This window comes from Daucus carota, chromosome 4 (assembly GCF_001625215.2).
Source record: "Daucus carota subsp. sativus chromosome 4, DH1 v3.0, whole genome shotgun sequence".
NCBI lineage: Eukaryota > Viridiplantae > Streptophyta > Magnoliopsida > Apiales > Apiaceae > Daucus > Daucus carota.
In genome coordinates this window covers 17,729,019-17,801,107 of record NC_030384.2, presented here as the reverse complement: position 1 = coordinate 17,801,107, position 72,089 = coordinate 17,729,019, and the positions used below count along the sequence as shown (strand labels likewise).

General features: G+C 32.9%; 7 protein-coding genes across 10 annotated transcripts; 5 read left to right on the top strand and 2 right to left on the bottom strand.

Moving 5' to 3' along the window:
• Window positions 1-2,588: 2,588 nt before the first annotated feature.
• LOC108217870 (oleosin H2) lies at window positions 2,589-3,062 on the top strand. The gene has a single exon (XM_017390762.2). It carries the CDS (start codon window positions 2,589-2,591, stop codon window positions 3,060-3,062), a length of 474 nt encoding a protein of 157 aa, XP_017246251.1.
• Window positions 3,063-4,053: 991 nt separating this feature from the next.
• On the top strand, window positions 4,054-9,700 carry LOC108218117 (AP-1 complex subunit mu-2). Its single transcript, XM_017391041.2, has 12 exons — window positions 4,054-4,172; window positions 4,760-4,908; window positions 5,061-5,207; window positions 5,290-5,352; window positions 5,435-5,611; window positions 5,693-5,796; window positions 7,642-7,749; window positions 7,851-7,947; window positions 8,139-8,236; window positions 8,638-8,779; window positions 8,866-8,988; window positions 9,125-9,700. Exons 2-12 carry the CDS (start codon window positions 4,780-4,782, stop codon window positions 9,221-9,223), a joined length of 1,287 nt encoding a protein of 428 aa, XP_017246530.1. The 5' UTR covers window positions 4,054-4,172; window positions 4,760-4,779; the 3' UTR covers window positions 9,224-9,700.
• A 9,686-nt stretch (window positions 9,701-19,386) lies between these two features.
• On the top strand, window positions 19,387-25,999 carry LOC108215606 (arginine-specific demethylase JMJ20). 2 transcript variants are annotated; one of them, XM_017388116.2, is made up of 9 exons: window positions 19,387-19,688; window positions 19,827-19,979; window positions 22,746-22,824; window positions 22,943-23,060; window positions 23,596-23,665; window positions 23,736-23,816; window positions 24,553-24,609; window positions 24,705-24,816; window positions 25,010-25,999. In XM_017388116.2, exons 1-9 carry the CDS (start codon window positions 19,455-19,457, stop codon window positions 25,456-25,458), a joined length of 1,353 nt encoding a protein of 450 aa, XP_017243605.1. In that variant the 5' UTR covers window positions 19,387-19,454; the 3' UTR covers window positions 25,459-25,999. The 2 variants fall into 2 exon arrangements, with proteins under 2 accessions (XP_017243605.1, XP_017243604.1); XM_017388115.2 differs by having other exon boundaries at window positions 19,388-19,688; window positions 22,659-22,824.
• Window positions 26,000-27,264: 1,265 nt separating this feature from the next.
• On the bottom strand, window positions 27,265-30,245 carry LOC108215995 (protein neprosin). The gene is made up of 7 exons (XM_017388643.2): window positions 29,848-30,245; window positions 29,666-29,752; window positions 29,176-29,379; window positions 28,620-28,784; window positions 28,479-28,532; window positions 28,259-28,405; window positions 27,265-27,699 (listed from the first exon to the last, which is right to left on the bottom strand). Exons 1-7 carry the CDS (start codon window positions 30,046-30,048, stop codon window positions 27,325-27,327), a joined length of 1,233 nt encoding a protein of 410 aa, XP_017244132.1. The 5' UTR covers window positions 30,049-30,245; the 3' UTR covers window positions 27,265-27,324.
• Window positions 30,246-42,991: 12,746 nt separating this feature from the next.
• On the top strand, window positions 42,992-47,493 carry LOC108216144 (CRAL-TRIO domain-containing protein C3H8.02). Of its 2 annotated transcripts, XM_017388824.2 has the most exons (7): window positions 42,992-43,164; window positions 43,953-44,105; window positions 44,701-44,847; window positions 45,189-45,335; window positions 45,946-46,068; window positions 46,736-46,828; window positions 47,198-47,493. In XM_017388824.2, exons 1-6 carry the CDS (start codon window positions 43,045-43,047, stop codon window positions 46,811-46,813), a joined length of 768 nt encoding a protein of 255 aa, XP_017244313.1. In that variant the 5' UTR covers window positions 42,992-43,044; the 3' UTR covers window positions 46,814-46,828; window positions 47,198-47,493. The 2 variants fall into 2 exon arrangements, with proteins under 2 accessions (XP_017244313.1, XP_063948688.1); XM_064092618.1 differs by lacking the exon at window positions 45,189-45,335.
• An 11,047-nt stretch (window positions 47,494-58,540) lies between these two features.
• On the bottom strand, window positions 58,541-60,783 carry LOC108216936 (uncharacterized). The gene is made up of 5 exons (XM_017389796.1): window positions 60,737-60,783; window positions 59,867-60,692; window positions 58,958-59,716; window positions 58,792-58,883; window positions 58,541-58,715 (listed from the first exon to the last, which is right to left on the bottom strand). Exons 1-5 carry the CDS (start codon window positions 60,781-60,783, stop codon window positions 58,541-58,543), a joined length of 1,899 nt encoding a protein of 632 aa, XP_017245285.1.
• Window positions 60,784-63,309: 2,526 nt separating this feature from the next.
• LOC108217690 (probable nucleoredoxin 1) lies at window positions 63,310-68,632 on the top strand. 2 transcript variants are annotated; one of them, XM_017390571.2, is made up of 5 exons: window positions 63,310-63,527; window positions 63,608-63,711; window positions 64,275-64,820; window positions 67,001-67,504; window positions 67,666-68,632. In XM_017390571.2, the coding sequence occupies exons 1-5, from the start codon at window positions 63,419-63,421 to the stop codon at window positions 68,173-68,175; spliced, it is 1,773 nt and encodes a 590-aa protein (XP_017246060.1). In that variant the 5' UTR covers window positions 63,310-63,418; the 3' UTR covers window positions 68,176-68,632. The 2 variants fall into 2 exon arrangements, with proteins under 2 accessions (XP_017246060.1, XP_017246059.1); XM_017390570.2 differs by having other exon boundaries at window positions 63,602-63,711.
• The last annotated feature ends 3,457 nt before the right edge of the window (window positions 68,633-72,089 follow it).

Below are 72,089 nucleotides of genomic sequence, written 5' to 3'. Positions count from 1 at the left end.
AGTGCAAAGGGTTCAGGAACGAAGGAATTCAAGGAGAGGAAGCTCACGAATTCGAAGGTTCAAGGAACGAGTTGCTTGGAGAAGTCAGTGGGAAGCTAGTTGCAAGTTGCTCAAGGTTAAAGGGATAACAACAAGCTGTTTCAGTGAGTGGGTAAAGGGAAGATATATTATTATTCTGTAACTGTTTGATTTTCAGTAATAATATATTCTCTTACCGAGTTGGTAAGGGACCAGGACGTAGACCATTAGATATAGGGGTCGAACCTGGTTAAAATCGCTTGTGTCTGATTTACTTTTCTGCTCTTTACTGTTTTGATATCTGCTCTCATAACAGCCTGCTATAATTGCAAAACAGTAAGCTGAAATATCCGGTAAAAGTTTAAAACTGACATTGGTAGCTAATTACACCTATTCACCCCCCCTTTAGGTGTTATTTCAGAACGTGCAATTAATGATTGAAATTCCCTGCTAATTATTAAAATCTCAACATCAATATAAATTAATAAAATATAAAAGATGAATATTAAATAATATGAGAAAAACATATAAGAAAAATATCTAACCAAAGGTTTCACCTTTGGTTAGACATCGATCAAGACTACCCCTGCTGAGCCAAAATATATGCCACCAATTATGGCCATCAAAACATGGTACAAACTTCTTAACAAACACAAAACAATTCAAATCAAAATGCTATCAATTAACTCCTAATATGTATATATGAATATATAAAATCACAATTATATAAATATTTTTTATCTATGAAATATCACACTAACATGAAATCAAGTATGTTATATAAAACTATACCATAATTAAAAATTATTGATATTCAAATCATAACAAGTTAATCGTTTATTCGTACTCGTACATGAACCTAAAAATAATTTAAAACTAAAACTTTTAATATAGAAGATCAAACACACATTAAATACATACACACAATCAACAATCAAGAACACCAAGAACACATATAAAAAGTAAAATAGACACAATTCTTAATCAATATTCTGGCCGAACGAAACAAATCTGGGCAAGACAAAACATATTGGAAAAATATGGACTATAAAACTCAACATGATTCGCAAACTAATTCCGAATAAAATTTCAAAGAAGTTACAAAACAATAATTCCGATCACTGAGAATATCCTATACAACCTTAAGAATTGAACAAACAAGAAAAGGAATAAAAAAAAATGCAATGATGTACATCTGCTACCATAACAAAATACAAAATCAATAAAACAAGCAAAAATACAAAACAAACATAAAAAAAACGCCCAACAGGCCAATCCGCCCGAGCCTACTTCTCCCGCTTTCCACCATCACTGCTAGAAGGCAGGGAAGAGGTTCAGAAATATTGATGGCCATTTGCAGACTGCTTTCATGCCAGCTTGGGGCATTTGTGATTAGCATCACTATCCGGGAGCTCAATCCTAATTAAGGATTGGTCCAGGGAGTGCGTTACTCCTCCTGATCAGATCAACATTATTGAGAGGACAGATGAACTTGGCTTTATTAATCCTATTTTCAAGCGGCCATTATAAAAGTCAATGTTTTCGGGGAGTTTGAGAAAGCTCTTTTGAAAGAGAATTCTAGTATGATCAAGGCGATGAAAGGATTAGGATCTCGTGCTAACTCGGCAGAGGACATGATTGCCTCTATTCAAAACAAAGTGAAGACACTTGAAGAGGGTTTAGGAAAAAAGGAAAAAATGTTAGGAATATGCTTTATATTGACTTATTTTTACAAACTTTTTATATATAAATGTTAAAAATGTGTTTTATATTCGTTATTTAGAAAAAGAAGAAGGACTTATTGCAGAAAAAAGTAGTTCGTACGCACTTTTTTCCAAAAATAAATCCTTATTTCGGAAAAATAAGTTATTAGCTTATGGGCTTCAATATACCATACTTGGACTCTATGAACTCAGGCCCTCTGCATGGCTTCAATATATTTGGATTTGGACTCTACAAAGCAAGCCCTAAGAGGGTGATTAAGAATCAGATAAAATCAAAGCATTGCAATAAAGAAAACGGTTTTTCTGGTGTGTGCCCATGGGCACACACTAAGCACTAAAATTTATGAGTTTGGATGATTTTGATTGGCTCCTATTTCTTTTTAATGGTGGATCCCCCTGCAAATTCACCAACCACACCAATTAAAATCCACCAAACTTATAAAATTTAGTGTTTAGCATGTGCCATGAGCACACACTATACGAACCCTAAAAAAAATTATAGACGAGAAATAACATATGACTCATGTGAGTGCAGATTGGAAGTCAGATTTTGGACAAATTTGGCCCATAGATTCTGGCGAACGAATCCAACTAAGCACCCGGTTTAATAAAACCGCAAAACACCAAAACGAAACTTCAAGAACTCTTTCAAATGCAAGCACATGTGTATATCCAAAACACAGTCTTCGCCATGCAACACTACATACTTACACCTGTCTCCAATTCTCCACGTGTCACCCCATTTCATCACTTTAAATAACCCTCGCTCTCATCACCTTTCTTCATCCCCTAGACATTTACTCTATTCCTCCACAACAAAAAAACACAGCCTTATTATTATTCTCCATGGCAGACCAAGCAAACTACCCCCAATCAAACTACCCCCAAGGCGCAGACCAGCACCGCGGCGGCGGCGGCGGCGGGATGATGAAGAACATCTCAGGCTCGCAGATTATGGCGGTTGTCACGCTGTTTCCTCTCGGGGGCCTTCTGCTGCTGCTCGCCGGGATCACGCTCACCGGAACCCTGATCGGTCTGGCGGTGGCGACGCCGCTTTTCGTGATCTTCAGCCCGGTGCTGATCCCGGCGGTGCTGACCCTAGGGCTGGCGGTGACGGGGTTCTTGACGTCAGGAGCTTTCGGGATCACTGCGCTCTCTTCTTTGTCGTGGATCGTGAACTATCTCCGTCAGGCGGGGAGCTCTGCCGGCGGTGACCCGATAGAGATGGCGAAGCAGCGCGTGCAGGGGACGGCGGGGTATGTGGGACAGAAGGTGAGAGATGTGGGGCAGAAGACTCAGGAAACTGCTGGCAGAGCTTGAGTTGATTCTATGTGTTTCGTGTTTTTGACGGTCGGTTTTGTCCTGTTTGTTTGTAGTGTGTGTTCTTGTTCTTGTTGGGGTGTGTGTTCGGGATGTGTTGGTTAATTAGATTTTCATGTAATAAAATTGGTGGTGATGGTGGATGAAATTGTGATGCATGTAGATATGAGCTCTGTTCTATTTGTACATGATTTCGGTCCCTCATGCCCTTTTCTTTATGTAGTTTCTTCTAAGTTTATTTTGTTTGATAATTTGTGATTTGTGAAATGGGAAAAAACCTGAAAGTTGGGTACAATTTTTTTTTTGTCGTCCATGGTTTGAATCCTGATGCAAGTTGGTCCACGTACGAAATAAGATGATTAAATTAGCATATATAAAAAAATGAATTTTTTATGGTGTGCCACAATAATCACTGACTTTGATATGAATTCTATCTTTTCATTCGTGGATAAGTAATAAATGTTAATTTTCCCCTGCATTCACACTAATTTCACTAATCAAAATAGTCCATCCATCTTCTTGAAAGTTTGTGCTTATTGTGTGCCATTGGGCACATTAGAAAGACGGTATATAAAAATATTTGAAACATTATACTGAAACATGACCATAAATTATTTATTAGATGGAAATTGTCCCAAGTGCTCGGCTCGAGATTGTCTATGTTCGAACATATACTTACTCAATTATAAAGCTATAAATTATATTAGTCCGAAATATTTATAATTTATATTATAGACATGCCTATAATTTGGCTAATTTTTTTGATTTGAGCATGTTTTTCTAATTATTTTCGTATAAAAATTAATATTAAAAGATTATACATGATAACTTACATATTTTTTTGGATGTAACAATTTATGAAATCTTTTTAGTGAAAATTTATTAAAACAAAAGTCTATACCAAAAAAATAAAAAATTTAACAAAAAAGTATTCTTTGTGATAGAATTTTTCATTTTAGAGAAAAAGTTGGTCTTTATCTTATCGAGCCGTAAAACTACACAAGTACTCTGATGTACAAGAGAGTTACCTAGACTTGCAAATGATATTCTGATCTGAGAACATCGGAAAAACCCGAATTCGAATTCGATCCAGATTCGACTGATCGGCGGGTAAGCTTTCTCAACCCAATTCACTGAATCTCCAAAATTTAGCATGCAAACAAATTCGGCACGAACTAATACATATTTCATATTGTTAGCGAATTTAATCAAAATGTATTCTTATTAAGTTGTTTATGTATTGTAAAATGCTTAAAGACTCTGACGTTATCATGAATATTTACTGAATCCTGTGTATGAATTTTGTAATTTGAATCGATTTGTTTGTAGGCTTCGTGTGTAGACAATTTTGTAGCAAATGCATGATCTTTGATTATTGATAAAGTAAACCAAACATACCCCGTATATCCCGATTAGAGCAGGGTTTAGGGTAAAATGTACATAAACCATGCCCCTACTCTGTATATCCCGATTAGAGCAGGGTCTGGGGTAAAATGTACATAGTACATAGACCATGCCCCTACTCTGACTGTTTCCGTAAAGACCTCCGGCTAATTAGTGCAAGACAAAGTTTTGTGAGATATATATGAATAGTACCTTAGCCCATGATTTCTGACACATTGGACTCACCTTTATCTCGAATTTATCTAGCAATGAATGAACTTTGATACTGATGTGGTGTTTATATTCATCTTCAGTTCAGCATTAGAGTAGTTTTATGGCGGGTGCCACTTCCGCGCTATTTATAATGGACATTAAAGGACATTGTCTGCTTTGTCGCGATTATCGTGGTGATGTATCTTCACTTCAGGCTGAGAGGTTCTTTTCAAAGCTTCTCGACACAGAGGTACCGTTGTTCGGATTGAATTCTTATGTATATAGCTCCTTGGATAACTTTATTATAATTTTCTGGTAAGGAAATGCAAAAATAAAATTAGGAATCTGTATTCTTTAAGCATTTAGGTCTGGTGTTACTAATTCAATCTTTTTTGTGCAAAGGGTGATATAGATGCTCATGGTCCGGTAGCTTACGATAGTGGTGTGGCATACCTGTTTATACCACACAATAATATTTATTTGATGACAGCTGCAAGGCAGAACTGCAATGCTGCCAGCCTCCTCGTCTTCTTGCACCGCCTAGTAGATGTAAGAATTCCTTGTACAATATATGCATCATGTTGACGAGAATAGAGTAGATACGATGTGTTAATATCTATTTTTTGTGCAGGTGTTTAGATATTACTTTGAAGAGTTGGAAGAGGAATCCCTGAGGGATAACTTTGTTGTTGTGGTAAGGTGTATACTTGTTGTTAGCTATATTCAATTTTACCGCACTCTAGCTTTCTTAAATAGGTCCCTACACTGTTATGCAGTATGAACTACTCGATGAAATGATGGACTTTGGTTACCCTCAATATACAGAAGCCAATATTCTTGGCGAGTTTATTAAGACGGATGCATATAGGATGGAACTAACACAACGGCCTCCTATGGCTGTAACAAATGCAGTGTCTTGGCGTAGTGAAGGGATCTTTTACAAGAAAAATGAAGTATGTGCCTTGTAAGTTAATGTTTTTGGACTCAAACTCAAGGGGTAGAAGTCACATCTTTTGTCATGTGCAATTAACCAGGTATTCTTGGATGTTGTGGAGCATGTAAATCTTTTAGTCAATAGCAATGGACAAATACTCCGATCAGATCTTGTTGGGGCATTAAAAATGAGAACTTACTTGAGGTATTTACGGTATCTTTGTTTCAATTTACATAAATCATTCAGAAATTACTATAATTATGTAATGTGAAGATCAGTTCCCACTCCCAGGATGTACAGTATTGCATAATGGACTTGAACAAATGATGTCTTTCTTTCACAGATCGACATTTTTAGTTGTATCTTTGTTTATAATCAATATTAGCTACCCTTGCTCATATAGTGATATTACCATATATATATATATACAATCCCTCCAACAATTCTCCATAGATATCAGTCGAAACTTTCAGTGATGAAGATAGGGCAAATAACGAATAGTAGAAAATTATGCATGATACTTCAATAAGAGGGATGTGTTGAGATTGTTGCAAACTTTTATATCCCATTTACATTGACTTAATCCAGTCAGGGGGAGTTTCGTAGGCCTATTGATCTGACCAGGATGAACAATATATAGTTTAATTACAGATATATGTTTATAATGAGTAACTTGCAAGTTGCATCTCCTGATATTAGCATTGCGCTAAAGTGTATGCTTGTTTTCAAAATATGCAAATCACCACTATAAGAATGTTAAAAAAATTTGCATTTGGATCCACTTTTGAAATCTCCATTTTTTGTAGTGCACATTATTTCTGGCTTTTGTTAAGGCACTAGAATGTGAGAGTTTTTGGTTTATATCAATATTAAGTTTTTGGTTAAAAATCTGCAAATTTTTGTTTCTTTTTTTATTGGTTTATTGGCACCTAATTGTTCTGCAGTTCTTCTTACACAATTGCAACTAATTTGTGGTCATGGCAGCGAAAATAAATTATCATCTTATAACATGAAAGAATACATGGTATCATAAACTATTAAAATCATTTCAGTCATTCCAGGATATATTTTCATAGTGTCTTCTTGTTCAAAATCATATTTTGACAATAAGTGTGTCAAATGAATGCCCAGATCACCAAAGGCAAAGTAAGACCTCCTTTTCATGCTCTCTCTTAATTTATTCAAATTCTATACCAGTTCCCTGTTCATAGAAGCCTTAGGTTTTTACTTGTTTTCAAGTAGATAGATTCTTTTGAAATAGCTCTTGCACATTCATAGTATAGAAATTTAATTGAACAATTTTTGAATTTATGATAACTTGGGTGATCTGCAATAGAAAATAGAGATGGTAAAGGATCCTAGGTTTGTGAGGCTTCGTTCAAATATAAATGCATAAAAGAGGATAACAAGCCGCTTGCATTTCTTTTTTAGGATTTTTATTCTCAAACTAAAGTTCACTGGCAATTTTAACAGTAAATGAGGCCGACAATGTAAATCGCCCTCACTTCTCAATCTTACAATGGTGATCTGCATGTTTTGAAAACAAGTTTAAACCTTTCAAAATGCTAATTTCTGGAGAATCCAACTTCCCAGTTACTTTATTAATATTGTTGACGAACTACACCTATTCAAGTCTTGTCATACTATCAGCATAACTAACCTTATAGTAAGTTGATTATATAACTTTGCCTCATTTGTTAACATTATAGTTAGCATACTACCCTTTCCAACTTAATCATAAACCACATCAGGGTTGCACATCCTTGGTTTCACCCTTAAATCTACAGTTCTTTGTAACGTCGTTGTACATTATATATATATATATATATATATATATATATATATATATATATATATATATATATATATATATATATATATATATATACCTGTACATAGTCCCTAGAAATCTGGACATTAGGGTAAGATGACATTATTAATATATTGCATAGAAGGGTTTTACTAGAATTTAAAGCACATTAGGTGTATGTATCCATGTTGTTCTTTATTAACCTTTAAAAATTGATTAAACATAGTCAACTACTGTAGTGGAATGCCTGAGTGCAAGCTTGGCCTCAATGATAGAGTCCTGTTAGAAGCTCAAGGAAAATCGATAAAAGGAAGGGCCATTGATCTGGATGATGTAAAATTCCACCAGTAAGCATACACCCACTGCTATTCAGCATTTTATCTGATTAGGAGTAACAAAGTTTAGTTGTTTGAAACTAAAACATTTGAAACATTTGAATTTTTGTTAGGTGTGTACGTTTGGCTCGGTTTGAAAGTGATCGCACTATATCTTTTATACCCCCAGATGGATCATTTGATCTGATGACATACAGACTCAGTACTAAGGTGCACATCTTATTTCTATTTTGTGTCATATTATATAGTACAATTATGTTATTGTAAAAATCATGATTTAATTAACAAGGACTGACAGTGCACATTATATATGTTTTGGTACCATGAGAACTGATACTACTCGCCTTATCCTCATCTTTCATATTATGTACTTACTTGCTCCTCTCATAAGCCACTCTCAGGTGAAACCTCTAATTTGGGTGGAAGCTCGAGTTGAAAAGCATGCAAGAAGTCGAGTAGAGGTCCTGGTAAAAGCCCGCAGCCAGTTTAGAGAGCGTAGGTATATGCTGGCATATGCATAGTTCAGGGAATGAAGCTATACAACTATAGCTTTTGCCTATACCTGTACAAATGCAAAAATTAGGCTTGATGAATCAAGTGAAGGACTTTATGATAATATAATGCGAGGAATACTCGAAGTTAATCTACAACGGGTTATTTCTTTGATTAATAAAATTATAAATTACTGACAGAGATCGATGGATGAGGTGGTTGTATTATATATTACTAATATTGGTGTCTGTGCTATGCAGTAGTTGGTTAAAATAATGCTATGTAGTATCGGCTACAGTCACGATGTATCGTTAGAAAGCCATAGATTAATTTCAGTGCTCCAACTATTTGTGATGTCCTAAATTAGTTATTGCTGTTGTTTATATTTGTATCTTCTTTTTGCAACAGCTCTGCAACTAATGTTGTAATTGAGGTGCCTACACCATATGATGCCACAAATCCTCGAATCAAGACATCGATGGGGTCTGCAAAGTACGCTCCAGAGAAAGATGCTATGCTGTGGAATATAAAATCTTTTCCGGGTAACAAGGTGGGCCATTTACAAAACATATGTGCAGTAGTCTTATTGATTATAAATCGGTTTGTATTTAAAATATTTTGTTCCAATGTGTCAAGGAATGTATGTTAGGCGCAGAATTTAAACTTCCGAGTATAATTTCAGAAGAGGAATCTGCAGACAGAAAAGCTCCAATCAGCTTGAAGTTTGAGATACCATATTTCACTGTCTCAGGAATCCAGGTCTGCATTTTGAACTTTTCTGGCAAGAGTTTTGTGTCATTGTTGATATACTCTCACAGTACTTCAATGTTGCTCTAGAAGTCAGCAGGTTGAAAATTTACTCATTTACCTATATAGACATGTTGGTAATTTGCAGGTTCGTCATCTCAAAGTCATAGAGAAAAGTGGATACCAACCTCTTCCTTGGGTGAGATACATCACTATGGCTGGAGAGTACGAACTCAGAATAATCTGAGTCCTGCCTTATCCTGCTATTCGCAACTATTAAATTTGGTTCACAACTTCACTGAATAATGTGATCGTGTTGTTAGTCCCAATTTCTACCAGGTGACAAGTTTTTCCATATAAAATCAGAAATTTCACTACTTAGAAATTTACATTTTTGCAGAGAAATATTTGGCCTAACTCCCTATAATTATCATTCTAAACCTCCTCCTATCATCTTCTTGGTTTATTTTGTTATCATAAACTAAATATGTAATCTTCCTGCTTTAGCATTCTGATTTCAGCATCTCCTACAAGCTTAAGCTCCTACAGTCGATAGACCTAAAACAAAATAAAAACTCAGAATGATGTGAGGCAGCTGGCAAGATGAACCACAAGAGAAATTCATGTTGAAAATGATGACACTATTTTCAGATGTCACTAGTGAAAAGAATTGATCTATATCTTTAAATTAGCCGCTGTCAACAAATTATGAAATTTATTCAACCTATATTCGAGGTTTCGGATAATCAAATTCAGATTTGATCATGATTCTATGCGTCAAATAGCAAGTTTTAGTAACTATATTGAAACTCAAAATGAGCTCTACTCTCGTATGTTGCATTTTTCAATTTTATGAAATTTTAATTTTTGACTTTAACGGAATTATTAAATTAAGTTAATTGATGAACAATTTGAGTCAGGTTTGCAATGAGCGACCTATTTGAGTTTTTTTTTGGACGCAATTAGTCTCGTAATTGATATTTAACCTGTTATTTATACCAGGTCACTATCAATATTAAGTAACTTTTATATATTTTTTAGGATTTTATATTAATTTATCTTTGAAGTTAATATTGTAAAAATTAAAACTTAATATGTTGTTGACGGAAATCGAATATTAGATTTTAGTTTTAATATTTTTTTTGTATCATATTTAACTGTTTATACCAATCTGAGTTGAAATTTTAACACACCTGATTTAAAGGGGCGACTAAAAATGAATTATCATTCCAAAATAAATTTTATATATATATATATATATATATATATATATATATATATATATATATATATGAGTTTATCATACCAAAATAAATTATATTTATATGTGATCATCATAGTTGAGTATAGATTATGCTTGATTATACTAACCGGTATGAATTAAAAATAATTATATAATTATATTTAGGGTCTAGGTCCCCAACCTATGATTGCCGGAATTCTTTATCCAACACACGCTGACAGCCGTCGGATGAAAACACGACAGTCAGGATTTAAAAATATTACTTTACATCCGATGTTTTTTAAGCGCCGAACAAGTAGATTTTTTTTTATATCCAACGTTTAAAAAACGTTGGAAGCACGTATAGGCTTAAAACTACAAGCATATGCTGCTAGGTATCACCAATACACGGTGTTCTGGAGCTTTTTTAACTAACATGCCAGAATTAATTTACCATGCAAATTTATCAATATAATGATATAATCTTTTTTTTTGATATTTTCATAATATACGTGTGAATGGAATTAAATATGTAAATAGTTAATTAGCATAATTAAATATAAAATAATATATACACAAATGATATTTAATAAGATTTAAAATTTTCAAAAGTAATATATTAACGATTAGATTTATTTTGAAAAATATATTTTTTTAAGTATATCTAATATAATATTATTGTTTTAATATATTAGTTTTGATATATTAAAAATAAATTTTATATTAATAACAATATATTAGTTTTAATATATAATTAAAAATAATATATTATTTTTAAAATAGTATATTTTTCCAAATATCCAATTTAGTATCTTCTAAAAAAATTACGAAAATATCTTCTACGTCTAAACACAATATGTAATTTATTTTTGTATAATTTTCAAATCAAATACAACTTTAACGATTTATTTTAAAAAATAATTATTATTGATTCGATTGTACTATACGTTAACTTTGGTCACAAAACGGTATATTTATAAACATATTTTAAATAGAATAACTTCAATAAAGTTTTAAAAGTGAAATTATTTTCATAAAAAATTAAAAATAATGTATTTTTTGAAAAAAAATCTAATTGTTAATATATTACTTTTGAAAATTTTAAATCTTGTTTAATATCATTTGTGTATATATTATTTTATATTTAATTATGCTAATTAACTATTTATATATTTTAATTCCAGTCACACATATATTATGAAAATATTCAAAAAAAATTATTATATTATTTTATTGAAAAATATGCATGGTAAAATAATTCTGGTATATTATACCTTGCGGCAGCCTTTGAACCTAACCTATATGTGCTTCCAGTGCTTGGGTGAGTGTTTTTTTTTTAACGTAGGAATCCGCAATCGCTACCTTCTCATTATTGATTTTATCTGTTTTCTTTATGAAAACCTTCTCATTTTTCTTCACTTCGTGAGAAATAACTTTTTCATCACAAACAAAGTTAGTAGAAACAGTTTTTGATATCTCAACAGGTTTATCAAACAAAAATGTATTTTAGATCTTTTTTTTATTATCATTTTTGTCATTTTCAAATCAATATTCTAGACCTTATAATCCTGATCCAGTGATACAGTTTCATACAATCTTTTTCCCGTGTGCTAAAAAAATGGGATAGATATAAAGTGTTTCCATAACAATACTAATATAATAAGGGTCGCGGTACACAGCTAAAAAAGCGCTGGACCGCTGGATATGCATCCAACGGCCCAAAAACTGTAGGCCAGTTAAACAGTCTCTGGCATATAACTGCCAGGGACTCGAACCCATATAATAATTATAATTATGAAGTAAAAAAGGTTATAACTGTTATGAATATACACGCTGTGATTGTCAAAGCTATTTATTGTCAAGGTTGAAAACTCATTTGCCAATACACTGCTTATTAAATAGCCTACCTTTATTTTCTACCAATACAAGGATTCAAAGTAGTATTCATACTGGATCTTTGTATCAAAAGCATCTATAAATAACCTTGTACATCAGTGAATTATGTATTAAAAAAAAAGATTAGTCGAAGTGTGTTTTTACTTCTCAAGTATTATACTCTCTTTATAAAGTTAGGCTTCCCTTTTCTATATTTATAAAGTTTTATAACACATTATCAGCACGAGACTCTGCCAAAGTTTTATTTCGATAAAGGAGTATAAAATTTTATCCGGGTTTATTTCGATAAAGGAGTACAAAATTTTGTCCGGGTTTATTTCGATAAAGGAGTACAAGATTTTATCCGGGATTTATTTCAACGAAGAAGGTACGCTCTAACTTATTTATTTTATTTTATAAATTTTATTATCAACACCCTTGTCATTATTATAGTTTTTAAATTTGTTTATATTGTTGTTTAAATTAAAGATTCATGTTGTATGATTATAATATTTATCGTTTTATATTATAAATTTATTTTGTGACACATGATCAATTATTGTATTTACCAACACGTTATATTATTGTGTCGTATTTTAAATTCAGAATGGGGAATCTTGCAAAATTAGAGTTCGTTGCCTTGGATGTTTTTGGAAATAATCATCTATCATGGGTCCTTGATGCGGAATTACACCTTAGTGCTAATGGCCTAAAAGATACTATTGACCCAGAAAAAATCCCAACTGTTGAACAAAATGCAAAAGCAATTATCTTTCTTAGGCATCACATCCACGAAGACCTAAAATCTGAATATCTCACTATCAAAAATCCACTCACCCTTTGGAATAATCTCAAGGATAGATTTGATCACCAGAAACTTGTTCACTTGCCATCTGCCCGATATGACTAGATTAATTTGAGGCTAAAGGATTTCAAATCTGTAGTTGAATATAATTCTGCTCTTTTCAAGATAAGCTCAAAATTAATCTTATGTGGTGAAAATAGTATTGATGCTGAAATGATTGAAAAGACCCTCTCAACCTTTTACCCCAACACTATGATCCTGGCTCAACAATATAGGGAGCGAAATTTTCAGAAATATGGCGAGCTGATATCTCTCCTTCTTGTGGCTGAAAAGAATAATGAGTTGTTATTGAAAAACCATCGGATACGCCCCACAGGCTCTGCCCATTTACCTGAAGTACATAACACGTCATTCCAGAAGAATGAACGTGGGAAAGGGCATAGAGGAGGATGAGGTTATGGACGAAACCGTGGACGTGAAAATTTCCGTGGTCGGTCTCGCAATCAATATCATTCTGGCCACCTGAAGTGGCAACGTGATGGTTACAACTCTGGCCACCAGAAGTGGCAACGTGATAATTACAACAAGTGCCAACGTGAAGTGCCAAAAAGAGGAAATGCACCCCAAGAAGGAGAGAAAAGAGACATACGTCATAGGTGCGGAACTGAGGGACACTGGCAACGTACTTGTCGCACACCCAAACATCTTGTTGATCTCTACGAGTCATTCAAAAGGAATACTGGAAAGAGAGTGGAAACAAACTTTGCTAATTATAATTAAGTTAATGAACCAGTCAATAAGGCCTCAAATGAAACAGACACTGGTGCTAATCTTTATTATGGTTTAGACGACTAGGCTTCATATGTATTGTCTTAATTCACTTATTTCCTTTGTGTTTTATGTGTTTCCATTATGTACTCGTTTTATGTACTTGTTTCATGTTGTTGTTCTATGTATTCGGTGTGTTTTTAATAAAGATGTTTTTTTTTCGTTTATTTATGTGTATAGAGATGGAAGATATATGCATTGTTGACTGCGCAACCACACACATTATTTTACAGAGTAAGAAATACTTCTCACAGTTGACTAAAACCAACTCACATGTCTGGACGGTATCGGGTACATCAAATATATTAGAAGGTTTTGGGAAAGCTAGTTTTATTCTACCAAATAAGACACACATACACATACAAGAGGCTCTATACTCTAGCAAGTCAACTCGAAACCTACTGAGTTTTAAAGATATTCGTCTTAATGGGTTTCACGTTGAAACTACTAATGAGAATGAAAAAGAATACCTTCTTATCACCTCAAACATCGTTGACAATAAAAAGGTCCTAAAAAAAATTTCACTCGGTTTCTTTGGGGTTATATATTACGAGTATACGAGTTATTGAATCTCATAGTGTCAACATTCCCAGTCATAGACCCAAAACTACTTTCCCTTTGGCACGAAAGACTTGGTCATCCAGGAGTATCTATGATGCGTCGTATCGTTGAAAATACTGTAGGACATCCTCTTAAAACACAAAAGATAATACCCCATGATGAACTTCATTGTTCAGCATGTTCCTTAGGAAAACTGATTGTCCGACCATCCCCAGTTAATCTTCAAACCGAGTCCCCAAAATTCTTAGAAAGAATTCAAGGTGACATCTGTGGTCCTATTCATCCATCTTCTGGCCCATTTAGGTACTTTATGGTATTAATTGATGCGTCAACTAGATGGTCCCATGTATGTCTACTTACAACCCGAAACTAGAGCTGTAAACGAACCGAACTGTTCGGTAAGTTCGCTCGGTTCGGTTCGTGTTCGAGTTCGGTAAGCTCGTCCGGTAAGCTTACCGAACACGAGTTCGAACAACATTTTCTGTTCGATAAGCTTAACGAACCGAACCGAACTTTTAGGGTGCTCGGTTCGTGTTCGGTTCGTTAAGATCGTGTTCGGTTCGAGTTCGAGAAGTTCGTGTTCGTTCGACAATAAATAAAAATATTTATAATATTATATGTGAATATAATATATAATATCCATAATTTAGGTATTAATTTTATTTTGTAATTGTAAAATTATTTGAAATTGATATTGTATATGTTGTATATATATAAATAAAATATTTGGGTTAATTATTTTCATTAAAATAATTAAAAAATAACCTAAATATTATTTAAAAATATACATTGTTCGTGAACTGTTCGTGTTCGGTTTTGTTCGACATGTTCGCGAACAGTTCGTGTTCGGTTCGGTTTGTTACCGAACCGAGTTCGGACATGAAATTTTGTTCGATAAAATTATCGAACATTGTTCGGTTCGTTAAGATTTTGTTCGAGTTCGATAAGAGTTCGTCCAAGTTCGTCCGAGTTCGGTTCGCTTACAGCTCTACCCGAAACACAGCCTTTGCTAAATTACTTGCCCAAATCATTAAACTCCGAGCTCAATTTCCTGATCATCCCATTAAATCAATCCGACTAGATGATGCTGCTGAATTTACATCTGCAACTTTTAATGATTATTGTATGTCAGTAGGAATCTCAGTCGAACACCCGGTAGCTCATGCACATACACAAAATGGTTTAGCAGAATCCTTAATCAAACGAGTTCAACTTATTGCCCGCCCTTTACTCCTAAGAGCAAAGTTACCTATATCTGTTTGGGGTCATGCAATACTTCATGCGGCAAATATAATTAGAATAAGGCCTTCTGCTTACCACAAAAAATCCCCTCAAGAATTTGTTCTTGGTCAAGTACCTAATATCTCTCATTTAAAAGTATTTGGTTGTGCTGTGTATGTTCCTATATCACCACCACAAAGAACTAAAATGGGACCTCAAAGAAGAATTGGTATATATGTTGGTTTTGGTTCTCCGTCTATTATAAGGTATCTGGAACCATTGATTGGTGATGTTTTTACTGCTCGGTATGCTGACTGTCATTTTGATGAATCTATGTTCCCTACATTAGGGGGAGATAAAATTTTGCATAAATTAAATTCAGAAATATCGTGGAATGCCTCAGGATTAAATGCTATTGATCCACTAACTAAACAATGTGAATCTGAGGTTCAAAGAATTATACATATGCAAAATATTACTAATCAAATGCCAGATGCTTTTAATGATTCTAGAAATATTGTGAAGTCATATATACCTGCTGTTAATGCTCCGGCCAAGATTGAAATCCCTGACAATAAATCAATTTCAGAAGAATTGATTGGTGATTCAAAGCCACGCCAAAAGCGTGGTAGACCTATTGGTGCAAAAGATATTATACCACGAAAACGGAAATTGATTGGAATTGCCGCAGAAGTGGCAAAAGTTTCAGAAAATACCCCAGAAGTGGTATTGCCTCCTGAAGAGTTTCAAGCCCCTGAAGTGGCTGTAACAAAACCTCCTGAAGAGGAAATTGCCCCAAAAGAGGCACATGCCCAAGAAGTGGCAAATGCTTCCATAGAAGCAAAGGTACCTAAGAATTATGAGATCTCAACGAGTTATGTACATAATGGGAAATTATTGGATCGTGAGAGTACTGAAATTGATGAGGTGTATGTTTTTTATGTGGCATTTGATATTATGAACTCTGATCCTAAACCACAAAGTGTAGAAGAATGTCGACAAAGAGCTGATTGGCCAAAATGGAAAATTGCAATTCAAAAAGAATTGCAATCATTGCGCAAAAGAAATGTATTTGGACCTGCGGTGCAAACACCAGCTGGTGTAGTCCCGGTTCGGAATAGATGGGTATTTGTACGGAAACAAATTGAGAGAAATGAAATTGTGAGATATAAAACCCGGCTTGTAGCCCGGCTTGTAGCCCGGGGATTCTCTCAAAGACCTGGTTTTGATTACCAGCAAACATACTCTCCTGTGATGGATGGAGTTACCTTTCGTTTTCTAATGGGTATGGCTTGTATGGAAAAACTGGAAACACGTTTGATGGACGTTGTGGCAGCATACCTATATGGCTCACTTGATAGTGTTATTTATATGAAAATTCCTAAAGGATTAAATATAGAGGATTCTAAGCCTCGACATTTATATTCTGTTAAATTACAACGATCATTATATGGTTTGAAATAATCTGGTCGTATGTGGTACAACAGGCTTAATGAATACTTATTGAATGATAAATATGTTAATAATCAAGTGTGTCCTTGCATTTTCATTAAACGATCATCAACTGATTTTGTTATCATTGTTGTATATGTGGATGATATGAATATTATTGGTACTACCGAAGATATTACTAATGCTGCTAACTATTTGAAAAATGAGTTTGAAATGAAAGATCTTGGAAAGACAAGATTTTGTTTAGGTATACAGGTGGAGTACTTATCTTCAGGAATATTTGTTCATCAATCAAGCTACACTGAAAAGATTCTTGATCGTTTCTACATGGACAAAGCTCATCCACTAACCACACCAATGGTTGTTCGATCACTTGACACCAATGGTTGTTCGATCACTTGAGGTTGAAAAGGATCCTTTCCGTCCTAGAAAGAAAGATGAAGAGGGTCTTGGACCTGAGACTCCATATCTCAGTGCAATTGGCGCTCTCATGTATCTCGCAAACAACACACGACCTGATATTGCATTTGCAGTGAACCTGTTGGCGAGATTTAGTTCTGACCCTACTAAAAGGCATTGGGATTGAATCAAACATATATTCAGATATCTTCGGGGAACAATTGATCTTGGGTTATTCTTTCCAAACAGTTCAAGATCACAACTAACTGGATATGCAGATGCTGGATACATGTCAGACCCTCACTTTGGACGATCACAGACCGGTTATTTGTTTACATATAGTGGTACTGCTATTTCTTGAAAATCTACAAAACAGACCATGGCTGCAACTCCATCAAATCACGCAGAGTTACTGGCAATTCATGAAGCAAGCAGAGAATGTATTTGGCTAAGGTCTGTCATTCAACATATTCAAAAATCATGTTGATTATCAAGTATTTCAGACAGTCCTACAGTTTTATTCGAGGATAACTCGGCCTGCATCAAACAACTTAAAGAAGGATATATTAAAGGGGATCGAACGAAACACATATTGCCAAAATTCTTCTACACTCATGAACTTCAAGAAAATGGTGATATTGATGTACATCAAGTTTGCTCATGCGATAATCTGGCGGATATACTTACGAAATCACTACCGACATCAACATTTGAGAAGCTGAGAAATAATATGGGTATGCGGAGATTAAAAGGCTTGCTACATCAAAATGTCAAAATATGAGACATCTCATTCAGGGGGAGATTGTACTCTTTTTCCTTCGACAAGGTTTTTATCCCACTGGGTTTTTCCTTGCAAGGTTTTAACGAGGCAATCAATCTTTGTAATAACTCACATTTGACAGTCAAGGAGGAGTGTTATGCATATACAGGCTGTGATTGTCAAAGCTATTTACTGTCAAGGTTGAAAACTCATTTGCCAATACACTGCTTATTAAATAGCCTACTTTTATTTTCTACCAATACACGGATGCAAAGTAATATTCATACTAGATCTTTGTATCAAAAGCATCTATAAATAGCCTTGTACATCAGTGAATTATGTATGAAAAAATTTAGTCGAAGTGTGTTTTTACCTCTGAAGTATTATGCCTAACCCTTTTCTATATTTATAAAGTTTTATAACAATAACCAAATTTTGGTAAGTACTAGGGGTATACACGGATTGGCGAAACCGACCAACCCGATCCAAACCGATCATATTTCGGCCGATCCAAACCTAAATTTTTTAACCCGATTAGTAATTAGATTGAAATAGTATTAACCCGATTTAATTGGGTTGGACACGGGTTTCGGGTTTATGAACCGATCCAACCCAAACCGATTGAAAAATATTAGAACATGTTGAATTTATCCATCTCATCACATATTAGCCTAATCCAATTAGTTTTATTGTATTTGTGTGCCATACATTTAATATATTAATTTTTGTTTGCTATTTAAATATATGTGAGAATAAATTTATGAGTGAGAATATGAGATTCAATTTATGAATATATTTGTTTATTATTTGTTACTACTTATTTTTTTAACTAAATTCAATTTTATGTTTTTGACAAGATTGTTAAAGTAATTTTAGTGTAAAAAATTTGATGTTGAAGACCTATTTGGCACCGGCGATTATAACCAAACCAATTCGAACCGATCCAAACCGAAGTATTACAAATTGGTTTGGGTTACAAATTTATACAGTTAGATTGGGTTGAAATTTTGAAAACCCGATTTATTTAATTAGATTGGGTCGATAAATTCCGCTAACCCACCCAACCCTAACCGTGTACAGCTTAGGAAGTACTCCCTCAGTCCCGTGGGATTGTTAACGTACACTGTTTGCACGCATTTTGAGGCTCTTATAAAATATAGCAATATAATATTTCTTAAATTTAGTTTTTTTCTGAATAAAAGTTTAGACATCAAACTTTTATTCAGAATGGAACTATATTTTATTGAGGCCTTAAAAACCGTGCCAAAAAGTGATGTTAACAATCCAATGGGATGGAGGGAGTACTATTTAGTTCTCTTCTTCTCATGTGATGTTCCAGGGTTTTGGTGGGTGTAATGATGGAAGAGAAAGAGATGGTGGGCTTGAGAATCTCCGGGCAAGTAGAGAAAGTAAACGGTAAAGAAATAAGTTACGCCGAATTTGCAGAGAAATACATGAAGAAGAATCAACCTGTTGTACTCACAGGCCTTATGGATGATTGGAGGGCTTGTAAAGATTGGGTTTCTCCTGATGCCACTCCTAATCTCAGCTTCTTCTTGTCAACCCCTTTTGCATCTTCTCGCGTTCAGGTCTCTTTTCGATTTCTCCATCTTTTATTTCATAGTGTATTCGATTTTTGTTGATGGAATGTATGTCATGATGCCTAATTGATGAATAAAAGTCTAGGTGTAGCTCAAAGTTAAAATTTTAATTTGCGTGATTTGTAGGTCGCTGACTGTGCCACAAAAGAGTTCAGCGATCAGAAGAGGATCGATATGTCTGTTTCGGAGTTTATTAACGAGTGGCCTGGCCGTACTCAGAAAGAATGTCAAAGTGAATTGAAACCCCTGCTATATTTGAAGGACTGGCATTTTGTCAAGGTACAATTCTATACGATAATAGAAATCCACCGACTGACTTTCCTTCGAATTCTGTGGCACATATTGTATACATTTATACGTCTACAAAATGTATGTAATTTTACGGAAATGTTTCTCTATTAGCCATTGATCTCAAGTTATGTAAAATCTTTCCAAATCAAAACAAGAAACTAGTGTAAAAATTTGAACTATAATTTGTCTTTAGCAACACCTTTCACTTTGTATAGCGTGGACAAAATATGCAGTCGCACATCTACAACTAATTTGTATTATCACAAACACGTATATCCTTTCCAAATCCCTATTCTCACACATGACAACCAATATTCATTTCACGTTCTCTAGTATGTACCCGTCATCCATTTTCTAACAACCCAAAATTCATCCACTAACAACATGTAACATAAGTTCTTATCACTGCCTCTCATACATATTTACAGATATTAAATTTACAACAGTAGTTAAAACGCAGCCCTATTTTCGAAGTTTAGCCAACACACTAAGACTAAACTCAACTTCTATAGTACTCCCTATGTCCCTTTTGAAAAAATTACGCATCTTAAGAAAAGATTAGTTGAGGATTTAGTTTCTTTGTCTACCCCTAATAAATACATTGTATTAAATTGATTTATGTGTATATGTGTGGTAGTCAAACGTGGAAACTTGTATTCAAAGGGTATTCTTTGCGAAAACATTTAAAAAATTGCTTTGAGAAGAGAAATGAGACAAGTATTTTGGGACAATTTTTTTTTTCTTTTCAAAAAGGACATTAAAAGGGGATGGAGGGAGTACAAAATGTTAATTCCATTCAGTAAAGGTAAAGGCAACTAGTCACTCAAAATCACATCTTCCAGTTTTTCCTTCCCTTTGAATTGGCCTGAAGACATCCTCCAAACTCTATGCTAAACTGACCGAAGAGGTAATCAAAACAAATGAGCAAATTTGTATGTTCACAAGTAACAATAACCAGGAATGGAATGAACAAAAATATCAGCAGAATATGATATATTGACGAAGGAAGAAAAATGGTAGAAATGTCCAGATTTAATGAAATAAATGAAGCAACCAGGGGACATCAACAACATAACTTCAGAATATATACAAAGTAAAATAACTTGAATTTTAATGACCTGAAGTGAGTGATCCCACCGATTGTTTTGGGACTTCATATTTACTACAAGGTGATCAGCCTTGTAATGCTCTACATTGCATGAAACGCAACTGTTTGGTTATCTCCCAACCAGATAAGCCCCATGTGGCTTTAGATTATCTGCATTTTAATGGTAACCCTCCAATTAGAGGTTGCCCACTCAGTTCGAATTGATCTACATTTCTTGTCAATCTTCAAATTTAAACAAACTTCTCCACGAGGTATATAAATAACAAGTTCACCAATATTGTAAAAAAGAAAATTGTAAAACAGATATTAAGAACTCCAAATTTTATACAACTCAATAAAACCATGTAAATATCAAGATGGCAAACTAAAATAAAACTAGAATATTTATAAAACTATCGGAGATTCTGATCAGAATTCACATTCAGCTGAACATAAATTGAATAGAATCAATCAAAATATTTAACTTGGTGAAAGAAACCAAGTATATGTCAGCATATAATATAACAACAAGGTTAGCAAACTTGTCTGGATAACCGATTCTTTTGCACGCTTGCGCAACACCTTTATATCCTTCTTCTGCGTTGTCCAAGAAATATACAACCCGCCTTCTCCTCTTGCTTATTCTAACTACATCTCTCCGTACTAGTGCTTGCCTTAGTCTTTTACTTTCATCGCGTCTTATACAGGCAAGTACTGTGTGAATAATACCACGGGCTAAGGTACTGTCTTAAAATCATCACACACTATCTTCTATATTCTGCACTACGCCGGGGGTCTTCACAGAAACAACTTCCTTACTCTCAAGGTAAGGGCATGGTTGCGTACATCTTACCCTTCCTAGACTCTGCTCTAAGCGGGATATACTGGGTATGTTTGGTTTGTTTGGTTATTATTTCTTGTCATAAGCTGGAGATTTCAATCATTGTACTTGCCTATAGGAGTTCACACATGATTTCCTCCTTTTTATTGCTCTCGTCTGAACCTAATTCTCTCTCTGGAACTTATTTTCTGTTCTAACCCCTCTAGGTCCATTATAAACCTTTTCCTATAAAGTATAGCACTTGATAATAATTTATTATTATATTAGATTTATCCTCCCCTGATGTCATCTCATAATGACACGTAGTCATATTTAACTACAAGTGTTAACACCAAAAGATAGATATTTGCGATTTATAAAGTATCCGGTTTTGGTGAAAAGTTTATATTAAAAAATTTGGAAGTTCTTACCAATTTCGAATATGCAGGAATACATATTAATGAGTTTTCCAGATAATCACTTCAATCATGTACGTATCCTACTTAGCCCACTAGAGATATATATAATGAACATAGTTATAACAACAATAACAATCAAAAAACATAATTTAACCCACTACGGTCTCGGTTGTCACACATTTGACCTTCAATGAGTGAGTCGGCGAATGCTCTATGGAGTGACATCAGTGTATTAAATTTTCAAATGTGTAATGCATAATGCAAAACATTTTTGTTGCATTTGTTAAAATTTTACTAGCATTATCAGTACACTCAATGTTTCATCTGTCATGTTTATTCAGGAGTACCCCGAATATTCTGCTTACAGAACTCCTCTGTTTTTCTGTGATGACTGGCTTAATATGTATCTGGATAAGTATCCTATGCAGAATGGTCCCGACACTCATCATCAAGGAACTAATGAGATAACTTGCTCAGATTATCGTTTTGTGTACATTGGGACAAAAGGTTTGAGTGTGATGCGCTGAACTATTTCCTGTAAGACAGAATTAATCATCACTGGATCTTGTTATACGCAAAAATGAAATAAAATTGCAAGTACTGATAATTGACTATATCCGTTTAGGTACATGGACTCCTCTCCACGCTGATGTTTTTAGATCTTATAGTTGGTCAGCAAATGTTTGTGGTAGGAAACAGTGGTATTTCTTGTCTCCGAGTCAATCTCACCTTATCTTTGACAGGTAGGTAAATTTTATTGAATCAGTTGGTCTGTAAATGCTTATGTTGTCCACTATAATCTCTTCCTATTGAATATTGATGAAAAATATTTTGCTTTTTCCTATTATTTAGTATTTACACTACAAGGCATAGGTCTTGTATATAATGTATCAAATGTAAAGTGCTTTTCAGAAATTGAATATTTTAGTGTATTAGTGATGTGCCATGGGTGTTGAATAAACAAGAAACTTGCTATGTCTAGAGAAGAAACAAAAACAATTAAATTTATTGACTTCTTAGACATTTGGGTATTTGCGCTATTGAAAGTCAACACTCAAGTTTACTTTTGGTCTCTAATTATTTGTTTCAACTTCTTAGAGTGTTTTCATGAATAAGCACTCGAGTTTGTTATGTGTTTCGCGTGCAACTCCATCCTTGGTCTCTATTTAGAAGGATTTTTTTTTAGCCACAAGAAACACGACATATCTGTACTTTTATTTGTGGAGGATCACGCAAGCTGAACCTACCTTTGTGCATCATGTGGCTTCCTTCATTCAGGAACATGAAAAACTCTGTATATAGTATATTTGAGGATGTTGACGCGAAAAGGTTCCCTTTTTTACAACAGGTACGATTTCAGTTACATCTCAGGTTTGGTATATTAGATGTTCCCTTCTTCATTTTTATGTGTTGCTCAGGCTACTTGGTTGGAGTGCACTCAAGAACAAAATGAGATTATTTTCGTTCCCAGTGGGTGGTATCACCAGGTTCACAATCTGGTACGTTTGTAGTATATTAGCTTGGGTTTACAGACAGTATTTAAGTTGGAGATATAGAGTACTGTTTACCACTTTTGGTGGAAAATGGCTAGGTAAGGACATAAGAACACCAGATCCATTATCATGCAATTGATCAAAGAAAGTGTTATCAACCGCGAAACATGCACTGCAGCATAATGACCGCGTGGAGCATAAGCTCGACGCGCGCTCCTTTTGCAAAAAAGTGCCGAAGTTGAAAAAAAAATGTATAACATATAAATTTAACTTGTCATAAACAAATAACATTGTCATAAAACATCTTAATGATAACCATGTTCAAACTCAAGGCACAAATAAGAAGTCCCGGTATCTTATGCTGAAGCTGTAAATTTTATTCCTCTCATGTGCTTTAAATTAATCGAACTAAACAAAGGATTGCATATCATTTAAGATTTCTTATAGAGGATTGTCAAATGTGTTCAAAATGCCAGGGCCATAATGCTAAAAATTAATTTAGAACAATAGGTTTAAAATCGTGGAAACACACATCTCTTCGTCGAATTTCAGCGTCTTATATGGAACAAATAATCTTAATATTGTTGTGTTCTTTATTAATGAAACAAAGAGTTTACTATATAAAATATTGCATGTAATATGAATATATTATTATATCCCTATTTATCACTGGTGTAAGCTACGTGTTGTAGCTGATCTATATTTAGTTTGAATGATACAGTGTAAGCTCATTTGATCTCAGGTTGATACGATATCAATAAATCACAACTGGTTCAATGGCTATAATCTGCCCTATGTGGTAAGCAACTTGCTGTATGAAAGCCTAACAGAGAAAGTACAGGAGCCAATCTTATGGAAGAATATTAACCTCCATGAATTTCTGTGGTTTTTCAGTGGGATCTACTTTTGAGAGATTACAAGGAAGCAACGGAGTACATCGAAGATATTAAGGACATATGTGACGATTTTGAGGGTCTCTGCCAGCGAAATCTTGCAGCTAATACAGGTTTTTGCTTCTGTGTGATTCTCTGCCTTGCATAAACTTTAGTATTCTCGTTTCTAGAAGGTGTATTTGTTTATTGACTTCCATTCTGGAACACTGCACTAGCAGTATTTTCAGCATTCGTCACTTGGATTCCTTTTATGATATACTTCCGTCTTTTCATCTTCAGATGTGTTTGTGTTTTATCTCTTTACAGGAATGAATTTCTGTGACTTCTTCATATTCTTGGTGCGGATCTCATTTGCCAATTTAGTGCAGCTTCTTAATCTGTCAAGTAGCAGTGAGTCTACCAACTGGAAGTCATCTTACAGAGCTCAGAATATAATGTTTAATCTTGAATCAGTTCGGGATATTGCACTGAAGATGAAATTTGCTGGTGTGGAAGCAAATTATGACTTCGGGATTGGTTTTAGGACATTGTTGGATGATTTTATATTTTTGGAATTGTGCAAGAGTTTGGGCAGTACTTATGAAATGATACATGAACAAGGCAAAGTAAGTTACAATTTAGAGCAGGGGGGTGATGTGAAGTTCTTGAAATTTTTTGAGTCAGCTAGCTCTCAAACTTGTTCTCCCGAGGATCTAGCAAGTTTAATAGATGATGTTTGCGCCAAAATTTCTGTCGCCGGACCAGCACTACTGTAAAAATCAATGCCTCAGACCCCTGTAGATGAATACACGCTGCACTTTGACTGGATGGGTTGAGTAAACATCTAGGATATACTCACTTCCAGTTTTGGGCTACTGGCAGAGGTGAATGAAAAAAATAAGGCCATTCCAGCGAAAAGGATATAAAATTAAGATCAAAGAGTCCTGTACGCAAGTAGAAGCTTTTATTCTTAATGTGTTCAATGAACTCGAAGGTATCTACCCACTGCATCCACATGGTCCAATTTTACATCATCCATTGACGTTAAATGTGGAGTTTCTTTACATTCGGAGTCATATACAAGTTTTTGTTTCCTTTCGCAGACACTGTAAAATAGTTCTACATGTTTGAAATTTCGAAACTAAGATAGCTAGTATGTTTTTCAAGATTGTCGTGCTCATGTCTGTTATGTTAACTTTCATTTACGTGCAGAAGTTGCACTGTGTTTCTTTCTTATTTTTTCTCCTTCACCAACTTATAACTAATTATTAGCAAAATTCTTCCTGTAGTTGATTACTGTGCAGTAACAGAATTCGATTTGACTGCCTTGATAAAGTTTCTCCTGCCAGAAGAATCTTGCAAGGTCGGCTTGACTTGGATAGATTATTTTAGTTGATCCTTGTATTTTTGTGAAACAAGAAATAATTCTCCAAGTGTCTAATCTTTGAGTGGATTGTTGATTTTTAGATAACTACTCTGCCACTTATGTTTATTCTTGTCCGAATATCAAATCTATTTTTATTGTCTGAAGTGAATCTCTGATCTTTGAACAGTTGTGTACATTCTATTTTCTTGGTTTTTTCATGAAAGATCAATTATAGAAATTCAAACACTATACTGCCCTGATTGATTTATGATTATAAACTTCATCTCGCTCAGGTTATCAACTTTCTGGTTCTGCATTGTTTTTCATGTTGTAGTCTTCAGACCCGATCAATCTGATCTCGCAATCCGATTTAGTGAAAAAAAATAATCTGAAAGTGACCCAAAAATCATTTGAATGACCGAAATTGATTGGACATGATTAGAAATTAGAACAATTCTGTTAAATTTTAAGTGATTTTAGCTTGAATCGAAATCAAACCCTTGACAACGTGAACACGACCTATTACACGAAATTTATCTCCGTTGTATTCTCGTCGAAATTAATATGTTCAGGATCGGTGCATCACTGTTCCCTACATTTTTATCCATCTTCAGCTAATATTCTTGTAGGGTCGCGTTCAAGAGAAAATTAGTCCTTCAAATAGAACCATAGAACTACTAAGGTTCTGCTGCTGTAGAACCGTAAATTTTAAATATATTTTTAGGATCTAAATCTAAATACATGTTTTTTTCGTGTTTTTTCATCGTTGTGTGTGTTCAAAAATAATTTTAAAACATAATACATAGATATTGACATTTTTTTTGCATGCGAAGTTGTGCGGCGGAATCCTAACTAATACTAGAAATAAGGTAAGATTATATGAGTTTTCTTTTTAATGGTTATCTCCTGAACTTGACCCTATGTTCGTATGCTTTACCTTAGGAACTTAGCTCCGAGTAGTATCAACTTTGTTGCAATCTTGAGTCTAGCGGAGTTGGACAAAAAATCGTAGAATTGACGTGGATTCATTCTAATTTAAATATAATATTTCAAAATTTCGTGCATTATGTAAAGATCTTTCAAGACTGAAATATATTTGAAGTTAAAAAATCGTCAACTTTTAAATATCATTCAATTTTGTTGAATTTTAAATATTTCTAATGGAATATTACTAAATTTTACAGCATAATACCAATGAAATACCGCCAGATGTATATACCGTATAAGCACAAGTATTTATAAGAAAAAAATATAGGTCCCTGTACTTTGGCATATATTATGGACATCTTTGGTTCCTTCCGGGACCTCCATAATATATATAATTTCCCCACACATTATTTCTGCCTGCTCTGATATCATAACAATTTGGATGATCTGCCAAGAGACGCAGATTTGACAGAGGAAGTAAGCTATTATCCCAGTCAACTATTTGCATGTTTCGAAAATAAGAAGCTTTCCCAAATCCCTCTTCAGCAAAATGGCCACTTCCCATTTGTGTTGATGTGTGAAATCCTGATCTTGAGTTTACTATTTCTCCCCCAAACTGTATCATGTTTGCATGATCCCTTAAATGGCTAAAAAGGTATGAAGGCCAATATCCGATCAACAAACCCGACCCGAACTCGAGCCACCAATGTCCATGTTTAGGATCCTTTAGAAAACAAATGATGCACTGATTAGACAAGTTTCAGGGCTGACAGATTTCGTAATTTAAAAAAAAAAAGATTTGTGACGTATTTTATTGTTCATAATTAAAAAAGACTTTGTGGCGTATTTTATTATCCACTTCACGAACAAATATGTGATAATATATGATATATGAAGATAAACGAAAGATGAAGGTGAAATAGAAGATATTGATCTGTTGAACACACTTTTTGGGAAAAACTTGTGAAATAAATTTGGTCAAGATTTATCAAATAATAATTGAATCATGTACTATCAATTTGAGACAGTGTGGGGTGAATCCAAGCAAAAAATGGTCTATTAATTCAACAAAATAATGCTGAGGCAGAGGGTTTTGTCAAAATGGGGAAGCTTGCAAACTCACTGTTTAGCCTATTAGACTAGCTTTATATATTCAATGTAACAGATTGAGTGTTGTCCTCTTCTGCTTCTGTCATTTGTTTGATTTGTTTCAGTACTTGTTAGGCTTGTTTGGAAAATGAAACATAATTTCTGTTCATTATTGACTTGCTTGAGAAACTAACCTTCCAGATCATGATGCCAATATCAAATTGTTTGTTGTTGTAAGAAGACCTTGGAGATATTGCAGCTCCTATAGCAATCTTATTGTTTGTTTGAACAAAGCCAGAGCACAGTAAGTTGTAGCATCCTGTGGTCTGATATGCGTCGGACTGCACATAAACATAATTCTCTCAAAAGTTGAATAATCTTCGCGAACATGATGCAGTTTGAAAAGATACTTACAGTCCAGTAAGTGAAGAATCTAGGGTAATTATCGCCATATAATTCTGGGCTAACCTGAAAATTAAGGTATTGTCTTGATAACTTGATATATTGGATTATAAGAAGCATAACTTGGATATTTAGCAACATGCATTAGTATACCTGCCAGCCTGCTTCAATGGTATTAAGATCATTTCCAAATGAACCAGAAATGACCCACACTTGGGATAGACTGAATTCGTACTGATCAATTACCCGCGGCGCCCACACATTAATGCTGGCTTTTGCTCCATAATATTGATCTCCACTGGCAAATGCTACTGCATGCTACAGTCAGAAGATTATAGTTTGGTTAAAAACATTATGTAAGATCATTATTTTTCATTTCAGCAGAAAGTCTAAATTTTCATATATGTTGAGAGACATATATCGAGGCCTCTTCAGATTCTACGCTTTATAGTTTTTCTGTGAACTTTTTGATTGATTAACCTAATTTCTACCAAAAATGACCTTCTGATATTTGTAATCTGATGAGAAAACGCCATATGAACAGATTTGTCTCTAAGAAAATAATTGATAGTTTCTGCATCAAAATAGAGTTCAGGAATATATAATTCATTGAGAAGCTTTGGAAAGTCCACTTGGCAAAATTAACAGTGCTATTATATAGTCTGCATAAAATTGTATGTTTAATGTCAGAATTGAGTAATGAATGAACCTCATGATCACTGCTTGTGGTGTCTCTTCGTCGAATTTTCCTTCCAAATCTCCTGACTGAACTTGCTCTTAAAACATCTTGCTCGGTAGTTTCTCTTATTGGAATAGTTCCTTCAGGACATGATTCACTTGTATTCATCCAGGCCTGAATAATTTCTGTCGACAAGTCTATTGAGTCATTATGTTTTGGCCTCTCTGGTGGTTCCTGCATATAAACCTGTCAGCCTTGAAAGAACCCAAACATCAATAAATAAAACTGCATTATGTTGGCCCTAATTTGGTCTGCAAATTTACAACTCTCAGTTATAGAATACTATGGATTTCTGGCACATGAACTTCTGCCTAGAGAAGAAAAAATCATCAACTTTTACCACCGGCATTTTTGCTTGATACTCAGGCGACGAATTTCAACTAGCTAGTCACTAACAGAGTCTAGCCAAATGCTAATAGTTCTTTTTCAAATAAGCATTGATTAGAAGCAACTAGAGTACCAATGGCTTCTGCCCTTTGAGTAGGGGATGGTCGAAAGCCGGTTGAAGGTGAGACGGAACACACTTGATAACATCTCCATCAGGACTCTGCTTAAAAAAACAAGAAACCAAAAATCACAACCTCATTCGAAGAAACAAACATAATCTCAGTTAAACCACCAAAACAAAAAAATTTGAAATGCCTGAATTGTCTTGCTTGCTGGTTTGTTGATCTTCCTCAAGTAAGCCCTTGCTCTCTCAAGCTTCCGCGTCTCCTCTCGTGGCCTGAAAGTCTGGTTGGCAGCGTTATGGTGACCGGACTCCAAGGCCGCGACAGGACTGAGGAGAAAAACCAAGAGGAGGAAAGAAACAAAGGGGAAAATGATAGGGGATGAGAAAATCATGTTTGTGTAGTAATGTAGTTGGTCTGGTTGTTGTTTCTTGTGTTAACAGAGATTGTGTTTGGATGCATTAGAGTTGTCTTGTTCTGTTATCAACTTAACAACAACTAGAAGAAGCTTTTATTCCAAACTTTTGTCCAGGGAAACAATACAAACATCTCTCCACAAACCCAATATGCAACATAACAATCCAAATCACCCTCAAAACTGTTTTCAAATACTCAATATATCATCTACCTATTTTTTCATTAGGCCCCACCAAAGTAAACAAGGGTTTTATTAATTGCTGACTCTTTTTAATAATAATATTGAAATTGTTATGGGTCCTCAGCTCAGGCACAGAAATACAGAATATGAGAACCTTTGGGCACAAGCATGTTTAAAATGACTAATGGCATATCATGCAGTGTAATAGTAGCACTGTAACATTATGCTTTCCACATAATGTAACTCGAAATGTTTGTTTCAATCTAAATGTGCAACTTATTGTTTTCCTTGTATCATATGTTAATTACCCTATTCTTGACTCGAATGTGGCAACACTATTGTTCATGATACGATTTAATAATTTTGAGTCGAGTTAGACTTGATAATGTTGGGCAGCTAATTGAGTCTAACTCCGCTATAGTGCGTCACCTCCCAAAAGTCCTCGTTCTGTTGGAATTGTTCTGACTGTCCGCCCCTTCCACAACCGATATGAACAACTCCTAACAGATAAGGCCTAGCAGTGGCCAGAATTTGGATTGATAAATTTGGGGAATTAGGCCTAATGAAGTTGTGATTAAGGAAAGAAGTCTTAATGAAGTTGAATGAGTTAGTATAAACTGAATGAGTTGCAGTACTGCAGAAGACACATACACATGTAGAGAGAGAGAGAGAGGGCTACATATTCTTTCAAAGTCATTGACACAAAAGCAGTGGTGTACGAGGGAGGGGCCCTAACGCATGGAAACCGCTATTTTGTCATTTTTTCTGTGTTTTTCTATCAAGGATAATTAAACGAAATATGGAATTTTACTTTTTATTTTTTTATCCATGGTGCTGCTTGTGTCTGAATTTCATGTTCCTCTTAGTTTCTATTCATAGATAACTGGTAATTTCTTTTGGATCCGGGTCCTCAATTCTGTATCAATTTATCCGCTGTTTTTATCTTACGGTACTTGATTATTTAAGTGAATACCGGAGTGCTTATATGCATTTTAGGCACTCAATTTTTTATTTTTGTGTTTCCATCATGAAAAAGCACGAAGAATTAATCAATTGTTAGGAACCATCTCCTACTTCTTTAAAATAAATTGAAGTCCGAGTTCTCGACAATAATTTTGTTCAGTCTTCCACATATATCAGTCGTATACCAAAGTGGTATCCAGAGCTGAACTCCGGTTATTCTTAATAATTTCTGTGTTTTTATTCTAAACTTGACAAAAAATCTATGTGGAAAAACCTTCTGTATCATCTCCCAGAAGCTGTCAAGTAATTATTTTTCCTTGAAATGATTATTCGCTATAAGTTTCTTAACTTATAGTCATTTTTCTTTACTGAAAGTGTTATTCCATTAACTTCGGAAGACATTTTCGCTTGAAATTTTAAAAGAAGCAGTAACTTAACGGAATTATATCTCATTTTTAACAAATTCGCTTATATGTCCTTGAAAATACAGGGAGTCTGGTTAAAAAAAAAACATGAGAGCAGTTACATTTTCAGTTAATGTAACTGTCAGGAATTATATATATATATATATATATATATATATATATATATAAATGATTTTCATAGTAAATATAAATACATTAATTTTGCCTACTGAGCTACAGGACATCCCTCAGCTCTGTGTCCATGTCTCCATGATATGTTTCCTGACCTAGAATTCTTTTTAGCAGAGCTTTACAGCAAATCATGGCCACCAGGTCCATATACCAAGTGTTGTTTAAGTAATACCTGTCTTTTTATGTTTCTGGTCATATGCATACCTTAAACACAGGCTTTACTAAATTACCATGCATATTGTTAAGTTACCGGGATCGAATTTCAGAACCAGCTGGTAATGAAAAACAATGCTGGCATTTTTTTCGAAGCTCTTGACTCGGGAGACTTGTGAACTGACTACGAAAAATAATGATAAAACTTACTAGCCTGTTACTTTTTCCAAACTCTTAATTAGAATATATCCGGACTTCGTGTATCTTCAATTCTATACTTTTTTCACTGCTCACATACACTTTAATACGCTTATAAAGTATAGTTCTCTAATTTATTCTTAATTTTTTTTTTCCGACTAAAACTTTATAAAATTATACTTTACAAAAAAATTAACATGCGTGACGCGTTTCTGTCCCAAACGTATACAACTCAGGAGATGAGGATAGAGACCGAGGGAGTACCAAATTTGCGGAATATAATCACTCATAAAATGCTTAGAAATCCAACATCATATCCGAAAGGCTAAGTGGGAAGTGTTGTTACCAACTGGCCTAGCCATTTCTTTCTCAACTTGTCACCCATCATAATCCTTATTACCTCTAGTGGTTATATATGTTTCTCCTTTGCGTCACACTACATCATGCTATATAATATTTGGCCACACATAATTATTCATCATAACCACAAATGCAAAGCTTTTCAATAAATTCTTACATCTGTATTAAATGTACTGCATCATTTCATTCATCAACTTATTCTAGCGGTAATTCATTCTTTGTGATTCCAAATCACTTGGCTAAACTTATTTTTTAGAATTAATAATTTATTTCTGTCTAAATTTATTATTTTCCAAAGTAATTTTTTACTTTTTAATAAAAAAATGAATATGAAACATCTTTCTAATAATTATATCCAAAGAAATTATATTAAAATATATTATTTTTAAAAATAAAGACTTATTTTACCAACAAATTGGTTGTCAAACAAGCACATATTAACATAAAATTGGATAGCAATTTCAAAAGTAATTGAACGTGACCCCCACAATGAAAACACACAGATTAACAAGAAATGTAAGTATAAGTGATTGGATTTGCATGTGATTAGGCACTAATAATCTAAGCAAGAGCTAGAGCACAAAGGCATGGGTCCTTGCAAAGCAAGTTTGATTTTCAAGACTTCTGGGGCTAATGCTGCTTCCCACTACAAAATAGGAGTGTCTCACTACAGTTTGTTTATTTATTCATCACTTCTTTTCATAAACGACCCACTTAGATTCTCATCATACACTCTATGCTGTAAAGAAGGTGGATTTTTTGGCCCATAAAGTTGTGTCATTCTCATTTACACTACTACTATAAACCTCAGGCATGGTAGTTGCATTTCTATATATCTTAGTGGGGGAACATGTCCTTTCTGTAAAGTTGGTCCTCAGAGAATAGATTCCCATGCCACAGCCATTTTAAACTAAAGTTACTATACACATTTTATCCATGTTTTTACATTCAATATTTTCCAGGAATTTGATTTGTAATTAAACACAGTCAGGCCTTACAAATAAATATATGTTCTAATAATTCTCGGGATGAGCAACAGTCAAATCTGGATGTTCCGGAACAACAGAGGATAAACCCGTTATTGCATAATCTTAGTTAGGGATGATTATCAAAGTATCGATACTTCAATCCAAATATATTCAATTACTCATTCATCTAAAAATGAATCATTTTAATAACTAATTTTAAAATTTGTATGAGAAAAAGTGCACTAATAATCTTGTACAGTAGATTATACTTTTCTCTGCCAAAGTTGGATGCGGCCAACAGGCTTTTCTCAGCTTTACTCATTTATATAAAGTTCGTAGAGAGGAATACTTGTATATAAAGGAATGTTTTTGGGGTTGATGCAGTATATACTCAATGTTTATCAACAATATTCTTGCAATTGCAGATCACATTGCGTGGAACCCTAATTCTTAATGTTTGCAGGTTGCAGCTAGCTCCCATTTTGTAAATTTAAATAATTTATTGGGATATTCTTTATGTTACATTCCTTAATTAAATTAGTTTTCCCCCACATATTTGACTTCTATCTTTGCTAAACCTGTATTTAAGATTATCTACATATAATATTAAAATCTAATAAAATTGATTTCATATCATAAAATAAATTTTATATTTGAAAACTTTAAAAATATATATATATATAGAGTCCTACTCCAATAAAAACCAAATTAGCCTAAAAACTAAAAATCAGTTTCTGGACAGTTTTTTATCACTATTTTTAATTACAGAAATCACTAATTTGTACATAACATATCACTAATTTATAACATATCACTAATTTGTACATAACATATCACTAATTTATATATACCATATCTCGCGAATATAAATATATATACACATATATGCAACGTATATGACCATCATCTTCACCCAAATCGTAATAATGGACCTCTTACCACCATTACCAGACATTTTCATGACTTGCCACCATTGTCTATCATTAGGAGAATCGGGAAGAGAGAAGGCCAGCCTCCCACTATGTGAAAGAAGAGCTTTTTCTCTCGAATAGGGAGTTCACATACACTTTCCATCATAACTTACAAAACTAACCACTACTTACCATCATTATACAACTTCTCTTGCGGCTTCCTACCGCCAAGAACCTTTATACGGATGAAATTGATTATCTATAATCAATTATCAATAGTTTAGATAAGTAGATTTTCTTAATTATGATAATAAAAATCGCTGTTTACATATTGTATAAAAACAGTGATTAGTGCAGTATAAATTAGTGATACCCGTGGTTATAAATAGTGGTAGGGAAACTAGTTTTTAATTTTTATTTTAAGAGTGACTTCTATTTGATCATGAGTCTATATATATATATATAGATATATGAAATGGACTATTAAATCGTATAAACGGAGTCAAACTAAGTGAAATATAAATGATCAAAATTCGGCTATGAATTTTAAATATATCTCACTCATTTAACTCAGTTTACATAATTTAAAAGTTTATTTCATATATTTTTTGATAAAGATTTCAAATACATAATTTATTTTACTAACTGAAACCAATTCTATTAAATTTTACCTAACATAAAGGTATTACATGTGAAAAAACATAAATACAGACATAATATCAGCAAAACCAATATCGCACGAGGTTATCACAGAGAGTATCCCTTATTTGTATCCGGTATTTTAGAGCACCAAAAATTGATTGTTTGCAGTTGAAATAAATTATTCATTTTCGTTTTTACAGAGGTACTATGCTAGGGTGGCGTTGGCCCCCTTGTCTTTGCCCTAAACCCCTCCTTGGTATGATGTAGACGTTATTTCTTAATTCTCAATGTGGTTGGTTAGTTCTTCATGTCTTGTACTCGACTTGGTTATAGTCGATTTCGGGGTCCTATTTTGTATATATGCATATAAATGATTTTAAAATTACAGATCTGCGATCTATGCGCAAGTCTTGTACGTCTACAGATATCAACTCGGCTCTGATTTATCCTTTTTTTCAAAGTGAATTACTAACCTCTAATACCAAAGTAATAAATATTATACAGTAAGGAACTATTTTTACAAGTCAAAAACATAAAGCAATCCCACCTCTAGGCCACTTGAATGACAGGCATGAGAGCATTTCCTATTGCATGTACCAGAAAATGGCAAAACCACTATATATCTTAGTGTCTACTTTAAGAATGAAGATGCCATGGCTCAATCTTTATGCATGAATTCTAGTGCTTTTTATTTTTATCTTTTGGAATGAGATACCCTTCCTTTTTCCTTTATAAAAGGCCATGACAGAATGAAAAATACTCTCTAATTAAGTAAAACCTTGGAGTGAAAAGGATCTAATCTCATGGATGTCAGCCATATGAGAACTTTTCAATTGTAATCTTGTTTGTTTGCTATCAAAACACAAGTGTAAATATAAAATATTGATTCTTTGTTAATTGTTGGTAAGAGCTTCTGGCTACTTGTCTTGGACAAACTGTTTTTAGTTTTTGGTCCCCCAGAACACTTGTACAAACAATGGTCATATGTTAAAAGAAAAGATGATTCTGAAGCATGCAAACTCATTTATTCCATTTTACTTTTCAAGGTTCAGAGCCTACAACCATAGTTTTGTGTTTTGACCACTCACCGCATGTCTTAACTAACAAGTGATAGTAAAATCAGGGACTGGATCTAGTTGGTTGATTTCTCAATTTTGGATTAGGATTTTCCGGAAATTAAAGATTAATCGGAGAGAAAATCGGATATATTGTAATATTAAAATTTTATTTAATATTTAATTATTATTATATTAGTTATTCATTAACAAATATATACTTATTATATCATAAATTCTATAATTGTTCATATTTAAAATGATGTAATGTTTTACTTTTAATAAATTATTATATATATTCCGATTAAAAAAATTATAAGGATTAATCTGATTTTAAAACCCGAATCGAACAACAACATTGCAGCCGGAGATTAATCGGGAAATAATCGTTTAAATCAGGAATTTTCAGAACACTGCCTAAAGATTGAATTGAGTGTATGATAGGCAATTTAACTTCCGCAACTCGAGATTTAGCGAATACAGTAAAAACTGATAGTCTTATGACGAATATGTGCGTTAATATTTAAATTTATGTAAATTTTTATACCTAATAAAAATGTATGCAAACTTCTGAAACCCAACAACCAGATGATGGACCAACAAACAGAAGGAGATATGATTCCAATTTCCACTCATCAGCAAATTACATAGAAGAGGTCCCCAAGAGTCAAAATACATATGATGACTTAAACATATACTCCCTCTGTCCCATTTAATTATATACGTTTCTTTTCAACTGCTCGACACGCATTTCAATGCTCTTATAAAATATAGTTCCGTAACTTATTTTTGAGATTTTCTTTTTCTGAATAAAAATATAACATTTAAACTTTAATTCAGAAAAAGAAAATTTTAAAAATAAATTACACAACTACACTTTACAGGAGTATTAAAGTCCGTGCCGCGTCCCCGTCCCCCAATGTATACTACTCAGGAGGACGGAGGGAGTAAATCTTATCTAATGGGAATTACACTCTACTTCCCACTTGCAGCACTAGACAAATGTAGCCAAGTAATAATTATTCACTGACAAATTATTAGTCAGAAGAATAAGAAAATGAAATGGTCAAAAAATAAATAGAAATAATGGCAGTATATTTTCAACGAAATTAAAAGAGCTGAATTTAGTTGAAAGTACATAATCATTTTTGTCGGCAAGAACATAATCATATGACGAAAGTATTGATTAAAAGCATTCAAGAATTTCCAATCTGGAACTAAAGATGTCATGTCTTTGATGTATTGATTAGACTATCTACTGTATCTTCTAAATTGACTACCTAAATTCTTACGAAAAAACTTTTCCTTTGTTTATGTAGTTGATTCTTCTGCGAGTCTCTGGTTTCAAACTCTGTTTTTCTTTAAGGGATTTTCTCACACAATAGTCTCTAACTCCAATAGAAATAACTCCTTTTGATTGGTGGATGAATAATAAATGAGAATGGCCCTCTGCATTCACATCAACTCCACCAATCAGAATAGGCCATTTTTATAGAATTTAGTGATTATTGTGTGTCTTTGGGCACACATTAGAAAGACCGTTTCTTTAATTTGTTAGTTAATTAAACATAGGGTGATACTAAATTAAAACCAATCAAACCAAACGAAATGCTTTACGACAAATGTCCTAAATCCTACATGTTGAGGTTGATATGTTTCAAACTCTGTTTTTCTTTAAGGGATTTTCTCACACAATAGTCCCTAACTCCAATAGAAATAACTCCTTTTGATTGGTGGATGAATAATAAATGAGAATGGCCCCCTGCATTCACATCAACTCCACCAATCAGAATAGGCCATTTTTATAGAATTTAGTGATTATTGTGTGCCTTTGGGCACACATTAGAAAGACCGTTTCTTTAATTTGTTAGTTAATTAAACATAGGGTGATACTGAATTAAAACCAATCAAACCAAACGAAATGCTTTACGACAAATGTCCTAAATCCTACATGTTGAGGTTGATATGTCCTAAATATCACATCCCGAAAATATGGTGTTCAATATCATAACAAGACATTATATCATATTAAGTTAGGTTTATGATAAGAAAACGCTACACGCTATAGCGTTTAAGTCATATGTTATGAGATTATTCATACGTCAGATAACGTAACGTTCACGTTAGATTTGTTTAGAATTTGCATGAGTTTTTCCAATGAGTTTGGGCTAACAGAGTTTAGGGTTTGCATGTATTTTTTTCATGGGTTTGGATTAAGAAGGCAGGCAAATACTACATCATGTAGTGTTTAAAAAAATTATAAACATTAGATGATATAAGGTTATAAAGTGATATTTGGGATTATATTTTCCGGATGTGTTATTTGTGGTATTATTGCTTGAAATTGTGATAAAGGGGGTCAACACTCATGATTTACGTAGTATTATCTTCATTTAAAAATAAATAAAGGATTTTCAAGCATTGGAGATACCGTGAAGATGACAAACTAAATTATATTATATATCAATTATGTAAAATTTGTCAAATTTTTAAGACATTATGCTACGATAGGATTAGTTATATCTGTCCTCCTTCAATTTGTCGGTTCCTTTCATCATCAGCTGAATGAGTTCCCACATTTGTTTGACATTCTCACCGCTAGAGGTTAATTGGGACATTGTCTTATCCATTACCTCAATTATAATAAGCTGCAGTTTCGTGTCTAGCGCGACTAATCCCTTGTCTATATCAGTGCATTCGGATGGTTCCTTTGGAGTAGACATTTGAGGAATCCTAACTCCATCAACAGACTCAGGAACTATCTTCATTAGGATGCACATGCCATTCTCGAGAATTCCAATATACATGGAATTTGCATTCTTAATAAAAAGAAATTTTTTTTCAGTTGTTATAGTCTTCTTTGTCAAATGGAGGTACCTTGATTTCAAGTTTCTGGGAGTTTATGATTTCAAATAAATTACGATTTGAATGCACGAAACAAGCTTTTCTAAATGTACCTAATAATATGGATCACAAATCTGTATATCGATCAGTAAGCTCTGATACCAATTAGTAGTCTTGAGATGACGTAGAGGGTGGGTTGAATATGTCACTACCAGATTCTCAATTTAAAATCATTTGTAGATTAATTTGTTATGTTCGTTTGAATAATAATCAGTACTCCGACAAGTTCAAGGAATATATTGTGTATTATATAAACTACGAGGAAGCTACAAATATAATAAGTAGGTTAGCTTCAATGAAAATAGTCTATCAATCACAAGATCTCTCGGCATATTATCAATCTATCTTGACTATACTTTGCAGAGTGTTTATCTGAGTAGTGTGCACAATATAATTGTGTGTAGTTTTCAAATGAAAACACTTTTTTATTTATAAACTTCAAATATATTCATGGTTGGTTAAGCAAGTGAGCCCTTTGTCTTCCCATGTATGTATCAGTTGGATGGCACTTGACACTTAGAATAATTCTCCATATCTTCAACTGGCGCCTACTAATAGGGATGAGAATTAACTCCGACCCACGCCAATCCTGATCTGCTCCCCGCACTGAATGGTGCGGGAATTCGCGGATTTTTTCGGGTACGGCACGGTGAACGAGGACGATTTTGAAAAAAAAATCTGGGATTGGGTCGGGTACGGTTTTTCACATTCCCCCGGCCGGATCCCTAATCCCCGACCTGATTTTTTCCGATTGTCGGCTTGATCCCCGACCTGATTATTATAGTATATGTTATATTATAATTGTTTATTAATATGTTTATATATCCTTTTAGGTGCAACTTCAGTCATGAATTTTCACATCACCTGTTTATTGTTTTGGAAAAAAAAAATTATCTTTGTTGGAGTTGATCTTGGGTAACCATATTCAGAGGATAATGACTAAACCACCTTCACAAGAGAATCTTACATTTTACTTACCATTAAAAGTTTTTATTACTTGAGTATGTCAGTAAATTAAATGTAAACGATTGCCATCACCATAATAATTTATTTTCGTCTTTTATGTTTATTAGATTGATTATTGATTTATTCAAAAACAAAAATAAAAGATCCTAAATTCTATATGAAAATTAAAATAAATGCTTCAATCACTTGTCTTAAATTACTATTGCAAAGTTACATGTGTTTTACTTAAAATACATTTTATATTTAATATAATTTAATTTATTGAATTTTTTTAATATTTAATTCTATTAATATAAGTTTTAAGATTAAAAAGGTCATAATTAAATCAATGAAAATTTGTTTAAATTAAAATAATTAGGTTTTAATTAAACATATTAAAAACTAATCCTAGTCATGAATATTTAAATATAAATTTTGATTTAAATTATAAATTCTCAAATCACCGTGGGTATCCCCGAATCCCAATCAGACAAGGGATGAGAAACGAAAAATAGTCCCTGATGGGGATCGGACCGGGGATGGGGATTAAGTTTGGATTCGGGTATCGGGACCGGGTATAGCAATCCCCGACCCGAAGTGAACCTGCCCATCCCTATCTACTAATACTCAAAGACAACAGAAGAGGTGGCATCCCTTGACTTAACTTGGATATTTCTTATGTCAAGTGGTGCATCTAGTGCAAGTAGCAGTTTCCATATATATATCGAGTAGCGCCACTAGTTTACTTGACCAAAAACTATCTCCCATAACTAGCGCCTCAAGTAACTAAGGGTGTGTATATAGGTGACACTCAATTAACTAGCGTTCCATACATTAGAGATGCTCTCTGCGCTACTCCTTTACTTGGTGTTTTTTGCCACTGCAAACGATCATATACTTATAAACATTACTCGTATGGACGCCATTCTTTATTAAATAAGAGTGAATACCATTTGGCGTCACATGAATAAATGTATATATGTCAATGTAATATTTGAGTTCGTGGCGCCACTTTCTAGTTTGACTTTATATGAAAGCTTGTTGACTTCTAGAAACTCTCAGAAAGCCCTTGCTTGATTCTAGAACATCTTACCTGACTTTATCAATTCTCTATTAAATAAATATAAAGAACCATTTCATATGTGTTGACATTTATTGTACTGTTCTAGTTCACAAATAATTAATACTGAAATCGAATTTCGTAATTGTTTTTGATAAATAGAATTGGCCAGTCCATCTAAGGTTAAAAATATTTCATATTCTGATTATGAATAATAAGGGTGTCGATATCGTACTCCACTGACACTTGATACCGAATCAGTAGACAACTTCTGCTCCGGAAACAATCTGTACTTTATTTCTCACTGAGTCCTAAATATATTAATGAACTTTTTTCAGTAATTCTGTGATTGCTTCAGTTTACACGATCGTCTGAACCTGTATGTTCATATTCTTTAATCTTCTTTAATCTGTCGGTCCATGTATCATACTTAAGTATTGTACAGTGTCTTGTTAGATGAGTTATCGATATTACGGTTAATTTTACATTATGCCTTACCTAAAATTATACCGCTATAACCTTTATTTAAGGCTCATACTTGTTCTTGTATTACGTTTGTAGCCACAATTTAATTTGATAAATTCATAAAAAATTCATAAACTCACATGTCTTATCAGAGTGTTGAGTTATTGATATTACAGTTTATATTACATTATCTCTTACATAAAATTATACCATTATAATATTTATTAAATTTTTATTTGAGGTTCAAACTTGTTCTTATTTTACGTTTGTAGTCACAATTTCATTTGATTCATAAAGAATCCATAAACACACATGCACCCTCTTTTGTGTAATTCATAAATGACACTTTTGTAAATTAATATAAAATTTTTTTGTGGAAAAAAAGTGAATCGAAGATATGATAATTGAAATTTTTATAAAAAAAAATATAGCTTAAGTTATCGATATTATTATCAAAAGCAAACTGATTTAATAAATTGAGGTGAAGATACAAATTTAATTAAACACATCTCGGTTCGGGGCAAGAGAAAGAGAGGTCGGCCTTGACGGACATGGACTGATCAATTAAGTTTAGACATGGGAGCCCTGAATCTCACAGGTGATATGACGTTAGATAAGAATGTTTGGAGACGGGGTATTACAGTAGTTGAGACTCGGTCTCGTGGTTTTCAGAGATTATGAGTATTATGGTGTAATGCTTTAAGGGTAAGGTTCAGCTCAGACATTGATAGATGCATTAGCGACAGGAGGTTTGGAATATTGTGGAGCTCTATTTTGAAGACAAAGCTCGGATCATTCATTACCAGCTGTATTCACGATAAAGGTAGGTCCCATGTGTCAGAAATCATGGGCTAAGGTACTATTTACCTATATCTCACACAATATTTTGTTTTGCACTAAACCGGGGGTGTTCATGGAAACAGCCTCCCTACTATTCGGTGTAGGGACATGGTTTGCGTACATCTTACCCTCCCCAGATCGTGCTCTAAGCGAGATATACTCGGTATGTTTGGTTTGGTTTGATTATGTTCTCAACCTGATCCAGTCTTCCCTTTAATCATCAATCTCTCCATTCGCCAGACCAAAAGCTCATAAACGCACATGCCCCCTCTTTTGTGTAATTCATAAATGACACTTTTGTAAATTAATATAAGATTTTTTTTGAAAAAAAAGTGAATCGAAGATATGATAATTGAAATTTTTTACAAAAATAAATATAGCTTAAGTTATCGATATTATTATCAAAAGCAATCTTATCTTATTTAATAAATTGAGATGAAGATACATATTTAATTTAACATGTTCTCAACCTGAGTCATTAATTGAAATCCAGTCTTCCCTTTTATCGTCAATCCCTCCATTCCCCAGACCAAAAGCTCATACATTTATAATTGGGCTTCACTTAACCATCAACCCAAAACACCAAATACTAAAAACCCACCTTTCACGTCCGGGCTTGCAAAGCCCATTTATAATTTGATTCATACACGCTAAACTATACATACACGCATCCCATTTATATGTATGTATACACACACACACACACGCACTCACATTTTCTCATCTTGAGACATGGCTCTGCGTTTGAACAACCCATCTTCTTGCCGCTCCTTTGTGGCCCCACTTGTCTCTATGAATTCAAGTCGCAGCTTCAGTGTGCGCAGTCAGTTGAACACTAGTGATTCTCACAAGGTAAGCTACTTCTTTTTCTGCTTATATTTTGCTTAAAAGTTGCTCGTTTTTGATGATTAGTGCTAAGAATTTTTGTTACAAATGTTGTGGAGAGCATGATAGGTAAAAAGATGAAAACTTGTTGATGACCCACTTGTAGTAAGCAACAGAAAGCTTTAGGGGTGTTTAATTTGTTGATTCATTAGGGTGGGAATTATGGATTTTGGTTTGTTTTGGTGTCGTTTAAAAGTTTTGGAATGTGATTAAATGAGTGTATATGCTTCCAGAATAAAAAATTTAGTGGATGCTTTGTTTTATTTGGTAATCGAACATATCATTTATGGGATTTAAATTTGAATATTAAACATTGTGATTTGTTACCCTTAATTTCAGGATTTGTTTGATTATACATTTTTGATTGATACTTGAATACTATCTGAAAACATCGGGTTTCTGGCCATTTCTTGGTTAAAGTTGAAAGTATGGATAAGGTGATTTTGGCTTTAGAAGATTTAACTGTTATGTTGTTACGTGTTTATAGTTAGTTGTTATGAAATGTGCTCAATGCTTCTAAGAAATCAATTTGTTTTGAGGAGTTGACGGTCAACTCCTATTGAACCTGTGAGATAAATCAAGTTCTATAAGGCATCTCCACGCAAATCAGTTACTTGTTTCATCATATACACATATCACTTTTGGGTGCGTTTACTGAGTAAAGTGATTAAAGCAATTTCTGGTCATGAATGATGACACAAGTAGTGTCACACAACAAATCCTGTTCTGTTTATCTCACGCATTAAAGACTGCAGTTGGTGCTGGAAGTAAAAGAGAAGCTTGAAAAAGATCATCACAGTCTACCTGTAGGCAAATGCGGAAGAGATGATGAAGAGATGATCCTGTGGTTTCTGAAGGACCGCAAGTTTTCTGTGAATGAAACTGTTTCAAAATTGACTAAAGCAATTGTAAGATATCAATTTCATGTCTATTTATTTATGAATGACATTTAAATGGTACCCAAAAATTTAATAGTGCAGTATGGATTATTATGCTCTGGAAGAATTTATTGATATATTGTTGTCTCCCCCTCTCTCTGTGTGTGTCTATATATATAGGCAATTGCTCAAATACAAACCAAAATTAGAGTATAAACTACAGACTTAATCCAGACCCTTAGATTAATCTAATCTAATGGCCTCTTAAAAGGCACTGCACATAATTAAAATATACCCTCTTACACATGATCCTACATAACCCCTCCATTTTTAATTCGATTTTTCCCATCAATCGGTGAGCTTTTTTTGTATTTTTTTTTCATCTTCCAACGATCAATTTGCATGCCACATGTGCTATATTTCGATGTGATCTAGATTTTTTAGAAATATTATTTGTAGTTTATATTTTAAGGAGGTTTGTATTGGAGCAAAGATGTTAATAGGAAACTGGTTAAAAATATACTGTATTGCCCTTGAGTTGTTGACACGTTACACATATTGTTCAAATATGTATATATCAAAATGCCATTAGAATTCATTTACTGTTCTGGGGTTGACATGTCAGAAATGGCGTCGAGAATTTGGTGTTGCAGAGTTGTCTGAAGACTCCGTCAGATCTGCTGCTAAGACTGGAAAATCTTACTTGCATGACTTTCTTGATGTCCATAAAAGGCCAGTGATGATGGTTGATGCGTCCAAACATATTCCTGGGGTAAACTGGATTCCGTTTTTTTTAATGAATTTAGTGGATGCTGACATTATAATATATAGAACAGTTCATCAAATGAAATCATTGTTTATTATATAATGTTTGACATTATCCTGTCTTATATAAAAACCCTACTGACTATTGTTGCATTAGGTGCTTATAGAAGCCATCAGAATGCCTTTGAAATCATCTTTAGTACTACTCAAGCAACCTATAGACTAACCATGCAACATACAGTAGATTTTAATATATTTTATGTATATATGTATTGTTTACCTATTTCTTATCAAGTATTTGTCATTAGACTGGAAGGAGGTCTAACCATAAAAGCTGGATGGATGCAGGAATCAGTTGAAGATGAGAAATTGTGTGTATATCTGATTGAGAAGGCATTGAGTAGACTTCCAGAGGGGAGAAATGATATTCTTACGATAATTGATCTGCGGGGATTTGGTACCAAGAATGCTGATCTCAAGTTTGTCACCTTTTTGGTAATGTTGATAGAATGGAATGCTATTTAACTTTGGATGATATTTGTCCATATTGTTATGCTATATGTCAACAAGAACTCGATCCTACTTTACAGGGTTACTACTTACTAAGGTGAAGTATATATCTTTTAGTCTTTGACCAAGGCCACAACACAATTTCTGATTTGGAAGTATTTTGTCATTGCTTCTTATTTCCTCAGGATAAATATTTTTCAAAGTCTTCTTAAGTAATTTGTTGTCATACCATATTTCGCTTCTCCTATTATGGCAAGTGGCTTAGAAATATATAAAAACTATCTGGCAGATTTACTAGTTATTTTGACTGAACTGACTAAAAAGAGATTTTTTTATTTAAATGTGTGCCTTGACATGCTCAATTGTTTATCAATAAATACATTAATTCATTGCTCGCCATGCTGTTACTTGTGAGTCAGATTCTGAACTATCTCGACACTTAAAAGAACATAAGTCGTGGATATATTTGTTTAACAGTCTTTTTCATCTAAAGAGGGTACTGAGCTGATTCCTGTTGACATTTTCTAAACGTGGAGACTCACATACCCCAGTGCCGTAGTGATTAATATTTGTTTGATTTTTTTTTTCTTGACAGTTTGATGTGTTTTACTACTACTATCCAAAACGTTTAGGCCAAGTCCTTTTTGTGGAAGCTCCCTTTGTATTCAAGCCAATTTGGCAGCTAGTGAAGCCCATGTTGAAGTCATACGCTTCATTGGTAAGTTTAGTTTATATATAATATACTTGGTTCTTTTGTTTCATAGTAAATGTTGTTGACATTCTTCTTACAATTTGACCAAGAACTACCCCGAGGATAAAATCCTGCCTATGATTTTCTTCTATGACTTGTCTTGCATTTAATCCATTACCAGAGGAACACATGTGGCTATTTGTTGCCAACAACAGTCACTCCGAATAGCTCAGCACCTAAGGCTTATGCATTTTTTAAGTACTGCGTTCAATTTGTCATTTAAAATGCAATTTTAGTTTGTGGTTTCCAAGTTTGATGAAAAATACCTCTTAGGATAGTTTTCCATGGAGTTTAAAAAGGATATATCGGACAGAGGCACATTATTGCGCTAAAAATAGTCCTGAAACTTAATGCTTAGCATGCTATGCGAATGTGCCGCAGTACTTATGTAAAATTTCCATGGTTTCAAATATCCTGAGCTTTATGCTGAAAGACATTTAAAGAGAAACCATGTTTATAATGAGTGATACAAATAGTTAATAAGTTTGCAATTAAGTAAGTCATTAATTATCACTGACATCTGTACATTTGTTTTGATGTTACCTGACCAGTGTTTGTGGATATGTTTTTTTTTTTTGTGTGTGTGTTCCATTTGAAGTTTGCAAGATTCTTATCTTTTAACCAATTTTTTAAGGTGAGATTTTGCTCGGTGGACGAAGTCAGGAAGGAGTATTTTACAGAAGCAACAATTCCTGCCACTTTTAGGAGTTGACATGTATATTACCAGGTGAGATGACATAACTAGTAAAAGTATAAAAATTCCCCTACTATCATGATGCAAAAGATGGTACAAGTACATCATCCATACTTATTGAGTTGTTCAGCCATGCCTTATCTTTTTCCCTTAATGCTAAATAAGTTCAGGCATGCTTATTGCATACACAATATATTAAAGATTTAGATCTGCATTAACTTGTAGCACATAACATAAGTTTGCAATTTTACTGTTTATTTTGGGATCAAAGCATGTGTACATATATCCTGTAATAAACAATCAACTACACTACACCAGACACCAAACATGCCAACATCCATTAGGTCTACAGTGTACTAAATGGTTACTTTCTGCTAATGCAATTGTAATTACTTAATGCAGAGGATTCCACTTATATAGTTTGGAAGGTGTCTTCAGCATCCACTTAAGTTATGTATGAGTTTAAGACCTCCCAGGGCTCTTGGTAGAGGGAAAGGAGGCGGGTAACCCTTCGAGTACAATATAGCCAGACAAAATAAAAGTATTTTACACAGAGAGAATGTAGAATAAAGTTTTACGGGGGTGTATTCGATTGGGATTTTAATGCATTGTTTTTAGCTTATAGATTTTAATGGACTGTATGAGATTTTGATTTTGTGCGGATTCTTGATGAAATGTCGCAGAGTTGATTGGATTTAGGTACAATGCTTCAAAATTCCATTGAATTTGATGGGAATTCAAAAAACTTAAAATACACTGAAGAATGCCACAAAATCCATCATTTTATGAAATGAAAAAAAATCCATCAGCATTTGAATACCATCAGATTTTAATGGATTTTAAACAATCTCAATTGAATACCATCAGATTTTAAAGCATAATTTAAAATCTCAATTGAATACCACCAGATTTTGTAGCATAATTTAAAATCCCAATTGAATACCTCAGGATTTTAATGGATTTCAAACAATCCCAATCGAATACCCTCGGATTTAATGAATGCAAAAAAATGCTTTAAAATCCCAATCCAATATACCCCTCTAAGTGTTGCCCAATGTCCGTTTCTCAGCTGGGATCAGGTGGCAGGTGCATCTTCCAATTGCAAAAGACCTCGTTTTGTTGCAGTGCAGATTATCGACCAGATTAATGCAATAGTTTATAGCACACTGGGACTTAATTTTCTACTTATGTATATTAAGCTAGATTATAACCCATGTCATGGGTGACTTATAATATTTGACATTTTAATATTTAATTTTATTGTGCAGATAAAATTTTATTAAAATAACATGTATTTTTAATTAAAATAGATTTTTAAATAATTTATAAATATTATTTATTAGTTGTGTTAATAAATCTTTTTAATTAATATGTTGAATAAAATATTAGTAAATAAACTTGTCAAAAAATTAATTAGATATCGGTAATATTATGATAAGAATGCTTAAATATGTTTTAGTTATAATAATGACTATTAGAATATGTTACAAATAAAGAAGACGTCTGAATGGTTATTAGAATATATCCTATCCTATCCTATCCTATATTATAATACCTGAGTCTACCCAGGTATGCAGTTAACCAATCAGAAAAGAGGAATTATTTTAGGACCAATCAGAAGTCATTCCTAAATTTTAGACCAATCATATTGATTCTCCAACTTTCCTTCTACCACTGTATGCAGTTAACCAATCAGAAAATAGGAATTATTTTAGGACCAATCAGAAGTCATTCCTAAATTTTAGACCAATCATATTCATTCTTCAACTTTCTTTCAACCACCTTATGCAGTTAACCAATCAAAAAAAAAAGAATTATTTTAGCACTAATATTATTTATTATACAATATAATTAATCAACTCCTTTTCATTATCTGATTATAACTCAACTAACTCCTTTTCATTATCTAATTAAAAATAATCTAATTAGATAATAATAGAATTTGAGATTTACTTTAAGTAATTTAATTTAATTCAATTTAATTCAATTCAATTTATGAAAAAATAAATTATTTTAGGATGTTAACCAATAAAAAAAGAGGAATTAATTTAGTACCAATATATCATTCCTTATTTTAGGCCAATAATATTTATCCGTTAACTTTAGATAATTTTAAAACAAATCATAGTCCATCCTCAAATGCAGTTAACCAATCAAAAAAGAAGAATTATTTTAGGACTGATCAGATGTCATTCCTAAATTTTAGACCAATCATATTAATTCTTCAACTTTCTTTCAACCACCTTATGCAGTTAACCAATCAGAAAAAAAAGAATTATTTTAGCAGTAATATTATTCATCATCCAACTTTTCTTCTATTAAATTTTATCCAAAATATTAACCACATACAAGTTAATCATGAGTTAGTCAATACAATTTTTTATTATACAATATAATTAATCAGCTCCTTTTCATTATCTGATTATAACTAAACTAATTAGACTCCTTTTCATTATCTAATTAAAAATAATCTAATTAGATAATAATAGAATTTGAGATTTACTTTAAGTAATTTAATTCAATTCAATTCAATTTATGAAAAAATAAATTATTTAGGATGTTAACCAATAAAAAAAAGAGGAATTAATTTAGTACTAATATATCATTCTTTATTTTAGGCCAATGATATTCATTCGTTAACTTTAGATAATTTTAGAACAAATCAGAGTCCATCCTTAAATTTTTTTTATATGAATAATCAATAATTATATGTTTAGATCAATTTGATAAATCTTTTTTAAAATTATACGAGTCTCCACACCCTACAGATTAGAACGAGCTTTTTATTTACTCGATGGCAAAGAAAAACAGTTTCCTTATGTTGCGGTGGATAAAATATTAACATGTTACATGACGTGCATGGTCTTTCGAGTATTATATGATATATAAAATTATATATTTACTATTTTAGAAAATTAAATTCACACTTAGCCAATATAAACATCGTTTTTATAATTATAAATATATAATTATAATGTGATTGGTTAACTACATACCTGGGTAGACTCAGGTATTATAATATAGGATAAATACAAGTTAGCATCCAGAATGACCAGTTTTCATAAACCTCACAGTGATTTTATAATTTACTAAGACAAATTTTTTATTAAATCCATAAAATTTATTGACATAAGTGAATTTTTACAAGATATACACTTTTACGGTATACTCGATTGAATTTAATAATTTTTATTATTTCATAAATATGTTAAGTGCATACAAATTATCAGAAATATGGCTATAATGACAATTATGCAAATTAAATGAATATGCGTATAAATCAATTAAATTATATAATATAATAATAACGACTGATATTAGGCATGTTCCACCCGATCCGACAGACCTTAACCCAACATTACTTTATTCAATAGAGGAAATTAAAAAACATTATGACCCTGAAATTACTCGCCCGCTCGCGTCCCCATTCACTAACTGGCTCCCCAGTTCTCATATATATATTATAAAAAATTTATACATAAATATTACAATATTGTTAAAATTAAAATAATTTTATACAAGTCCACCCATAAATTTTCATATGACTAAACAATATTTCTAATTTGTTGCGGTGGTTAAAATATTAACATGTATTACGTGACATACATGTTTTTTTGAGTATTATATAATATAAAATTAAATATAAAATATTTATAATTTGTTGCGGTGGTTAAAATAATTTTATACGAGTCCACCCATAAATTTTTATATGACTAAACAATATTTCTAATTTATTGCGGTGGTTAAAATATTAACATGTATTACATGATATACATGGTCTTTTGAGTATTATATGATATAAAATTAAATATTTCATATTTTATAAAATTAAATTCATACTCATCTAATATAGTGAAAATGCCCTAAATAACTAATATTTATGTAATGCATGCCCAAAATAACAAACGTCGAGTTTGATGCCTTTTTGATGCCTCTTTTAACCAATCAGTGGCGCATTCAAAGGATGCGCGTATATGAATCAAGTGATTTAACCACTACGGGGTACTTCTGATCCAAATAAAGACAACCCATGCATATTTCTTCATATCCAAAATAGCTTTGGACTCCGTGATGCTGTATGTATGATCATATATGTGTTTTCAAAAGCGAACAAAAAAAAATGACACGCATTCTGACTATGCGTGTTTGTTGGTCACGCATACTATATATGCGTAACTTGCAAGCAGATTCAAAATTTAGTCTAATCCTCACACACGATTGATGCTCATGCACAAAATCAGCCAAAGCATGCGCATTAACTAGATCCGCACTCAGTATTCGCATTCAGAGAATGCGACTCTTTGTGGTTATTTTGGTCCATTTTAGTGTGGGTAATCATTATGGACAATATGCGCAGAAAATGAGTTATATTGGATATTCACCCTCTAATATAAACATCGTTTTTATAAGTGTAAATTTATAATTATAATGAGAAAAATAATATAAAATAAACACAAGTTAACATACAGAACGACCAATATAGAAATCTCACAATGACTTTAAAATTTATTAGGACAAAATTTTCATTATGTTCGTGATTAAAATAGATATAAAAATAAAATATATTTATCTTCTTAAATTCATAAAATCTTATTTACATGAGTGATTTTGTTACAAATTTATACCTTTAAGGCATGCTCCATTGAATTTAATAATTTATATTACTTCGTAAATAAGTTAAGTGCATACAAATTTTCTAAACTATGGCAACGAAAACTAATCATGCGGATATAAATGAATTTTTGCGTACAAATTAATTAAATTATATATTATAATAATAATGACTGATATCAGGGGATGCATCCACCCGACCCGATCGACCTTAATCTGACATTACTTTATTTAATACGGAAAATTGAAAAAATTTATGGCCCTCAAATTACTCGCCCAGCTCCCTTCCCTGTTTACTAACTGCCTCCCCAATCCTCATATATACTATAAAAAAATTCATACATAAATATTACATAATTGTTGACGATAATATAATTTTATATGTACATTTTTTATTCTCATATTAGTTTTCAATATCTCATATTATAAAAACAAATTAGTTTAGATCAACATCGGTGCAAATTCAGGATTCAGTATGAAATTGAGATAATTCAGATTTTGGATCCGAAACCGGGAGCAGGGATTGCATTCGCATTCCATGATCTCTAAACGATAGTCGATCCTTATATAATATTTGATTGAAAAGAAAATATGATTTTTTCATTTCATATAATATGAGGGTGTTGAGCAGAGTATTTAAGAAATAATATTATTTTTCTTAAAAATTTATACCTATATTATGTAATAAAATTATATAAATGATAAAACAATATGTACTTGAATTTGTAAGTATACAAATTTATTTTTATTTTATAAAAATAACCATTCGGTGCGTAGCACGGGTAAAATGCTAGTTACGTATAATAAAGGAGACAACAGGTTTGAATACTTGATTTTTACGATATATATGACAAATAAGAGCAAAACAAGTTCAAAAAATTGTTGTAAATAATTGATCATGCCTCTACTTGATATATAATTATAGAAAAGTCATTATATTATTGATTCTTAATATTAAGTATTATTACGTAACATATCCATCCAATTGTTACTTAATTATTATAATCAATTACTCCCTCCGTCCCCCTGAGTAGTATACATTGGGGGACGGGGACGCGGCACAGACTTTAATGCTCCTGCAAAATGTAGTTGTGCAATCTATTTTTAAAATCTTTGTATTCTGAATTAAAGTTTGGATGTTATATTTTATACCGAAAAAGAAAATCTCAAAAAGAAGTTACGGAACTATATTTTATAAGAGCATTGAAATGCGTGTCGAGTAGTTGAAAAGAAATGTATAGAATTAAATGGGACAGAAGGAGTACTCTTTAATTTGACAGATTATCGCATACGTTGAAGGTACTATTTAAAACTTTATTAAATACCAACTGTATATTTACTTTCATTTTATCCATCAAAATTTTATATTTATAATAAAAATTTATTTTATATAAAAAAATGTCAAAGAACATGAAATATCTATAAAAGGTGAAGTCATGATTGGTGTCCCAACTTCAAGACTGAAAAGAAGAAGAAAACGGGTTTGTCAGGCTCTTCCAATTCGTAATAGATAATGGCAGTCAACATCCATGAATTTTATAACACAGATGCTTAATGTTGTCGGGATGAGATTCATTTTGGGGTGGGGGATGGATCTATTAAATATGTTGTGTTTGTCACTGCGTCACATGCTTGTGCTATTGTGTAATAACAGGGTTGTTCTTCAGAAACATGGTGACTTATTTTGGGTTGCCTGAAAATGTGATCAGTGACAAAGATGCTAGATTCATTGGCAGGTTTTGGACAGTTTTGTTTGAGTTGTTAGGGTCCAAGCTAAAATTCTCTATTGCAAATCATCCTTAATCTGATGGCCGAATTGAAAGACTAATTAACGCCTTGTTGGAGGTGTACTTGAGACACTTTGTTACCGCAAGTCAGAAAAATTGGTTAGACTTGATGGACATCGCACAGTTTGCCTATAACTTGCAACACTCCTCATCAACAGAAAAGAGCCCTTTTGAGATGGTTTTGGGGATGCAGCCTGGAACTCCAAATGAGGTAGCGATTCAGAAAACGGGCAGTGATTGCCCAGCTGCTTATCGTTATGCTTGGGAAGACATGAACATGGCACTCTCCCTAGCGACACCGAAAATCCTAAGTGTGTTGGGAATGAACATTGTAAGGCCATGACATTGAAGAGCGGAAAAGTATTGGGGAACGGTACTACTGACGCTAAACAAGATGATTCTGTTGAACCGAGTGGCAATGAGGAAAATTCTGAAGGTGAGGAAATCGAGAATGCGACACGGTATCTCCACCAAGGGCTTCTTCTGAAAAATCACACATTCAGCCACAACCTCCATTTCCTCAACAATTTCAAAGCAAAAACAGGATGTTCAGTTCAAGAAATTTCTTGATGTTTTGAAATAGATCCACATCAATATTCCTCTTGTAAAAGCTCTTGTGCAGATGCCCAACTATGTGAAATTCATGAAGGACATTCTTACGAAGAAGAGAAGGTTGGGGGAGTTTGAAGCTGTAGCTCTAACAAAGGAGTGTTGCTCATTCTTGCAACATAAATTGCCTACGAAGATGAAAGATCCAGGGATTTTCACTATTCCTTGCACTATTGGTGACTCTTATTGTGGGATGACATTTTGTGATTTGGGGGCTAGCATAAACTTGATGCCTATGTCGGTGTTCAGAAAATTGGGGATTGGGGAAGTTCGGCCTACTACTGTCACTCTTCCACTAGCTGATAGATCTCTTGCTCATCCAGAGGGAAAGATTGAATATGTTCAGGTCAAGGTAGACAAGTTCATATTTCCTGCTGATTTCATCGTGTTGGACTATGAGACTCATCGAGAGGTTCCCATTATCTTGGGAAGACCATTACTTGTGTTCGCACAAAATCACGCAAGTATACGTGGTCACAAGTAATATTGAATAGAATTCAAGTTCGTTCCCACAGAGACTGGTGTATTCAGAAATATGCACTTATGCACCAATGTATGATTATTATTCAATGCTTAGACAAGTATCAAATTGGGTTTTGGTTTTCTACTTAACTAATCCTATTTGAATTATGAAACTAAGAATTATCAACTAAGAGAATAACGATTTACTAATGAGAATAAACATGGGATTCTAGCTTCATTAACAACTTCCTTCAGAGTTCTACCTTTATTCGATTGTAATGGTTGATAACTAATCAGATAACACGAGACTGATACACGCTAACTGTCGTTATACGTGCACCATACTGCTACGCATCCACAATTAAGATAGAAGATAAACAGAAACCAATTATGCTTAGACCCTATATGTCTATAGAATTTGAAAACATAACGGTTGAAGAGCAAGTTATCTATCAAGATTACATAGGGCGATGCAAGATGGGTAAAATCACATCACAAGTCATGTTATCGAACACGAAACCTATGCTCGCATGACAAGTTCTAAATCAATATATTCGATGTCGCTTCAATAAAGATTAACAATCAATCCTAGATGTTAGCTACGCATCCAAGACGAATAAGCACAACCAATACGAGGAAATCAAACCATCACATATGAACAAGGCAAATTAACTACTGAAATTGATCGATAAATCTGCTAAAATCCCATGACAATGATTAGTTCATAATCGAACTTCTCATCATCATGGGTTCGAATGTAAACATGGTACTGAATAGGAAAAACAAAGTCAAAGTACTAGAATAAGAGTTAAGAAACAAATCCGAAACGAGCATCCAAAGTTACGCCTACTTCGAATAATTACAAAAGTGAAAAGTATGAAATCGATCTTGATCTTCTCCGTAGCCGTCACGTGCTCCTTAGAATGTTTCTAGGTTATCTTTTAAGTTCCCTAAGTCCTCCTTTAAGTTTCCCAGCAAACGGGCCTTTAAACGGATCAAAAACGGGCAAAACGGGCCAAAATTCCCGCTCAGGTCGTGGGGCGGCCGCGCCAGAGTTGGGGCGGGCGCGCCAACGGGGCGGCCGCGCCAAAGTGGCAGCCCTGACGTCCAACCTTTACGCGTCCGTATCTTTCTCCTCGAGCATCCGATTGCTTCACCGTTTTTTTTTCAATTAAAGCTATGATTCCCCTCTTCGTTCTCCTTCCAAGAAACCTACACAACACAACACTAAAACATATCAAAAATATCAAAAGCTTGAGGCCATTCCATCAATTTAAGTCAAAACGAAGGCTTCCAAGTTGATAAAAAATCCACTTATCACACCCCCAAACTTAAACCGATGCTTGTCCTCAAGCATAGACACACACACAAAAACTACTAACGCAATGCATGAATGCAACTAAATGCCTACATCTAATCGAATCATGAAGTGTAATCCTTGTTAACATAGCATCCTCAGAATATGCAACATTCTCGGCATTCATCTTTTTCACATATTAGCCATGTCCTCTTCCACTACAAGTGTGAAGTGCATCGTGTGTGCTAGCATGCTCTCTAGTGAAACAAAACAAAGACCATCAAACTTCAACAGAGTCCTCACTATGAGCCGTTAATCAGAATCAGGTTTAAACACTTCTTTACTAAAGAGTCAACTACAATTTAGGGTCACTAAAGAATTCCTATGCCTCTCCTATTTTTTTCTATTTTTTTTCTTGCTAAGTCTAAGGTTGGGACGCTTCTCAGTGCAAGTGAGTCACGACCGCCATTCGACTTCGCTTATTCTATTTTTTTTCTTATTTTTTTTTAGATCAAGTAATTCTCCAGTAATCAAAGGTTGTGAAAGGTCACCAAGAATTTGCTTATTCTAATACATATGCACTTAATACCAGCACAAGTACATGAATCGTCCCTTTCACATGACATTGCATTCTACCCATGATCTCAAAGGAGTACTTGATGTACTTTTTATTCTTTTTTTTTTTTTTTTTAGAAAGGCATATTCATCCCTTAACTCCCCCAAACTTAAGATTTACAAACTCTAAGTTCAAAAAGGGAATACTCCAAACTCTACGCCCGACTCAACGCGAGGACTCAAGAAATAAGTTAGTCTAAGTCTTATCTCTAGAGCATAAGTGTAATTACAATTTTCACACAAGCAATTTCCAAGTAACAAGGCATCACATATGAGCAATACTACTAGCCAAGAAATTATGCACATAAACTCATCATAGGATATCAACTTGGGAAACACTTCAAGATTCATGCAAATGCAACTATATGAAACTCCTAACACACACTAACACAAGCATATATATGAAACAAAACTAACTAATATGTAACAATATGAAAGAATATGCTAAACTATATGCAACATGCAACCTATATGAACACACACATCACTACTAGTCCTTAGATTACCACCCCCAAACTTAAAATATTCAATGTCCTCATTGAAGGTGATAAAAAGGATCGAATATACCTAGAAGGAGCCATAACCATCACTCTCCTCACCCTCATCAGGTGAAGAGTCAGCTGGAGGATAAACCATATCAGCACGTAATGTTTTTATGAAACTTTTTTTTAAATCTATATGTTTTATTTTAAATATGTGCTGACTTGCAAAAAAAAAAATACAGTTTCCTGCTCTGGATACAAAGCAAAGTGAGGAAAATTACATATTATTTTGCGAAGTCCTCAAAGATGTGCTGTCAAAATGTCCTATAGAATTGAAAGATGCTGATATGGTAAGAGAAACAAAAACAAATAATAACATATTACACAAAATTACACATGTTAATTTTACCTTTTTTAAATACTTTTTAGGCCTTTTTCCCACTCAACAAGGATGAGCACTACTATTTGGCTGTCTTTAATCTTAAAAATGGGGGATATGATATTATTGACAACAAGAGGAGGTCAATAAATGCAACAAAGACATGCTATGGTGGTCTTCCAAAGAGACTGGTAAGTATAAGTACATTATTCTCTGTGAAATAATATATTTTTGTTGTAATGTTTTTTAATATAATTCTGTTTTACTCTCTTTATAGCATAATTACTTTACCAAATATTTGGAGGAGAATGGACATGCTAACTTGTCAGAAAGAATTAAGAAAGTGAAGCCTTCTTTCCTGAGGATGGCATGGCAAACAAAAGAGAATTCAACAGATTGTGGTATTTTTCTCATGAGACACATGGAAACTTACCAAGGTGATAGCAAAAATTGGAATGCTGGCTTGAGTGTGGAAGGGGTAATAATCGTTTTTTTATTGAAATTCACATTTATCAAACTGTTGACTGTGTAATAATTATTTTGTTTTCTTTTCATAATTAATTTCAGGCAGTTCAGGACAGAGAAATTCTCCGACTTAGGGTCAAGTACAACCATGCTATACTTTCCTCAGAGTTCAATGAAAACAGAGAACAAATATTGGCAGAAGGACATGGGATTTTCATTCAGAAGGAAGAAGGAAAGCGCCAGAAAAAGTTGCTGGCTGAACAGTAACTGAAGGCAAGTACTGACGCCAAAAAATCACTGAAGAAACTGAGCTTTTTAAAAAATCTGCAAAGTAGTGATCCTGATTAGAACAATTCAGCTGTGATATTATTTGTAATGGAATACTAGTAATCATTTCCCTGTTTCTGTATATAATTAAATTTGACTATGCTCATATTTGGTAAAATTTCGAATGCTATTGCTGTAAATGTTATTAATCTCTTATCTATTCATATTTATAGCATCTTTGTGTTAGTGATTTTCATATTTATCATTAATTAATTGAAGAAAATTACAGATATCACTAAGTTACACAACATGTATCACTACTTTGAAAAATAACTTTTAGTAATATAAAAAGTAAGTATCACTTTTACACTAATCATGTATTAGTAATTTATGACACAGTTATCACAAATTTATAAGAACATGTGACTAACATATATTCCAAAAAGAACATCAAATGATATCTAACTTTGCAGGGCCTAATAATTCTGTCTTTATATCACACATGTAATTTATTTTCAAAGAAATATGTAAAGTACTTTACTTCAGAAATGATAACGTATCAATTATATTCAAGACAGTCAATATGAATTTATAACTATTTCTTCTTCTTTGGATTTCTGCATGTCCTCCTATTATGCCCTACTTGATCGCATCTGCTACATTTGATCAACTTCACTGTACATTTCTCCTTCTCCCAAAAAGCTTTATATCTTTTCTTCTTTGGCCTACCAGCTCGAATTCTTCCTTCAGGAGGATTTACTCTCAAACAGCTTACTGATTCTGGAATTTCCCATTTTCTTTGTTGCCAAGAGGATACACAGTCTCCTTGTAAGTTGCAACCATACTGTCCTTTTGAAAATAGATTGAGCAGTAGCCATATGGATCAATATTTGCTTTCAAAAATACTGCTATAGCATGTGAACATGGCATCTGATCCATTTGGAACCTGAAATATTTAATTTACAAATAGTATTTTAAAATTTGAAATATATATGTAACTAATCAACAATAATTGTGTAGACCTTTTGCAAGTGCAAGTTCTTGCACTTATATCAACCACATTTTTTCTGTCCCCATTCGTCACTTCAAATAAAATTTCATTTGTTGGATTCACCTACAAAAAATATTATATTTTAGTGAAAATAAGATTGAAAAAAAAAGTTGAATGTTAAAGGTCAAAGAGTGTACTGTCAGGGGCATAGAGAAGTGATAGTTCTTCTTCATCATTTCTTCATATTTCCTAGTTAGCCTTGTTGATGTAGAAGCTGCTTCTATCCTGTTTTTGTAACTCCATTTCTGCATCAAAGCTCGTAGACTTTCTAACATTGTACAAATAGGTAGCTCTCTGATCGACATTGTTACGGAATTTAATAATTCCGCGACATTTGATGTCATATTTGAATATCTGTTGTTCCCTGAATGCACTTTAGACCATTTCTGGAAACCAACCTCTTCTAAAAGCGAAATCACCCTTTTGTCAATCCTTTGTAACTCTTTCATGTGATAGTTAAACTTTTTCAAACTGTATGCATTTGCCGCAGATAAGAATGCATCTTTTATGCTCTTCAAATTCTTCTTGAATTTAGTTTTTATATTCCCCAAAAGATGAAATATGCAGTATACATTTGGCACTTGACAATATACTTTGTTAACTGCTTTTGCAATACTTTCATGTCCGTCCGATACTACAATCATGTCTTCCCTTGCTCCAAAAGCTTTTCTAAACTTCTCAAAAAACCATTCCCATGACAGATCATTTTCAGAATTAACAACAGCAAACGCTAGTGGATATATTTTTCCACCCGCATCTTGAGTTGCTGCTACCAACAAAGTACCTCCATATGCTGATTTCAAAAATGTTCCATCCACAACTACAACAGGTATGCAATAACTCCAGCCTTTAATTGAAGAATTTAGTGCTACAAACACATAAAGAAAGCGATTATCCTGCTCCAATTACAATTCCACAACTGATCCTTGATTTGTAGTGTATAGCATATACAAATATTTGTATAGTTTTGCAAAGGACTCAGTTGCATTTCCTCTCATTATATCTAAAGCTCTTTCTTTGGATCTCCAAGCTTTGTTGTAGTTTACTTCCACATTGAAATCATGCTTCATATCTCTGACTATATCTGCGACACTGTATTTCGTCTTAATATTTGAAAACTTGTGTCGAATGATATCTGCAATAACAATTGTGCTTGCCTGTCTTTGACTCTTAAACCTTACATCAAGAGAACAAGTATGAGTCTCAATAAACCTTCGAATTATGAAGTGATCTGTTTTGCCATATTTTGACGCACGCAACAACCAACTACAATTTTTGTCATAACAAATCAAATAGTACTCAATGTTGCTAGATTTCTTAACCCTAAACTGAAAATTGTTGTTGATTGCATAGAGACTTAGGACCATCTGCAAAGTTTCCTTGTCTTTGTAAATCTGATGCAACCTTAAATCTTTATTCTGCTTGTTGCTTATTATATCATCCTTTGAAATGTCTATTATATCAACTTCAGAAATTGCCTCAGTTGACATTTCAATAATCTGGCTTGATACATCTTCTGCATAATCCACATAACTATCAACAATTTCTTTACTACTTCCTTCAGAATTATTTCTTGAGTTATTGCATGAGAATCCATCTGTACTTGCACCTTCTATGCACATATCATCACCAGATAACTCTTTTATATATGAAGATGAAGATTGCTGCATAACTCCAACTTTTGTTGTAATCGAAAGAGGATATGTAGTGATTTCTGAATCTCTCCTTTTCAGCTCAATGTAGAAACACACATTCTGATCATCATTTATCTTAAAAGCAGGATAGCCATCCTTTACTTGATACTCAATTATCACTGAAGTGTCAGGTACAAGCTTCAGTTCTTTGCATATAATTTCCAAAAGTTTTGCATAGCTGCAGTTTAATGGCAACAGAATCCCAAAAACTTGAAAATCAACATATCCCAATGGCCATTGTGTTGAACTATTGTAGGAATATTATCCATACCTACAGTAAACAATATTCAATAAAAAACAATCATTTATCACTAAAATATAAGAGATATCACTAAATTATTGACAACATATCACCAATCAAGCAACATAATATCAGATATCTGTAAATTACAAATTTGATATTATCAAATTACTAACTTTATATCACTAATAAAAATTGAAAATCAACAACAGTAACAAGACAAAAAGATCATATATCACTGAATTACTAATGTGATATAACTCGAAATAAGTAAAAGTTAAGAATAAGAACAAGACAAGAGAAAAAATCAATTTTATACAAAAATCTACTGAAAATAAGAATATAACAAGCATATTCTGTGTTTCTAACGATTTCTTGTTCTATTCTTGAATCATTACGACTCAATTTTAGAATAAATCGATTCAACATTATCAGATAAAACTGTATCGAATCGATATTAACATGAAATTCGAATCTAAACTACATAAAATACAGTTTTAGACATATATATAAGTTCACGAATATGTAAGCAATAAAAATCGCACCTTGATATAGAGATACACGAAATCGTAATCGAAAATTTTCAAAGCCTGTGTTTGAGAGATGAATCGTTCGAGTCGCAGCTGTTTGTAGTGAAGATCAGTCGAAGAAAACGTGAAAAAAGATGAAGAAATCGCAAGTTTTGAGCGATTTTTGAGAGAGTTTGAGCGAGAGAGGCGAGAGAGAGTTGCGCGAGGAGAGAGAAAAGAAACGCGCGGTTATAACGGAACTAACGGCCCAATACTATTTAAAGACAAATTTGCAATTTTTTTAATAGAAAATAGTAAATTTGCAAATTAGTTAGTATATTTGCAAATTAGTTCAAAAACTGAAAATATTTGTGCAATTTTTTACTTTTTTCAGTATATTTTTGAAAAAACCCCTTAATAATGTACCTTATTTTAAATATAGTTTAAGATATAATGAATAAAATATTTTTCGACTAAGAATTCTATAACTCATAAAAATTAAATTTTATAAATAATTTATTAAAAAATTGGTAAGAGATTCATTTAGAGATCTATTAAGAAATAATTTGAGATATTCTAAGTAATATACATAGATTATTCAAGTGTTAAAAGATCAATTAAAATATTGAGTTATAATAAGTGATTATTTAAAAGATACTTCAAAAGATCTACTAAGAGATTATTTGAAATATTTATTTAAAAATAAATATAAATATTTTATTTTAAATAAATTACTTTGAATAATCTTCATTTTTAAAAAACAACTTCTTAAGAGGTTTATTAAAAAAAATTGCTAAAAAAACTGGTAAGAGATTAATTGACACATTATTTATATTATTTATACGAAGTTTGACATAGTGTGTAATGTTAAGAGATCATTTGAATTATTATTTATTAATTCTTGAAAAACCTTTTAAAAAAATCAAATTAAGATATGCTAATATTTTTAAAATAAATATATCTGAATATTTATAAAATTTATGATGATAGTAGAATAAGATATTTTTATTTAAATATAGCTTAATATATAATGAATAATATATATTTTAACTGATAAATCTGAAATTCTTGCAAAATTAATTTTTAAAATGATTTATTAAGTGATTTGTAAAGAGATCTATTAAGAAATAATTTGAGATATCTTTTTTTTTTTAGATAAGCAAATAATTTGAGATATCTTAAATAATATCCATAAATTATTTAAGAGAAACGTTAAGAGATCATTTGAAGTATTTAATTATAATAAATTAATATAATATATTAAAATATTTATATTTTACTTGGAATGATCTCCTAATGAATCTATACTATATTATTAAAGCCGAAATTAAAATTTTTAGCACCTGCTTTTTTGTACTGGACTTATTTAATTGCTTTTAACTAATTACCCTTATTTAAAATTAATAAAGTGAAAATAATATTAATCACATATTATTTTATTCTATTTCATTATATATTTTACAATGTTATATGTTAATCAAACTAATATGTGCTTTGAAACAAATATGTGCTTTGCACGGGTGCTAAACTAGTCATATATTAAACATTGAAATTATATATGTTATAAGGGATTTGTGTGGTTGGGTCGTCGAGGGTATATCTGTCGGTTCATATATATTAATAAATAATAAAAATAAAAGTATTGTCCATCTGTACATTTATTGCAAAATTGGGAATGGAGTTTGAAAATATTATTTTTTAAGTTTTTGAAAACAAATACATCTACTATAAGAAAGTTAGAGTGGATGAATATAAAAATAAGGAACATTAATAATTTTAAAAATAGAAAAATATTTCATTAATAAAACATAATAATAATAAAATTAAGTGTCATAAAATTGGCAGTAAAGTTAATAATTATAATTTTATAGTTATGTTGAAAAGTTTTATTCTAAATTAATATAAATTATTTATTTTCAAATAATAATAAAGGTTTTTGGACTTATAATTTTTCATTTTCTCGTTGGAAAGAGGTAGAGGGCATTACTTTATAGTTGGAGGGAATTTCAAAATCCCAAGCTATTCAAGACAAACAAAGATTGAAAAGATAAAACTACCCTCAATCTATAATTTGACAACATGTTTATCCCCTTTTCTATCTATTCTGTATAAACTCGTCCATTTGAGAAGAACGAAGAAGAAGAATTGGCAGCAATGGTGGCATCGATGTGTTTGAGAAGATTGATGTGCCGGAGAAAAGAATTCGCGACGAATTATAATAATTTTAACAATTATAATACAACAAAAGTATCAACCTCCAGAGGTAACTTTCTTTTACTAGCTCTATAGTAGTAGTAGTAACTGTTTTTGTGATTCTATATTGATGTTATGATGAAGCAAAAGAAAGATGTGACAAGAGAATTGAAAAAGGAGATTTTGTTGATTTATCAACACTTCTGTTCACTGCAAACAGAGATTACCTAGTCAAGTACAATCACCCCCAACAGGTATGTGTGAATTGAATATGATATGTTATGGCCTTGGTATCTAAACCCCGTTAATTCATATACATCATTTGTTTGCTTCAAATTAGTCCCTCGTTGCAAATATGACTCCATTTACTCCTTATTTAAAATGTTTGTATCAACAAGGTCATTTTTCAATGACTAAATTGATGCAAATTTTAAATTTTTAATAATGAAATTGATACATATATTCTAATTGCTAATAAATTGAGTCATTTTCGTAATGAGTGGCTAATTTGAAACAAATTAGTGACGTATTTGATACTTAACCCGTTAATTCGCTCACATTTTAACTCCTTGCTCCTGAGTTTAAAAAAAGTAAAGTAATTTCACTGAGTTTTTATATATAATCAAAAAAAAAAAAAAAAACGGAAGCAAGCGGTGATGAATGAAAATTTGACATACTTTTGCTTCAAAAAATTTCAATCCAAAATATATATGAAAGTATTTTACCACATTACTTACTTCCTTTTAAAAAACTCTAGAGCAGGTAAAGAAGGATTTCAGAAAGTTTATGACTTTATGCTTTACTTAATGGATTGTAGGTTAGGGCTGAGCAGTTGGCAGGAAAGGTTATCGGTATATACTTTCTGCCACTACGTTTCCTTTATGATCGTGATGGTAACGAGCACAGCAAAGCCTTAATGGGGACATATAATGATTTGAAGTCTAAGAACTGCTTTGAGGTTGTTTTGGTGGTGGTTGATGAAGAAGATGTTACAAACGAGCCTGGAAAAATAAGTTTCAATCCTTCTCTTGAAGGAAAATTGCAAGATATATTTTCCCGAACTCCATCGTGGCTTGCAATTCCATTCTCAGATATAACATCAAGACAGCGTTTGAAAAGAAAATTTGGTTTCTTTGGTGAATTATATTATCCTAAGGTGGTTCTCATTGATTCAGCAGGGATGGTTTTGGACACTTCTCCTGAAAAACTATTTCAGACCTATGGATATGAGGCTTATCCTTTCAGCGATGAAAGGATATCATTCTTGAAAATTGGAGATAAAACAGCCTTTAGCCAGCCCTCTTTAAAATCACTTCTGGGCTCCTCAGAACGTGACTTTGTCATCTCAAACAAAGGGTACAAGGTATGAATGTACTTGTTATGAAAACTTTTTAATTGTTTGCTTTACTGCAGGGAACGTCAATCCTTTTATTTCTAACAAATTAGGCCTTCTGATTGTCATGTTATTGAACAAAAATAAGTTTGTGCAATGTCTTAAACTAGTTTTTTGTTTATGGTATACAAACTTCTGTTAAAAGCATACTAAATTTAGAGCATATATAGCAATAGTTAAGGGATTATGAATCTCACGAGTGAACAGGGCAATATCAACTATTAACGCCTCTAGCATGTATATTTGCATCGTGTATATTTATGGTTAATATATTTTCTATTGTGGAGATGAATTTAGATGGATATAAAGAGGGATAAACACCATTGATAGTATTTCACATATTATCCGCAGAATAGAAACTCACATGCCAATGACTGAGCTTTCCCTCGTTAAATTCATGAAATTCAGAAGATTTCAGAATCCATCAGTGTATTTTAGTTGTAAAAGCAACATAATCTATTGATTTTTTTTATTTTTTTGGCAAATACTGTGCTATAATCGGGTTTCTCAATACTCATATGAAAGAACCTTAATTTATTTGCATTGTTATATGAACTTTAGTGCCAAATGGATTAATGGGCTAACCAAGTAGTTTGTGGAAGACTTCAAAAATCCTAATTATAGTTTTGATTTAGATTTTCTAATCTGTAAGTAGTGAACATACTTTAGGCATTTCAGAAAGTGGTAATTTTAACACCTTTCAAGATTTAAATTTTTAGCATAATCTTAAACTTATTGGAAAATAACATATTAGAGTTCATTTGAGGAATGAATTGAAGGAGAGATATAGAGAGAATGGCTAAAAGATTCCACATAGTGTAATACTCTACATATCTTATCTATCCAATTTCTACAACTGCCCTCTACAATTAACATGGCTGAGAAAATAAATAACTCTTATTCTAGACAGAACAAGAACAATAACTGATTCCAAGAATGATGATATTGCTATCCCCCTCAAAATCATTCTGCATAACTCAATAACTAATTGCTGTAGATAGTAAGATGGTTTATATGAATACAGTATGTATGCAATTCGAGTTCAAGGTGACGAGTTTTCCAAAAGCAGAAGCTTAGAGAAAACGAGGCTTTTAAGATAGTATTTTGATCTACTTTTTTGGAAAGAAAATATAAATATATGCTAAATCATTCTTCCACCAACTGAGTTTTGCTTTTTTACAAGTCAAGAAAAGTAATCTTTTTTAATATATTTGATTATATTATCCTTCCTTTTATTAATAGATGGATAGTTTATTTTGATTCATGCATATCTACATGTACTTTGTTTTCTGTTAAGGTCAGTTAACCATCAATGAAAACATAGATAATATTGTAATGCTTATGTGTATGGTATACATACAAACAAAGTAACGGAAAATTACAAATTTAAATTGTGAAAAATACACTAAGATTATTGGTCTATTTGAAACGCAAATTCTAGCAACACCAAGCGCACTAACTCAAAGTCTAGCAACACTAAGCACACAATTTGTGTCACCTTGCACCTTAGATGTGCTTTGTCGGAACTTTACGGTTTTGTGTCCTGAATCATAAGTAATCGTCTCCCTAGTAAATGAGGCGTGCCTTTTTTAAGCAACACCAAGCGCACAATCTGGGTCACCTCATGCCTCAAGACGCGCTTCATCTGAACTTTACGGTTTTGTGTCCTGAATAATATGAACTTTACTCCTGAGTACACAACGAGTGCTTTTTAAAACTAAGCTTTAGCAAGGTAGGTGATCGGACTAATGTACTTTTATTTAAAGATAAGACTTGTAGATTAAAATGCCAAATAGTCAAATGACTAGAAGGTTCATTTCCTTTTTCATTTTGTCCAAGTGGTATAATAAGCTGCATCATGAAAATCTGAGTGGGATAACAGAATCACTTCTTCAAATTATAACCAACTTGACATTTATTAACCTAAAGAACTTGAGATTTTAACTGAAATAAGTTAAAAAGATGTTTAGGAACTTGACGTCTAGGTTCCCAATAGCTCAGGTATCCAAAAGTAGTTGTTTTTCCTTCATCTTTAATATCTTATTGGAACCTATGATATTATACTTGTTTCATTTGCACATTGGCATAATGAATTTAGATAAACATTTAATATTTCATTGAATAATTTTCTGCTTGTGATGATAGGATAGGTTCCGATTTACACTCTTGAAGATAAGGTGGTTGCCCTATTTTTTTATGAGGATGGTTATTCACCTGATCACTTTACAAGCAAACTGAAGATGTATTATGCAGAATTGAAAAGGAGGAATGAAAATTTTGAGGTTATCCTACTTTACCTTTATGACACATATCTAACTATAAGTTCCACAAGTGAAGAAACATTCCGGAAAACTTTTAATACTATGCCTTGGCTGGCTCTCCCATATAAAGACCCGGCTGTTAAGAAGTTGAGGCGGGTTTTTGGTTATCCCTACGAGGAAGAGGATGAATCTCTATATGATCCTACCCTTGTAATTGTTGGGCCTCGTCCAGATATCATCGAGCCAGGTTTGGCAACCATCTTGAGGGGATATGACGCAAACCTATTCATGTATGAGGAATCTAAAAAGCCAGAGGGGGGAAGAGTTTGGGAACTGAAGTTGGAGATGCTCTGTAGTTCAGAGACTGTCTTCCAAAAAAATGATGGGTCCCAGGTTAATAATTTATTTCTTCCAAACTCCAAGTTCATGTTATCACTCTTTACTTACAAGTTCATCCCCCCAGCCCCATAAGGCTTGCTTTTTAAGTTTATATTATCATACTTACAGTTTTAGCATGATGTCTTATTCATGTGATTATAAAATCACATTTATAGGTTCAATTCTCTCAGCTTGCGGGAAAGAGAATCATATTTTTGTTCGAGGGTGATTATCCTGAATATGATGGTGTCTATTTCCGAAAGACTTTAGAAAAGAAGTATATGCATATGAAGGGCACTGCTGATGAGTTTGAAGTGATATATTTTCCCAATAGCAAAGATAAGAACTATAAACGAGTTGCTGATGTGCCATGGTTGGTATCATGTTCAGTTGAGTTGTTACCCGGATGCTCTGATTTTCTTTCTTTCTATGGTAAAAGCTGCAACCGTTACCAATCTTCATTTCTTCTTGCCTTTGACCGAGATGGAAGTCTTGTAAGAAAGACCATATCTCCTCAGTTCGGAAATAATTATTTTCCCTTTTATGCTGATGACGTTGAAACAGAGGCCTTTGATTTCTGCTGGGACACCCTTTTTGAGGGTTTACTGAGACACTCAATTAAACAGATTTATTTTACAGCGGGAGACCTCCTGTTTTGTGTTTATTGTTACCAATGGACGCATTAATTTTGAAGTATCATCGAGTAATCTAGGGAACACACCTTGAATTTGTCTTGGCTTAATAACTGTGTGTGGTTTTTTTAAGGTTAGGTGTAGTTTGTATGAACTTATTGATATTTATTCCGTTTCAAAATGAAATGAACTAAGCATGCTTTAATGAATTAGAAATTTTTTCTGCATCATTGAATGTCAATATTTTGTATATTGAATACAGTACAATTAAATTTTTAATAGAATTCCAAAGGCTAATCTACTATCTACTCTATTTATTATTGGAGAACAGCTTAGGTGTTCCTGAGCAAATTTATTTACTGCAAAACTACACAAATATCCGACCCTGCTTCCTAGCCTAAATGCCTAATCCACTCCTGAGTTCTAAATCATAGATACCTCCTCTGTTTGTCTACCCTGTACCCCTGTCCCAATTACCTTAGTTCATCAGTATATACCCTGGACTCTGGTATATTGCAGCCAACTGCAGTCTTCATAAGAAGGTATCAATCCTTCAAACTTTTTTGTTTTGTCATATTATGTTTGATTTATTGGTTCTAGCGGTTATAACAAAAGAAAATAAGTTTGTTTTTCTATTCATTTACCTCTATATTATTGTGTGTAATTTAGTAACAATGATCACCTGCTGGCTGCTGGTACACTTATGCATTTAGTTATTTGTTACAATCTTGTTTTAGTCTATATATAAACCTGTGAAGTTCAGTTCATTACCAAGTCCACATCAAAATCTCTAAATAAGCTGTTCTACCTTACTTGTTTATTGCAATTCTTGCCGAAAATTTCTATGTTTATGCGTGTGCATATTTTTCAGCCTCACCTTGAAGGAATAGTGGCTTCTCAGTTATAAATAAATTTATGTTCCTCCCCTCAAATCCGGTCAGTTCTTTGGTGCTGCAGAACTTAGTATAAAATATAGTATAATAACATCTAGTGGTTATTCGGTTCTTTTTTAAAGATTGGTTTTCTCTTGAGTGTAACCTATCTAATATGTGTTATTTGTTACAGGTGGTTTCTTTTTTATATATTTGTGTTGGTCGGGTATTAAGATTTGGGGCAAGTGGTTAACATTATTATGTATGATCTATCTTTATGCTTTGGTTAAGTATGGACTGAATGTTTATAGGATAATATCTTGGAGTGTTTAGTTTTATGCAGTCTGGGTTTAATGTCAGCTATAAAATTTAGAGGATTAGTAGCCTAAATAAAATATTAATCTTCCCTAAAAAAACTATCTTGGGTTACTGGAGGAACGTGTTAAATAGGCTCTAGAAATGTTAAATCTCATGTTGTAATTGAACATTAAATTAGATAACATATTTTTTTAATAATAACTTTCTCATTTTTTTTTAAATATATAATCTATATAAATTTTGGTAAAATTTGATCAATTTGATTAGTCAAAGTCAAAAAATGATGAGTAATGTGAAATCAAGAGAGTACTCATAAAAAATAAATAAAGCAATAAAATTATGTTTTCAGAGTATTTTGTGTATTTTAATATTGTTAAATTACGAAAATTAAAATAAGTATAGAAAAAGTTCATATATTTATATATTTCACAAGTTCACTTATATAAATTACTTATAATTCACTTTTATAGATTTCATAAATGATTTAAAACAAACTTTTTTTATAACTTATAAGTTAAAAACAAACCTGCCTACCAGTTTTACATAATTTTATGTTAACTTCAAAAGTGAATAACAACATACAATATTAATAACAAAAATATTAGTATACTACATGATATATATTTGTTCGTTTATGTTATTAAATCACTTCAAAATAACAATAAACAGGGGAAAAAGTTGAGAATTGTCATTCCAGGGGTTTAGCAAAACCCCAATTCCATCTTCTAAACTATCCTTTTTGATTCAGTACCGATCATAACCAGGTACTACCTCTGTCTATATATGCAATACAATACAATACATACTCTAATTCTGATTGATATGTGTTCTAGCATACATAATTATCTATAAGAAATTGTCTGCTAATAACTTCTAATTTCATCTTGTTTAAGCTATCAAACTTGAAATCTTTTATGCTTTCAATGTAGTTTAATTGAGTTTTTTGCTTGATTTTCTTCTTGAGATAATGCCACATCAAAATAAACACTCAAACAATTTCACTCAATTGGCAAACCTAACTACAAAAATACAATTTCTAGGTTAAGGATTTGTAAAATCAAGATATGAATTAAGTATTGGGAATTGGAAGTGTAATGTATGTTTACTTTATGTGAACCTTCTTGTTTAGTATAGTCGTAGGTCGGGGTGCGAGAGTTAAGATGATAACAGAATCCTAGAGCTTCCGGTCATATTATATTTTCATTATAATTAAGTATCGTATTACCGTGAATATGATGATATTTTAAGTTGGATGGTCTTTTTCTTCCGATAGCCGGTACATTATTATTTGATCACCTATTCACCTTATACTATACAGAGTCTCAGTGTGACTGTGTGAGACACTAATACATGAGATTAATACAAACCTGAGCCAAATTACCTTTGTACCTTTGTAAGTTTTCTGACGGTATGCTAAATTCAGTGTGAAAGTTTTAGGCCTTAGCCCCTGTAGATCATAGGGAATGAGGCACCACATAGCATATGAACAGCTGTATAGAGACTTTATACTTTACAGAAGTCACTGAGGATGTCAAGAGACGCCTCTTTAATTTAAGGAAAGATTTTTCATCAATTATGTGGTTCTGACTACATTTTATGAATTTTGATGATACTTAAGTGTGATTGTATAATCCATTATAATAGTCGGATAAGTGTGGTTATTATAATTAGAGGCCTTCTATTATATCAATGTTATACTTGGCTTTGGGGGTGTAAGATACTAAGATGTATACCGCTCTGAGATATATACACTGCATGTGGACCAAGCTTTAAACTCCGTACATAAATGATTTCAGTGTTGGTTATGTTGCATTAATATATTGGTACTGATATGATAAGTTGCCTTATACCACCCTGCATTTTTATGCCATAAATTATGTAGTTTCAGTTCTATGCGGTGCAGTTTGAAAGTTTATCTAATATTATATGCTAGTGGATTTGTGCTTTTAGCCAAAAACTGCTCTACCCCTGAATTTCGTTGCTCTCCTATACTTTAGACGTCATAAAATGTTAAGTTGATGCTTGATTAGATTTTTGCTCTGCGTACAGTGTGTAATATTTGATAAAAAGTTCTGGCTGAATATGGAGATATACGTGTGTGTATGCTCGTGCGAATTATTTTCCGAGTGAACTATTCAATCTTTAGGGAGTTCCAGCATCGAGTTGTACGAGTTTGGGTGTTGTGGAGTTACTGGAGTAAACAGACTTCATTCCTTGAACAAAAACCAAAGTAGATGTATATCAAAAGCAGTTACATAGTCATTATATGTAAATTTAGTACCAAAAAGACGCTTCATTGCCCCAGTTTTTTCTTTATTCTCTAAAAGTAATGTAAATCTACAAGCGTTGGATTTTTACTATCTTGTTTCTTGAAAAAATTACAAGAAAAGACCTTCCCTCGGACCATAGGCTTGATAAGAAAAACTAGATGACCTTTGGTTCTTGCTTTTTTCCATCACAGTGAATTCTCACATTTACATTACCACTGAGGGATATAAGTAGCCAATGAGTTTTCAACTTTGTGAACATTCCCCCCTTGACCAATTGTCCCAACGCAGGACACAGAGTCAGGTTCTTGGTGTTTAAGTTCTAAATCTCCAGACTCTTTGCTATCAGTGGCAACTAAAAGTTTATCAGGTAAAGGATCACCAATATTATACTTTATAAGAAACACACATTTTCGGGAAAGGCAACGGATTCAACTGCGATGTGAGCTTATTAACGATAACTTTATGTCACTATGTAGACAGACTAAGGTTTTTATGGAACCGATTAATT

Excerpts from the sequence above, each read along its gene's own strand:
- LOC108217870 (XM_017390762.2), top strand. The coding sequence starts at position 2,589 with ATGGCAGACCAAGCAAACTACCCCCAATCAAACTACCCCCAAGGCGCA.
- LOC108218117 (XM_017391041.2), top strand. The coding sequence starts at position 4,780 with ATGGCGGGTGCCACTTCCGCGCTATTTATAATGGACATTAAAGGACAT. Across the intron at positions 7,750-7,850 it reads GATGATGTAAAATTCCACCA|GTGTGTACGTTTGGCTCGGT; the intron begins GTAAGCATACAC and ends AATTTTTGTTAG. Across the intron at positions 7,948-8,138 it reads CATACAGACTCAGTACTAAG|GTGAAACCTCTAATTTGGGT; the intron begins GTGCACATCTTA and ends AGCCACTCTCAG.
- LOC108215606 (XM_017388115.2), top strand. The coding sequence starts at position 19,455 with ATGATGGAAGAGAAAGAGATGGTGGGCTTGAGAATCTCCGGGCAAGTA. Across the intron at positions 22,825-22,942 it reads TGTGTACATTGGGACAAAAG|GTACATGGACTCCTCTCCAC; the intron begins GTTTGAGTGTGA and ends ATATCCGTTTAG. Across the intron at positions 24,610-24,704 it reads GCTATAATCTGCCCTATGTG|TGGGATCTACTTTTGAGAGA; the intron begins GTAAGCAACTTG and ends GTGGTTTTTCAG.
- LOC108215995 (XM_017388643.2), bottom strand. The coding sequence starts at position 30,048 with ATGATTTTCTCATCCCCTATCATTTTCCCCTTTGTTTCTTTCCTCCTC. Across the intron at positions 29,380-29,665 it reads TCAAAGGGCAGAAGCCATTG|GAACCACCAGAGAGGCCAAA; the intron begins GTACTCTAGTTG and ends GTTTATATGCAG. Across the intron at positions 27,700-28,258 it reads TTGGCATCATGATCTGGAAG|GATCCTAAACATGGACATTG; the intron begins GTTAGTTTCTCA and ends TGTTTTCTAAAG.
- LOC108216144 (XM_017388824.2), top strand. The coding sequence starts at position 43,045 with ATGGCTCTGCGTTTGAACAACCCATCTTCTTGCCGCTCCTTTGTGGCC. Across the intron at positions 44,848-45,188 it reads CGTCCAAACATATTCCTGGG|GAATCAGTTGAAGATGAGAA; the intron begins GTAAACTGGATT and ends GGATGGATGCAG. Across the intron at positions 45,336-45,945 it reads TCAAGTTTGTCACCTTTTTG|TTTGATGTGTTTTACTACTA; the intron begins GTAATGTTGATA and ends TTTTCTTGACAG.
- LOC108216936 (XM_017389796.1), bottom strand. The coding sequence starts at position 60,783 with ATGGATAATATTCCTACAATAGTTCAACACAATGGCCATTGGGATAT. Across the intron at positions 59,717-59,866 it reads AGCATGATTTCAATGTGGAA|GATAATCGCTTTCTTTATGT; the intron begins GTAAACTACAAC and ends TAATTGGAGCAG. Across the intron at positions 58,884-58,957 it reads ACTTCTCTATGCCCCTGACA|GTGAATCCAACAAATGAAAT; the intron begins GTACACTCTTTG and ends TATTTTTTGTAG.
- LOC108217690 (XM_017390570.2), top strand. The coding sequence starts at position 63,419 with ATGGTGGCATCGATGTGTTTGAGAAGATTGATGTGCCGGAGAAAAGAA. Across the intron at positions 63,712-64,274 it reads AGTACAATCACCCCCAACAG|GTTAGGGCTGAGCAGTTGGC; the intron begins GTATGTGTGAAT and ends AATGGATTGTAG. Across the intron at positions 64,821-67,000 it reads TCTCAAACAAAGGGTACAAG|GTTCCGATTTACACTCTTGA; the intron begins GTATGAATGTAC and ends ATGATAGGATAG.